This window comes from Notechis scutatus, chromosome 2 (assembly GCF_049901735.1).
Source record: "Notechis scutatus isolate UNSWTSFEM ecotype Mainland chromosome 2, rNotScu1.2, whole genome shotgun sequence".
NCBI lineage: Eukaryota > Metazoa > Chordata > Lepidosauria > Squamata > Elapidae > Notechis > Notechis scutatus.
In genome coordinates this window covers 198,115,018-198,187,106 of record NC_142010.1, presented here as the reverse complement: position 1 = coordinate 198,187,106, position 72,089 = coordinate 198,115,018, and the positions used below count along the sequence as shown (strand labels likewise).

The window sequence follows — 72,089 nt, the reverse complement described above, 5'->3', positions numbered from 1 at the left end:
AGGCCGCTTCCCTATTTATTACTTATGATATATAATGCTAGAATATGTAGGCCTTGGCATAACTTATGGATAAACAAGAAGTTTTCTAGAGTCCTCTCATGGAACACAAATGAGAAATTTTTTGCTGACTTACAAAAATGCATTGCATGAAGCAGTTATGTTGAAGGCAACTCTTCATGGCACTCCACAAAGACAGGCATTGCTAGAATCAATAGGCAGTGCTGAAATCAGCAAATGTCTTTGATACATTCAATTGATGGACTACTTACTGCTGAATAAATGCCAATTTCCCATTAAGAAAGATAGCCAGTTTCTTTAAGTCATATTGATTGTATATTTTGTGTTTTATTAAACAATTCAAAAAGTTTATGCATTTCATTAACAGACTCCTTGTGTACCATGGCTTATTCTTTTAAATGAAATAAGTATTAGTTAAACAACCCAATTTGAATAAAGAAGCCAATGGTTCATTTTGCTGTCTTTATAGATGTTTGTTTTCTGTGGCTAACAATCAATTCCCATTTGTCCACAAACCAGACAAAGTCTGTTACAATCAGTTCACTATCACCTGGAAACATTTATGCCACTTACTCTTAGTACAGGTTTTGGTGCAGGAATGCAAACAAAGCATAATTGAACAGCATGTAATTGAATGTAACTCTCATTATTTAGAATTTGTATACATAATCAGTGCAGAATAATGTGAGTAATGTGAGCTTGCAGCTGTTTCTTCCTTTTAACTGCTAGTGGGGGTATGACTTGATTGGGTGGGGGCTTGGCTGTTCTCATTGGTTGGGGGTTTGGCTGTGTTCTGATTGGTTGGGGGGTTGGCTGTGTTCTGATTGGCTTGAGGTGTGTTCTGTTCAGGTGGGGGCTTGGTTGTGCCATACCGCAGCTACATCACTACCCACTTCAAACCCGTCCGACCCATACATGAAGCGAACGGACGCCCACCATGAAGATGTGTCACGACCACGAACATGAAGCCAAACAACAGGATCACAGCTCACCAGCTCAAATCCCCAGCAACTAAGACTAACCTGAGCACAACCAAGCCCCCACCCAATCAAGTCACACCCCCACTGCAGTTAAAAGGAAGAAGCATCCACCTGCAAGCTCACATTACTCCGTGAAGCACAAAGCCAAAGACACAAGCCTGAAGATGGCGAATGAGATTTCATTGAAACATCGCCAGGATACTTCCAATTTTACGCGGGAAAAAACCCAACTAACCAAAGATCCACATACAAATACCCCTGAAAACCTCAGTGTGTGTGTGTGTGTGTGTGTGTGTGTGTGTGTATGTATGTATGTATGTATATATATATATATATATATATATATATAGATATAGATATAGATATAGATATAGATATAGATATAGACATAGATATAGATATAGATATAGATATAGATATAGATATATAGATAGATAGATATATAGATAGATATAGATATATAGATAGATATAGATATAGATATAGATATAGATATAGATATAGATATAGATATAGATATAGATATAGATATAGATATAGATATAGATATAGATATAGATATAGATGGTATTCAGCTTTGTTCGGGTATTTTCCCACGTCATTGTGGTTGTGCTTTTAAAGTTGTAGCAATGTTTCGGCAGAATCCCATCTGCCATCATCAGTGTTAGGGATATACACCCTAGCAGAACCTGCAGGGCAGGCAGGCAGGCAGGCAAATATGTGAGATAAACGTTGTTGTAGTTTACACTCAGTAAAACAGATACAATGTGCTAGTTAAATAGTTTATTCCAGTAAGATTTATAGCATAGTCAAACAGTCCATATATCATACACTAGTTCAGTCTGTCCAGGGATTAATCAGTTGCAAAGTCCAGTGTCGAAAAAGAGGTAATTAAACTTACTAATATCAGTCCAGTAATAAATCTCTTCGCAGTAGAGATATGAAGAAATCAAACATCTTTTCTTCTTTTAGCAACAGCAGAGAAACACGCAGTTAACAATCCAGCATCGTCAGCAAGCAATCCAGTAAACCAGCAATCAATCAGGTTCTCTTGCTCCCTCTTATGGTGATTTTAAGCCGCACCCAAAATTACATGCTTTGCAGTTTAAAGTGACACACACATAAACTCACTATCATAGTTTATATATATTATTTTACCCAAACTACGTTAGGTAACCTATGTTATTCCTAACAATCAGGCTTCTGTATTGTGTTAGTCTGTGAGTCAGACTTTTAGAGTTGTTTCAGTTTTAAATTTGGGGCTAGCCTACTGCTATGCCAGAATGGTTTTTTCTTCATCCTGATTGGTTGGGAGTCTTGGTCTGTGTTTATTGGTCTTGGAGTTTGCTGTGTTCTGCTTGATTGGTGTTTCTAATATCTTCTGTCTGTTTTGTAGCATTTTTTTTGTCTTGATTGGCTGGCAACATTGTGTTTCCTGTATTGGAGGCTTTTAGCGTGGCTTGGCTTCGGGTAAACAGACGGCTATCATTTGTTAGGAAGCTAGGTTTCATCTGGGTGCCTGGTTGGGGTGTGTTTGAGCTGGAGGTATCAGGGGGAGTCTGTTTGTGCCCAGATGTTTGCTTGGCTTGTGGTGTGGAGATTTTTTCGTTTGTGAGTGCAGGCTTCCAGATAACTGACAGTCCGGTGGAGTCATCTCTTCTATTCATGCTTTCAGGTCTTTTTTCAATCTCTATGGCTTCTCTGATAATTCTGTAGCTGGGGTTTTCTATAGCGGCTAGGGTTTTGGTGCCATTGAAGTTGATGCTATGACCTGTAGCTTTCATGTGTTGGGTGGGCGTATATATATATGTGTGTGTGTGTTGATTTGTCTGTTTTAAATGTATGTCAAATAAATGTTTTTTCTAGAATAAAAAAATTAATATTTTTTTTTTAAAAAAAACCTCAGCATTTTAAGCAGGGGTGGGATTCTACTGGTTCAGACCAGTTCAGGTGGACCCGATATTAAATTTGCATCTGGTTCACCGAACTCGTATTTGAACCAACCGGCTGGCCTCACCCACCATGCCCTACCCCCTCCCAGGAGTCTCCACAACGGCCCATTTTCGATGGAGATAAGTGCAGGGTCTGCATGGATTCTCTGGGAGGGAGAAAAACGGGCCTGTTTCCGGCTTCCAGAGGGCCTCCGGAGCCCGGGGGAGGCCTTTTTTGCACTCCCAGAGGCCCGAGGGAAGCCTCTGGACCCTTGTGAAGGCGAAAAATGGCCCTCCCGGAAGTTCCAGTAGGCCACGCCCACCCAGCAACTGGGCAGCAAACCGGTTGCTGGGATTTTTGAATCCCACCCCTGATTTTAAGTCTTTTTTTCTCAAGCTGAAGAACAACTATCAAATATTATGAGGCATTTGATATGATCTCATTTTTAACATGTAGACTATCTCTAAGCCCCTTGATAGCCAAAATAGCCCTGCCAATGAACAGTACTGCTATTTGCCAGATATATCAATCCAAGAGACTACAGTACATTCTGGCTGATGACAGTACGGTTGAGGTCCATGAACCTATGGCAGGCATGCCAGAGGTGGCATGCAGAGCCCTCTCTGTGGGCATGCGACCCATCGCCCCAGAGATTGTGCTTCTGGATGAAAAAATGCCATTTTAAAACGGTGTCATATGCACAGATAGTAGAACGATCCCTTGATAAAGAAAAGGGCAGATTCCAGCTCCGCCACTGGTCTGTCCCCGCCGAAGTTTCCGAAAGCAAACACAGATAAACTCCAAAACTGAAACATTCACGGCTTTATTCCACAAATACCTCTTTGTAGTTACCAAATGGCTTGCAGCCAAGTAATCCAATTAGAAAAACCTTCAAATAAATCAAAGTCTGTTATCATCACACTTAACCCTTCGAATGCTTTTTGCCTTCTGCAAAGGCAAAAACCGTTTGCAACCAAGCTTATATTCCCTGGAGGGAGGGGCCATTACATTGCCTCCTTACTCCTGAATCGTCTATGCAGCTTCAGCTGTTCCCTCCTACGAAGCATCCTGCGATCATGTGCACTGAGCACAGGTTCTTCTGAAACCTCCTCGTCACTGCTGCCAGCCCCCACCATTTCTGAAGGCAGCAGTCCACTCCCTGATGGTCCCGGCCCCTCCTCCGAATCCTCGCTCTCCTCCACTATCTGCACCTGCTGCCGGCTAACCACAATAGCTGCGTATGCATATGCGCACCTCCCACTAGCCAGCTGGTCTTGGGCTCTCTGCTGCGCATGCACGGGTAGAGTGCATGCATGGGAGTGGGGCGCATGTGTGGGGGACACGCACGTATTGCATTTCGGGGATGCGCGCGTATGCGTCCACTTTGGGCGCTTGGGGCCAAAAAGATTAGCCATCACTGGTTTTGGTCAATCCTTCTCACAATGTCATAGTGCTGGCTATATTTGTAGGAGCGGAAGCAATGGGTCAATTGCCTTAGCTCCACACTTGCAATGGGCCTCCAACTCCCAAGCTTGGCAGGTGGCCCAGAAGGATACTGTGATTGACAGCCCTGAGAGATCAAGAGACAAGAACAATTACCCTTGTTCTCCTTCCATTCCAGTCCCACCAAAAGTTATCCATGAGAGTGACCATGTCCTACTCCCAGGCCTGAATCCAGACTACCAATATTTCTAGATAATTTGTGTCCTCCATAACCCTCTTTTAAGACCCTTCCCCAAGACAAAGAGGTTGGAGATAGGAGAGGGGTTGTTCATTCCCACTGACTCCTACCAAGCTTCTTGATGAATGGGTGGATCGGCACCTCTGTCAGGGGTGCTGAAACTCCCTTTCCCCTAAAAGCATTTACTTTGGTCTGGATCAGAGGTGGTATTCGGCAGATTCTGACCAGTTCCGGAGAACCGGTAGCGGAAATTCTGAGTAGTTCGGAGAACCAGCAAATCCCACCTCTGACTGGAGGTTTTACATATCCTTCCCCTGCCACGCCCACCAAGCCACGCCCACAGAACCGGTAGTAAAAAAAATTTGAATCCCACCACTGGTCTGGATCAACTTCTAGTCCCCTTCTGGATCATTGGGACAAGGTCCAATGCACAAGTGACAAACTAAAGGTCAGAGAGAATTTTGTCTACTTCCTTGAGATCCACCATTGTATCAGTTTTCCCATCAGGAGCAAACCGTTACACCCGGGTCATCTTCAGGTTTTTACTCTTAAAATCATTTTTCCTCTATTTTACATTTTATTTCTTAAGACAAGGATCCTGTGGGCCAACCATGGGCCTTTTTAAAAACATCCCATGATAGAAAGTCTTACAGTTACATTTAGGAAATGTGCATCACTGAGGTTACAAAATGGATAGAAAGCCTGTACGGAAGCGCAGAGATCTGGGAGCGTAAAATTTGTTTCGTAGCTAAGATATACCTCTTATATAGAGTCACTGAAGCTCTGCAGCCTTAAGGTGGGACTATAAGTGTTCTTTCACTGATCCATTTAAAGGAACTTTTGTGGGAACAATGCATCATTGCATTGATGTCTCATGAATTTTAAGTAGTTTTGCACTGACTGAGTTTTTAATCAAAGGATTATTTTATTAGAGATTTTCTTCCTGTGAAATCAATAGGGCTAATAGTAGCAAGTCTACAGATACTTTAATGGGTAATTGACATAGATGAATGCACATATTTCTCAGTGCATCAGGTTTGTTGGAAAACAGGCAAAAATTTTGTGCCTATTTTGAATGTAATAATAATGTGTAATTTATTATTCAATCACCTGTTTGTCTCTCGAAATAAGAAGTCTGCTGAATTTGAAATCACCTTGTGTTTTAAAAGGAAAATCTTAGATAATTTCAAATCCTGACACTATTCAAAATTAAATAATGCAACTAAATTCTCCTGTAAATTCTATCAAAAGCAATGGACTTGAATCAAAACTAGCATTTTCTACTTTTTAATTTTCCACTTTTTGTGGGTGGGCCCTGCATCTGCATTTAGGCAAGACAAATTCAAGATAATAATTACCACCAAAATAATTCTTTTGGTGGTAATCATCAGCCAAAATAACCAAAATCGTTTTGGTATCATATGTCCGAAGTCAGAAATGATTTTCTTCCTGTGAAATCAATAGGGCTAATAGTAGCAAGTCTACAGATACTTTAATGGGTAATTGACATAGATGAATGCAAATACTTCTTTCAAAGAAATACTTTTAGATGAAAATCAACTTTTATCCTCTCTTTTGCTGTTTCTAAAAAAATGTATTTGTAGAGCTAGCCAATCTGGCCTGCAAAAATATGTGCAACCAATAGATAACAGCAAAGAGGTACAAAACCTCTAACTCTGCTGTCATCTAGTGATCATTCCTCTCCAGTAACCAGAATGGATGATGCTTATCCAAAAGTTCATTGGACCTTTGAAAAAGGATTCACCCCACGACTAGATCCTATTTTCAGACAGAACAAGCAAGATTGAAAAAGGCAGGAACTTAGCCTTTCAACAAGTAACAGAAATTATATTGGCCAGATTATAACATGGCCAGATAGTATCTCATTGTCTTCACATTAAATTTGGGGTGCTTATGAGCAGAGGTGGTATTCAGCCAGTTCTGACAGGTTCTAGAGAACCGGTAGCGGAAATTTTGAGTAGTTCGTAGAACTGGCAAATACCATCTCTGACTGGAGATTTTACAGTATCCTTCCCCAGCCACACCCATCCCGCCTACCACCACCACCCATTTTCACTGGCAGAGGGCTGAGGATGCCATCGCAGCCAAAAACAGAGCCTGAGTGCGCCACGCGTGGCCTTCCTCAGCTCTGTTTTTGCTGGCAGAGGCACTGTAGGCTGGTCCTTCACTGTTTCCAGGGTGGCCCTGTGGGCCAGATCTAAACACCCCATGGGACAGATCTGGCCCACGGACCTTGAGTTTGACATCCCTCTTATAAATCCTTGTAATGCCAGAGATTTCCCACTTGGGCCTTTTTCAGTATCATGTGATAAAAATCATATGTATCATATATATCAGCCTGAGAATTCTGGGAGTTAAAGTCCATGTGTGTATAGGGGACACAGTGATTAAAAACTGTATGTTTGTCTTTATTTCTTAAGATTGTCTGTATGGTTCAGCATACACCACTCTAATGGAAGTTTATTCAGAAGTAAGTCACTATCTACTGAACTGATGTATGTGATTGTTCCTTTTACTGGTTTTATATGTATTTTTGTTTTTTATGCCTTTATTAGCTGCTCAGAGTTTTTTAAGATGAGCAACCATGTATATTTGCATAAATAAATAAATAGAATTATCAATGTGTAATTATGCATAGGATTGCTATGCTAATTGCCCGCTACACTTTAAGTTTCAAAATCAGTAAATAACCAAATTGCTAAATCCAACCTTGACTCTCCGGCTGTGACAACAGAGTCTGATATGGACCTCCTTTGCAATAAAACCCAGACCCAATTATTACTATGAAGACAAGCTTCTATTGACTCCAGCTTTTAATGTAACAGTGGAATTATTGTGGGAAACTTATTAGAAATAGTCAGGTTTTTAATTGCAGTGTATATGACCCTCAGAGCAGTTCCAATTTCTCGTAACATCCCAGGTGACATTGTTATAGAAAGACATAACCGAAAAGAAACAGAGACTAATTGGAACAATTAATAGAAACAACACATAATTAATTTGGAAGATGACAACCTGGATTCTGTGGCTGTGACAACAGAGTCTGATATGGAGCTCCTTTGCAATAAAACATTTAATGGTATTTCATTGTTATAATCCATCAAGTTGCCCATTCTATTTCAGTATCTGTCCTCAAGGTGGAATTGTATACCCATTCAAATCACAACAGCAGGAAAATCGTTTATAATGAGGAATCTATATGAGTGTGAGTCAAATAAACAGCCTCTGTTCAAGATTCATCCTAACTGATTATGATCTCTTGCATGGTTATTGCTAATCAGGGGCATATGGAAACATGAGACTAACATCTGTTACTGAGTGTTACTGAGGGTTGTCACCATAGATGGTGACAACCCCTGGATAAAGATGGCATTATTCACCTGATCTCATTCTAATCCCTTTGCTGGGGCTCAAAAAGGCAGAGCTACCACAGCTGTGGATGCTGGGCAAATATATGAAAGGGAGACAAAATGGTGGCAGTGGTGGCAGAGGTCTGCTTCATCCTTGATCCATGAGACTGGTTGGGAAGGGCACAAGCAGCATACTAAGTACATCATGCCGGATATGGCATTAACCTGAAAAGAAGCCGGAAAAGAATGGGCAGATGAGGAGCAGAATTACTAGTCCAATATATCAGACCAGTTGGACACCCATTACAGGTAGTCCTTGACTTACAAACATCCATTTGAGTGACCATTTGGAGTTACAGGGGCGTTCAAAAAATAATTTTTATCCAGTCCTCACACTAATGACCCACATCCATGTGATCAAAATCCATGCTCTTGGTAACTGACATTTATGTCAGTTGCAGTCTCCGGGGGTTACAAGATTGCTATTCACAATCTTCCCAGCCAGCTTCTAAGCAAGCGAAGTCAGCAGGGGAAGCTGGATTTGCTTAATGACTAACCTTATTCACTTAACAACCACAGTGATTTGCTTAACAACTGTGGCCAAAAAGGTCATAAAATTGGGTGGTACACTCCCTTAACCATTATCTTGTTTAGCAATCAATTCCGGTCCCAATTGTGTTCATCAGTCAAACACTGCCTGCACAAGCAGCCTTACAAAACGGGTTTCAAAACTAAATTAAAGAAATATTTCTTATTGTAAAATGTAGAAGGTTAGGCCTTTAAAAATATTTCCCTTCCCCCACCTCAATGTCTCTTCCCCTACACCAGCATTTGTCAGCCTCGGTAACTTGAAGGGATGTGGGCTTCAGCTCGCAGAATTCCCGAGTCAGCCCTACCCTGAAAGTATAAATTCATCACTTATTCTACTAATAAGGTGCTAATCATATTGTAATTCCTTTGGAAGGGAATGGATTGAGTTTATGGAATCACTTCCATGAACTGCCGTGACTAATCTCTGAAAGTTGAACCAGCCATCTATATAATAAACCTGAATATTTAATTATGTACAGCTGAATATATGAGGCTTGACTTCAAAAAGCGGTTGATTGAAGAGATTCCCATAGATAGATAATTGTATACAGTATTTATCCCTATGAATAGTTCTATTCATAGTCGTCGTCCCCTTAATATAAATATATTTTTATCCTTTAATCTCCCATTAAAACTGAGGATAGCTTCAGTTCTGGAAATATATCATTGAGACATTTTTATAACAAAAGGTCAGGAAATGCACACGTGTTTTTTTGTGCCTAGCTTTTTATAATTAATGTGCACAAATTTTGTTCTACATTTTTTGTAATGTTTTCTAGCATGAATGTGCTTTTTTTTAAAAAAAATGAACTAAATTTGGCTGAACTGCTGGAGTCCCATTCAGAACTGCTTTTGATTAGAGCCTGCCGCACATCGGCAATTAAAACCCATTGCAGAATCAGCTTCTCATCAACTTGTGAAAGAAAAATTCAATTAAAAAAATGAAGACAAATATTTTCAGTCCTTAATTTGGGAAACAATTGGTTATATTGGGGAATTGATTGGGGAATCAGGAATTCAATGGAGTTCATTGGGGGTGGGGAGAGAAACATTCTGATTTTCAAGTTTAAACAAGCACCTCAGAAATTTTACAATTACACTGGTTATCTGGGTCATCTTAAGCACCATTTTCAGTATTAGTGGAGTACTGTGCGCTCATGAATGGAGCATTGTTCATTCATTCAGGTCTGCTGCGTCAGTAATTTTTTTCTTCCTAAACTAGCATTGAAAAATACATGGTTGGCTGTTGCTGTGCAGCCTGTTTTGCTCCCCAGAGAACTAAAATAGTGATTCTGATTGTCCAAAGTCTGCTGACCCTTCAGAATGGGCAGTGCTAAGTCATTATACAATTAGCACAATTAACTTTATTCAGATTAAGGCACAAGTAAGCTGGTCTTGAAGTTGTCAGCATTATTCTTCACATGTGTGTATGCACACACAATTATTTCTGTGTGTGTGTGTGTGTGTGTGTGTGTGTGTATCAGAGGTGGTATTCAGCAGGTTCTGACCAGTTCTGGAGAACCGGTAGCGAAATTTTGAATAGTTCTGAGAACCGGCAAATACCACCTTTGACTGGATATTTTACAGTATCCTTCCCCTGCCATGCCCACGAAGCCACACCCACAGAACTGGTAGTAAAAAAAATTTGAATCCCACCACTGGTGTATATCTATATATCTACACACATATGTTCACACACTCATGCATAACTAATTTGTGAAGCCATTATCTGTAGTCTTCGGAAGAAATGAGACAGCCTCATTGTGTAGGAAATGAGGTGGGGTTTGCACTGTATTCTGCTTTTATCAGCTTGATTCCTTGCAGACCCTCCCTGCTAATATCATTTGCTTCAAGAGGGGTGTGGGAAAATTTTTTTTCCAATTTGGCTGACTTTGCTGGGCTGGTATAAGGTATCAGTATGGGCAGGGGTGGGATTCAGCCGGTACGGACTGGTTCGGGCAAACCGGTAGTTCTGGTGATCAGCTGGCCCAGCCCACCCACTCCTACCCTTGTCTATCCTTTATTTCCTTGTTTTGAAGCCGCGCATCAGCTGTTTTACTCACCGGGACTGCAGCAGAAGGTAAGTTTAAACTGGAAATGGCTGTTTTTAAAATGCTGTGTGTGCATGAAGCACACGCTCACCGAACCGGTTGTTACACCGGTTGAATTCCACCACTGAGTGTGGGGGATCAATGAAACATCCCCAAATAAAACTCCTGTAGCATTATAAAATGCCTTGACCTTACCAATGAGTCAGGTATAAACAGGGTGGGATTCAAATTTTTTAACAACCGGTTCTGTGGGCGTGGCTTAGGTGGTGGGCATGGCTTGGTGGTCGTGACTGGGTGGACGTGGCTTGGTGGTCATGTTATTGGCTGGGTGTGGCCAACTCAATATCACTCACATCGAGGCACGCATCTCCTCGGCTCTCATGACTGTGGGGAGGCTGCAACAGTCGTAAGTGTGAAAAATGGTCATAAGTCACTTTTTTTCAGTGCCATTGTAACTTTGAATGGTCACTCTACTCAAGCAAAGTCCCAGCAAAGGAGGAAAAAAAAACTCCAGAGAAGTTCCAGAGACAGGAAGTCTAGTCCTGCCAAGAATGTAATAAGGGTTAACGGAGAGGCAGTTTCTCTAAGCAACACCAGAATGTTTCCTTCCTGCCTTCCTTACAGGATTAGGCCAGTAATTTCTTCTAACAACCGGTTCTCCGAACTGCTTAGAATGTTAACAACCGTTTCCAGCGAATAGGTGCAAACTGGTAGAATCCCACCCCTGAGTATAAAACCTTCCTATATATCAGGTCCCCAAACTTGGCAACTTTAAGACTTGTGGATTTCAACTCCAAGAATTCTGGGAGTTGAAGTCCACAAGTCTTAAAGTTGCCAAGTTTGGGGACCCCTGCTTTATATGGTAGAGTGTCCTTGGATGTTACCAGATAATTAGCTTCTAAAACAGAAACTGGTTCAGTCAAACATGGGCCTCAGGAAGAATGATTTTAGCATTGGATTTCAGCTTGCGTGATTTTTTTTCCGTAGAAATGCAAATGTAAATGTGGACAAAAAGTATCAGCATCACTTCATTTGCGGCCCTGTGAATTGGATGTGAAATCTAGGACACTGCATCTAACCCTAGCAGGCATATTTTGTTTTGTTCTTCATATAAGTTAAAGTTATATGACCACGTGATCTATTTTGTTCCCGCTGAAGGAATGGAAATGTAATAGCTTTTCTATGTCATCCTCTATGTTAATAGATGGGCTATTTATAGAAGATCCTGTCATTGAGAAGTGTTTAAAGCCTTTTTTTTCTGACTCTGAAAAAAACATTTAATCTAAGAGAGGTACCAAGAGATGCCCTCTGGATGCCCCATGCAGTTTTTCCCTTTTGATTATGTGAAATAAAATAAAAAAATCAGACCTTTATAAAATGTTTACAAGAAAAAATCCTGATGATTAAAACAGTAGGAATTGGAAAAGGATTTACCCCTACGCACTCTATTAATGTGTGGTTTTTTAAAAAAAGTTTCTTTATGGAAAAAAAACCCCTAATGGATTGTGTTAAAATCAGAAAAATGTATATTTAGAGAAGGAACCTGCCATAGCTTGAATGGCTTGGCTCAATGAAGTACTGTATATGCATACATAGGAGAGCCACAAGGCCAGCTTACCATATTTTGAAAGAATGAACATAACAATACCATCCAATGAGCCCCAGCTCAATAGAATATTCCAGAGTTTGCAGAAGAAGAAAAAGTATTTCCTATTTCCACAGTTCTGCTCATGAATATTTTTTTCTTGCAAACATTTTGTACAATAAGGAAGTTTATTTTACTGATGCTCAAATGCAGAGTCTAAAATGATCTAGCATTATCTCGGATAGATGTCCACCCCACTGAAGGCTATGCTTCATGCATATCTGGATTAACAATGTGTTCACAGCTGGAGAAGGTTCCAAGGAGAATTTTGCTGCCTGCAAATTTTCGGTTATCAGGGAAAAGAGCAGCCAGCTTGCTGGTTCATAAAAAAAAGAAAGAAATAGAAATAGAAAAAGTCTCAGCCACAACAGATGGAAAGAAAAATTGAGTTTGAAAATAATCCAGCAGCTGAAAGTTCTCTAACCTTACTCTATTTTTTTAACCAATAAATCGTGACAGAACACTTTATGAAGATCTTGTTAGTTGAACTAGCTACAAAAGGCCTGACCTAGGGAACTCTGATATGTTCCAGGATTCACATTTAATTCACAGTAAGCTGTTTGTAAAGATATTGCAAAATGAGCATTATGGATCCCTAAAATGCTCTGTACACTTTAGGAATTCTCCAGCATTCTGGATCATTTAAGAGGGAAAATTAGTGATGGAAGGAAATGTCCATCTTCTACTATATAAAACAGGAGTGTCAAACTCGTATCATCACGGAGGCGTCAAGTGACATATCAGGACTTCCCCCCTTCACTAAACCAGGCGTGGGCGTGGCCAGCGTGTGACGCATCTGGCCTGTGGGCCGGGAGTTTGACAGCCCTGATATAAAAGGAATCAATACAGGTGCCCATATGATTAGGTAAAAAAATGCTGGCTGGGGAATTCTGGAAGTTGAAGTCCACAAGTCTTAAAGTTCCCAAGGTTGGAGACCCTATGCTAAAGAATTTGTTGGGCGATTCCTCTCACATCTGTTCCTGGTCTGTTGTCAGTCTTTTACTCAGCCCTCAAACTTACATTTTCACTTCCTTTTTCTTGTTTTTCCTGGTCTGCCATTCTACCAGGCAAAGACTATTTCTACAGCTGCTATCAGCATTTCTTATTTTAGCTTTCCCAATGAACAACCGCTACCACATCATTCTTCTGCATCATCTTTTCTTGCTAAATAAGCTACATTTTATTTCCTTTTCAGTTTTACTTTGTTTATCTTATGGTTTATTCCAGCAGAGGCCTATACGGGCCTTCTGCTGTCTCTGAATTTATTGCCCAGCTTCCTCCTTAATTAAAGATGCCAAATGATGATGCCCCCAACATTATTTCTTTCTCAGGACACTTTTTATGCACTCAGCAAAATTTTGCAACGGCAGAATCATGATCCAGATGATAAGAGTCAGCATTGAGGGCTCCAAAAGCCAGCGGCAGGTCATGCAGCCCACTTATTGACTGGTTATGTAATTTAAGAGAGATCATTTCAAACGAAACAGGAACTGGCCTTCCTAAAGTCCATGGTGCTACTGAACTTTTATTGCCATTCGTTTCTACTAATAATGTCCTTTAAAGTTGTTAGAACATTCAAATGTATTAAAGGAAGTAACAGAAACAATGAAATTAGGAAATCAATTAAAGGAAGCATTTAAAATCAATGAGAGATTGTGTTTTGCCTACAGTATTTGAGATCGTTTAGTTACCTACAACTCAGCAGAGGAAGTGAAATAATTGATACTATTCTAATCAATTTTTACTGAGAGTGGATATTATATTAGAACCAACATTTGACATATTGCTCAGATTAGATGGGTTATGATAGTTTTCAAATATGATCAGATGTTGGAAATATTTTTCACAGAGAACGTCAGTAATATCAACTACCTCTGCTTACAACAGGTAGTGGTCGACTTACAACAAGTAGGACCAGAATTTCTATTGCCAAGAAAGGCAATTAACTGAGTTCAGCCTCATAAGCATGTCCTCAGGTCCCTGTATCAACTCTGTCACTTTCTTCTGAACCAGTTTGGGAAGCATGAAATTTCCTTAAGCCTCCAGGCTGCATTTGGCCCACAATCTTTAGTACAAACAGAACAAAGGTTACATAGGGGTAGGAGGAAAACAGAATAGAAGAGTCAAAATCAAAACATAAAGAAAATAGTATCATGCGTTATGTATGCTTCATAACAATATAATTAAAATACTCAAACATAATTAATTGTTGACATTATTTAATAAGTCTGCAGTGATTAGACTCATAAGGGAGAAGATGATTTGGTGTGCTTGGAGGCTACACCTGTCAGCAGCTACTTTGAAAAGCCACCTTTGATGTCTCTCTTCTTCCATGGGAAGAATAAATGTAGCACTCAATAGGAAGGCAATACAAAATCTGAGTTTCCGTGAAAATGCCATCAAATTGTGGATGGCACAATTGCTGAATATTTCTAACAGAGGAATAAAGAGTGGGAATCCCGGAAGATATCAAGACAGGAACAATTGCTATTATTAAGTCGTTTCTCATTAGTATTTTGCTAATTAATTTTTTGAGAATAGAAAAAGGTAGCAGAAAATCATAGCAGAAAATCATTCTCCAGTCATTCTAATGATTTATAATTCCCCACTTGGGAAAAACATAGCTCCATTAGACGTTTCAGACCTTTGGTATTCTACTGTAGCTAAGATTTACGGTGTCTATTTCAAATTGTAACATTCTACAGGTAATTCTCAATTTACAACCATTCGTTTAGTGACTGTCCGAAGTTACAATGGCACTAAAAAGAAGTAACCTGTCAATTTGCGAAGCATTACTGACCTGCTCTCAAGTTGTCATAGGAAGCGGGATGGGGAATTGAACCTCGCAGATGCATCGGGGAACTTGCATTTCAGTCAAAATAAAGCACATTCCAGCCGGCAACATCAAGGTCTTCTCTATGGAGACGTACAGTGGGGGAGGGAGTGACTTCTACAACCCATGAAACTGCTTCGTTGGAGAATGTGACTGATGACACATCTTGGGGGAAGGGGAAAACAGGGTCAGAGCCAAAGCGTGAATTAAGTGAGGTTAATTCTACTTCTTAAAAAAGCTATCCACTGCCATAGCCAAACCTCTAAGCATAATCTTTGAAAAATCTTTCAGGACCAGCTCCTTGCCAAAACTATGGTCACAAGCCATGGTCATCCCCATCTTCAAAAAGGGAGATCCCAGCCTCGTTGAAAATTACAGACCAATCTCTTTATGCTGCGTCACCTGTAAAGTCATGGAATCAATTATTAACCAATCCATCATCCTCCATTTAGAAACAAACAACCTACTCTCAAATAAACAATTTGGTTTTAGGAAAAAACTATCCTGTAATCTGCAACTCTTACACTGCAAAAACATATGGACGACACAACTCGATCAGGGCAAAGCAATAGACGCAATCTACATAGACTTCTGTAAAGCCTTTGATTCAGTGGTACACGACAAACTACTCCTAAAACTAAAATCTTACGGTATCTCTGGACACCTGCATAACTGGATAGAAGCATTCCTGTCAAACAGACAACAAATGGTCAAAATTGGGAGCGTCCTATCAAATTCTGTACCTGTCAACAGTGGTGTCCCCCAAGGCAGTGTTCTAGGACCAATTCTTTTCATACTCTACATAAATGACCTCTGTGATCATATCAAGAGCAACTGCGTTCTCTTCGCTGATGATGTAAAGCTATTCAACACCACAGACAATATTGCTACCCTTCAAAAAGACCTTGACTATCAGAATGGTCAAACAAATGGCAACTTCAAATCTCAACAAATAAATGCTCTGTCCTACATATTGGCAAAAAAATCAGAAAATAAAATACAGGCTGAATAGTCAAGACCTTGTTGATGATCCAAACTCTGTCAAGGATCTTGGAGTACTCATCTCTAATGATCTAAGTGCTAGAGCCCACTGTAACTACATAGCCAAAAAGGCATTAGAGTTGTTAACCTAATCTTACGTAGCTTTTTCTCTGGTAATATTACACTAATAACTAGAGCATACAAAACATTTGCTAGACCAATACTCGAATACAGCTCATCAGTCTGGAACCCACATTACGTATCTGATATTAACACAGACGAGAAAGTCCAGAAATATTTCACAAGAAGAGTTCTCCACTCCTCTACTCGTTGCAGAATACCTTATGCCACTAGACTCGAAATTCTAGACCTAGAAAACCTAGAACTACGCTGCCTTCAGTCTGATCTAAGTATAGTATATAAAATCATACGTTGCAATGTCCTACCTGTCAATGAATACTTCAGCTTCAACCAGAACAACATTAGAGCAAACAATAGATACAAACTCAAGGTTAATTGCACCAAACTTGATTGCAGGAAATATGACTTCAGCAACAGAGTGGTCAATGTATGGAATACTCTACCTGACTCTGAGGTTTCTTCCCCAAACCCCAAAAACTTTAACCTTAGACTGTCTACTATTGACCTCACCCCTTTCCTAAGAGGTCTTTAGGGGGCGTGCATAAGCGCGCCAACGTGCCTAGCGTCCCTGTCCTATTGTTTCTTTTATATATATATTTTTCTTATAAGTATGCATGTATTCATAACTATGTTTTTACTTATACCTATTATCTTGTAAGCAATTGACAAATAAAAATAAATAAAATAAATAAAGGTCAGAGTTGGCTTCATTTGGTCCATGCTGACATGAAGTTCCTAATAACTGGATTTCTTTTGAAGCTTGGCCTGAGGCTCATGATTTAATTAGGACATTGTTTTTCACACTTACGACTGTTGCAGCATCTCCATGGTCACATGATCAAAATTCAGACCTTTGGCAACTGGCTCATATTTATGGCGGTTGCAGTGTCCCAGGGTCATGTAATCCCCTTTTGAAAACTTCTGGCAAGCAAAGTCAATGAGGAAGCCAGATTCACTTAACAACCGTGTTACTAACCTAACAACTGCAGTGGTACACTTAACAATTGTGGCAAAAGAGGTCATAAAATGGAGCAAAACTCACATAACAATTGCCTTGCTTAGCAATAGAAATTTTGGGCTCAATTGCAGTCATCAATCAAAGACTATCTGTATGGACTACTATTATTTCCCTTTGCCAATCCAGTCCATGTTATTCAAAGTCATGTAGCATATTTTATTACTCCATTAATTAAATACAGTAAAAACAACAATAAAAATGCACAATGCACAAAGTTATAAAATTTTTTTAAAAATATATAAAAACCACAGGGTGTATAGTATATTTATAGTAGATGCATCTTAATGTATAAAACATTTACAGTTTCAATAGAGAATAGCTATATTTCATTAAAATCACCCATAATTAATCTATGTCAAAAAGAAACTTGTTCATTCGTTGTTAATAAAACCAACTCTGTAAACCACCAAGTAATTGGAGCCATATATTTATCCATCCAATGTTAAATAACACGTTTTGTGCTATAAGTGTGTGATAGATAATATTTCTTTGTCAGATGTCAATCTCTATGCAATAGGGATATGGCAAGGAGAATATGAACAGTTGAGAATATTAAAACTCCACCTTATCTGACAGTTCAGTTAATACATGTAATAACTTTTCCCCAGAAAGATAAACTAAAGTCAATTGTACAAACTTGTGTTTACAGTATTAATCTCATTGATTTTTAGTTGCAGGGTGATTTACTCCTACACTGATCAATAAATCTGAAGTATTATTTTTGCTGCAGAAGATGTAGTTTAATATTTATTGAAGTTTTTGATAGTAATGTTAATACCTTTTCCTATTGCCAGATCTTTTGAAGATTCCAGGGATATTTATTTTATTTGTTTGTCAAAGATGTACAAGATAACAAGTATGAACATAAACAAGAACAAAGGGAGTAAATACAGATAAATGGGGACAGTAAGACAGGGACGGTAGGCACGCTGGTGTGCTTATCTACGCCCCCTTTAAGGACCTCTTAAGAATGGGGTGAGATCTGGACTTCCGATTTGAGCTTCTTCGGCAACAGACCGAAGCTTTGTCTCTGCGAGGTTTCGATCTGTGCTCGCCGCTGGAGCACCCCGATCCGGCTGGTTTCGGGGCTAAGCCACCCCGTAGAGGTGGTGAACAGGGGGGAGACTGCAAGCAGGGTTGAGGAGAGCCACATCTCTCATCCCCAGCTGGCCATTACTCCCTTTCCCGAAGGCGGTTGTAGCGGTGGTCAGAAATGGCCACCACAAAGAAGAACTCGACCGGAAAAGAGATAAGAAGAGAAAGTTTTGGTTGACCGGGTCAAACAGCAAAAACAACAAATAAGGTACCCTGGAATTGAAACTGTTAAGAAAAAAACAATAACATTGTTCCCTAAGATTTTTAAGCTGCAAAGGAGAGAGAAAAGGGAAAAGATTTGGGGTTTTTTTTTCTCCTTTTCCTATACTGACAGCTAAGAGACTTAAGCAAGAAATTGGGAAAAAAAATCCACTTTGACATTAATAGGCATTTAATTCTGAAAATAAAAAGTCAAAGGGATAATAAAGATTTCTGTATAATCAAAAGCTTTTGAAAACAGGAAAGGAGAGAAAAAGAATAAAAGGGCAGGATCTGGAAGGGAGAAGACTGCCTGGAATTAAAATGAACTTACAGCAAAATCTCAACAAGACTTCCAAAAGATACATTTTAACTGAAACACCGCAACAAAAACCCCAGGAAGAGAAAGTGATAAAAGAAATAAGAAGAAACAGCTTGGAAATATTTGGATTACTTGATGATCTCTTGATTTTTGGTTATTGCATTTAAATGACTAAAATCAATTGGGTGGTTGTTTAAAACTGTTTAAAATGGCTCCACTTTTAGAAGAACTGAAAATGGAACTTAAAAAGTACAAAGAAGATGCACAAGAAGGGAGAGGTTCTTTTGGCTTCGTATTTCAGTTCTTAGAAATGGAGATTTGGAACTATGAGAAACAACAAGAAATGCCTGCAGAACAAGAAGACTGCAACAAAGAAGAAGTCATCTTTAATGAACAAGTAATCTTAGGTGGGGGGAGGGGAGGAAAGGGGGGAAAGAGAATGGAAAGTTTAAGATTGGGAAAAACAACCCCCCACCAAAATAGAGTGAAAAATAAGTACAAAATCAGAAAGCAACAGAAGAGGGAAATGCAGAAGAGAGAATTAGAAGTAGAGAGACAAGGGGGTAAAAAGGGGAGGGAGAAGAGAGGGAAGAAAGAAAGGAAAAGAAGTTATAAAGGACAGAAACAAAATATAGAGAAACAGGGCCTATTTAGAGATAATGGGTGAAAATTTAATAGAAAAGGGGATTCTGCAAAGGTACATAAGATAGTATTGTTATATTCAAAGTAGAAATAATTTTAGAAAATATGCAACAATGTATGATTAAAATGTTTGATAAAATAGCTATTGTAATTCAGTGGAATGCTTGTCAATAAATAAATGTAACAAAATGAATATTTAATGATTTACAAAACATATGTGAAAGAGAAATAAGGGAAAAATTAATTATGGAGATTATACGTGTCTTTAAGGAAGTATGATATTTAATTGAAAAGAAAAGTTAAAGATGTTAAGACTTTAATGATGATTAATGATAGAACTGAATTGGAATGGAATGAGGATTTGTAATTATATATATTTATAATCCTTTAAAAAAAATATAGTGTGTATTATAAGAATGTACCAAGCAGAATTCGATTGGAAGTTATGTATTATGTATTATATTGAAGGTCATAACCTTAAGGTATATATTGAAGTTTAAATAAGAGTTGAATGGATGTAATTAAAAGATATAAAGGTGTCATACTCCAATTAGTAACTACAGGAGAAAACTTGTTTAATGAGAAAAGATATTGTAATTGGAACTCTTGGTGCAATACCTAAAGGACTACCTTGCTATTTGGAAATTCTGGACATCAGACTTGAATACCCAGATTCTGCAAAAAAAAACACCACCCTACTTGGAACAGCTTATATCCACCAAGGCGACCTGAACAGTTCCTAGGTCCTTGGTTAGGACTCCAGCTGTTGAGCTAGCAACCAGCCCCAAAGGCTGTGAATCTCACCAAAGATTAGCCATAATAATACAAAAGCAGGCCCTGGAATTGTATACCACAAACCCATTTATAAATCAACTTCGTTCTTATACTAGTTCACTATCGTTATTCCAGTAATTTTACTATCCCAGGATTAGTAAATTTGATTTATAAACAGCTTGGTGGCATATTCATCGGGACAACTGAAATTGCCTTATGTGGACCCCGCTGTTAAAATATCTCACTCAGGTTTTCTATAGGGTTTCCATAAGCATTTAATTCAAAGATAAGCAACTCGCGGCTCCCGGCTTCCAGAGCCACCTTTGCAATGATTTCACGCGGCCCTTCACCCATTCTGGGCAAAAATAACATAAAATAAACCGGGACGGCTGGGATTGGAGGAGGTGGCAGCCAACCAGCGATCGCCTGGTCTCGGCTGAGCGCGGAGAAAGGTATAAAAGCGGCGAGAACGTCGTTGGAGGCGCCCATCGCCTTTTGCGTTTTTGGGTCCGGTTCTCCTTCTGCGTGTATGTCCGCCGGGGGCTCAGGTCGGGTTGGCGTGTCGCGCGAGCCTCCCTTGCACAGCTTCCCCTGGAGTTCTGGTCGCTTTCTCCCCCCCCCCTTTTTTTTGCACGCTAGTCTGAACAAAATAATTAAAGAGTGATTATTTTTTTCAGGGAGAGATGCACGAGCCTGTCCCGCCCAATTTCACTTTTTCCTTCCTGAACGTTGCGAACTTGTGGCAAGCGCCGGTTTAGTGAGAGGAAGGGGCTCCGAGCCTCCTCCGGGAGGATGGGGGACACTAGGCGACCGTGAAGGCGCAAAAGGCGTCTCCGGGATTGTTTTGCCTCTGTTGAGGACGTAGGAGTGGAGGGGACTCCCTTGTTCCTCAGTTGCGGCAATTTATTTTTTTCTTTAAGCAAGGCCCAACTTTCTCGCCCTCCGCCTTGCTGGAGCGCAGGGTGGAAAGGCGGTAGAAAGGCTCCGCTTTGCCGTCGGTGTTGGTGGGGCAGACAAGGGAAGCCGCGATGCTTGCTGAGGAGCCCCGGGTGGAGAAAACAGTAACCGGGCTTCTTCCAGAGGGTTTCCCGCCTTTCTTTTCTGGGGCTGCTGCTTCGCGGCTTTTGACCGCAGCCCATTTGATTGCTAGATTTTCCATTTAGGAGAGAGAAATGGGCGATAGCTTTTGAGGAATGTGAAACGTGGCAATAAGGAGAATAAAAATTTAAAAAAAATTATAAATGTATAATTTATATAGATTTGTCAATTTTGCAAAGATTTATAAATAAATTTATAAATAAAATATAAACATGGTATTAGCGCTTCCCATATTAATTGGAGTTTAGGGTTGAACTGTGGGGTCCTTTGGTGCTCTGAGCGTAGTGGTTTCTTTCAATATTGTTGGGTCTGTGAACTTTTAACTTTGATTTCTTATTACAATAAATTATGTGTTCCACTTAATGGTGATTGGATTGGATCAATTTACAGTATTGGTGTAGGATTAAAAACAAAAATAAATACCATTGTTTTAAATCACTTTCATGCATCTTGGGGGAGGGGGTAGAATGATGGCCTCAAATGCATTTCTGAAGTATTTTTACAGGATTGGTTATCTGAAAATGTAGTAATGAAAAGGTTCTTTGGATATTTGGGGAATAAACTGCTCCCAAGGAGGTCAGCCAGCCATTATCAGGAAGTTCCCTGACACTGAATTTCTTCAGCAAACCTCTCTCCCAATGTCACTGCATAGACAGGTTCAACTTTGAGAAGGTAATGGGGAAGCATATGGGCCCCCCTTGCTCAGTAGGGCTCTAAAGGTGACAACCAGCACTGTTAATGGATAGACACAACCATTTGGGCTGGTGCATGCTATAGCACTAAAGTTTCCATTGGTCTTCAAGAGCATCCTCACGCAAAGTGTGTTGCAGTAACCTGGCAATGTGACAAAGGTCATGACTGAGGAAAGCCCTCTCCATCCTGAGAAAGTAGAAACTGGTGCACTTGTGCAAAAGATCAGCTGTCTACAGCTTCCGTGTTCAAAATAGGAACTATGAATCTAAAAGGACCCCATTGATGTGGGCAAATACCATCTGGAGGGGATTCCCCAGTCAGAGTTTTCCAATCCATAGCATCTGTGCTTTATACAGTAGTGCTAATACCTTTCAGGCACTGCATCAAGACCCCAATACATCTCCTACCCAGCCTGAGGTGAAGATAATTAATTGAACATCACCAACGTACTAAGGTTACCTCATCCTAAGCCATTGATGTAGATGCTAAACTGAGAGGAGCAAGACCTGAAGATTTAAAATACTTGTGGCAGAAACTAATGGTTCTAGGTGAGCAGCTAGTGGAGAAATTCACACAGAAGATAACTGCTGTATTAACAGTTACTAAAAGTTCAACCCTGAGGGTTGGGGCCCTGCGCACAATGAAAGATGCCAAGACTACTGCAACACTAATTGTGAAGACCCTCAATGTTTTTAGTTAGCACTTGGAAGTGTTTGAGTTGTTTCATCATAAAGCAGTTATCCTTTAAACATGCATTTATTTTTCCCAAGTTTGCCTCATTTGAATTGCATAGCTAGGAGAAACTCAAGAGCTCATATACAATTAAGTATAAAAACTCCCAGTACTTCGTATTTCTGCTGGTTCCTTGGTTTCTTTTCTGGGTTGATTTAAAGTCCTACACAGCTTAGGATTTAGTTATTTGGGGAACTGTTTTCCATAGTATCTTCTTGGCCAATCTTGCTGTTCATCTTGGTTGCTTTGATTAATGTCATATTTTGAGGCTCTGGAAGTGCACCTTCTCTGTTGTAACAGCACCTGCCCTCTGAATGAGGTCTCTCCCTCCCCTTCCCAGATTTGGATATTCCCCACTCTGCTCTTATTTGGAAGAGCCATGAACACCTGGCTCTTCATCCAGGCCTTTGGTAAGGCAGAGTGAGTCCTCACTTCATTCCATCTGCTCTGTCATTCTTGCTATCATTTAGCTTTGTTTATCCTCAAACAATCAAGTCCTATGTCACGCAGTGCTGGGAGTCAGGAGATGTCCAAATTCAATAAATGATTACATAAAATCACCCAGTGTCACTAATAATTTGGATTGCATTTGCAATTAGGCTGATGACATCCATCTGATTCCTTGGCCAGTTGGTAACCACAATATTAACTTTCCATTTATGCCTGAGCAATATTTAAAACAATATTTCTCTTAACTCTAAGATGGATTACAGTCTATTAATAAGAACTGTAGTTTGATTGTTTTGTTTAGTGGAACAAATTCTGGGAGGTTTATAGGCATGTTTACTGAAGACAAGAGTGGTCTACTTACCCAAATCGTTTGCTGATTTTCCACAAGCCTGATTTGCAACCTTATTAGAGATTACAGCTTGCATAGAATAATGTGAGCATGTTTATGGTAAAGCTGCACTTTCTTTGGACTTGCAACATACAGAATAAAATTGGATACTAGCCAAAGCTGATTGGTGGTGTCTTTTTTGTCATGGAGAAATGTCGTATGTAGCATAGGTGGCGCAATGGTTAGAATACAGTATTGCAGGCTCCTGCCTGCAGCTGCCTGCAATTTGGCAGTTCTAATCTCATCAGGCTCAAGGTTGACTTGGCCTTCCATCCTTCCGAGGTCGGTAAAATAAGGACCCAAATTATTGGGGGCAATACGCTGAGTCTGTAAACTGCTTAGAGAGGGCTGTAAAGCAATGTGAACTGGTATATAAGTGCTAGCATAGATATGATTAACTTTGCCTAGCCTTCTCTGCCTTTCTGTTAAGGAAGACATAAGAGTCTTGATTGAACAAAGTCATATCAGATAGCCAAGGTTAACATATGTGGTCATCCTTGTGATGTCTATGTTATTTGAAAAAATTACATCTTAGATTGGAACAAATGAATTAATGGATGAAATAAAGGAATATGCACATTTATTTGTGAAAGGATATATCATCTGAATAGCAGAGATAAATCCATGCCTCTCCTGGGTCTTTGGGACAACTAGAAAGGGATTACAGTATAGAGCAGGGCAGTCAAACTCCTGGTCCACTGGCCAGATGCATCATGCACTGACCACACCCATGCCCAGTTTAGCGAAGGGGAAAAAAAGTCTCAAGATGTCACGTGATGCCACCATGATGTGAGTTTGACACCTGTGATATAGAGGAATTTCACTCCTAGCAGAATGGGCCTTGTTTTCTCTTAAAATGGAGTTAATGGGTTACACCTTGCTGATATTGGGAAGGGGAAATTGCAGCTTCTGAGAAAAGGCAGCCCAATCTTAATGCAGTGAGCAGCTATAAACCTTTATTGATTTCAACATTTGAGAAAAGGATCAACTGCATGTTTATTCACTCGTACCACTTACATGTCTCTTGCTTGTAGCTGAATTAACCAGTTCAACCTGGGTTAAAGGGTGGGGAGGAGGACAGATTTATAGTTCAGGTGGGAGGTGTGGAATCTTCCAAAAGGAACAGTACAAGTTCGTTCTGTATTTTTACTTACCAGTATATATTAAGTTACACCTTCAGCTTTTTTTAATGTTAGGTTAAACCTGATTTGCCAGATGCAGGTAACTTATTCTTACCTTTGATTGCTGTCCTCTAATCTTGAAGAATTGTACGAGTGCACAACTAACATGTACCTAGCTAGATACCCCATTCTTCCATTCCCAGGTAGGGATAACATTGTGAGGGTAGGGGTTTCTTTTCCTATTACTTTAACTATCACACTTGCAATCTCTGGCTGCTCAGTCATTGTAGTTCGAATGGAAAAATGGAAAGCGTAGACCAAAAAATATCTGGGTTTATTGTCACCTCATTTTCCCCCCCTCCCCCAAACTGCTTTTTGTATTTTGGTCACAGCTAGGTTACATCAACTTCATGCATTTTGGATGCAGACACCAAATCTAGCTTGAATCTTCTAGTTTTGGTCAGTTTCTTGCATCCTTTCCAACTGGGCAGAAATTCAACTTAACCTACTAAGTGTGAAGGGGGAGAAATCCACTGTGCTGCGTTCATTATTGTGCCCAACTATTTTGGACAAGATCCAAGGACTGTAGTAAGCCAAGAACTAAAGCCCAAAGCGCAATTTGTCCACACTAGCACCGTAAGTTGATTAGTTCTGAAATGACCTTGTCTCGTGGGTCAGTGCTTAGGTAGAATGTCATTTATCTGTAGTTTCTATATACATTGTTGAGCAGTGCCATGTTTTACATAAAGGCAGTACGGAAAAGTTGTGATTTATAATAGAAGATATCCATTTGCCTATTTGTATTGTTACTTATGATGAAAGCAACAGGCAGTGCTTTTCTTCCTGTAAGGAACTAAAAACATCCTTTTGTTCCTTTGTACTTGAGAATGCATCCAACTACTAAGCAAGTCTGTGTGTCACAATCCGTTAACCTTGAAGTGCTATAGAATTCTTCGGTCTGCTGCAAGATACTAATCCAGCTTTGTACTGAAAATCATCACTGACAGTGGAATACAACAGGCTTCCCGGTGTTAGAGAGGAGAGGACCTGGAGGTTGCATCTAGTATTTTTATTGACCTCACCATGGCGCTGTGGCCGAAGAAGTCTTTCTGTATTACAAAAGGTAGCAAAACCTAGAATCTTGCAAAGGTTGTTTGGATTTATATAATGGACCAACTTTTGAAATTATGACTTTGGGCAATATATATCTGGTTTAAAAAAAAAGCAAGAATATAATTGCAAAATAAAAGACCATACAAAATTAGAAACAAAATCCGTAAGAAAACTGGGTCACCAAACCATGCTCCGTTTTCAAAGATGGGCTCCTATATCATCCTAATCTAATACTTGGGGGAAACTACTAGGTTTTAAAACTTTCAGGAAGGCTAACAGTTGGCACCAGCCAAGAATTAGGAATGAATGGGGAGGAATCTGTCTTAAAGGGAAGGAGCTGCCATAGAAAAGGCATTGTTTCAGATAATTTTGTATCGAAGTAGGAATCTGGAACATGTCCATCCCCTGGGATAGGCAGAGACAGGTACTATTGCAAATAACCTGTCCTTGTTCCATGTAGGGCTTTATAGGTCAGGGGTCCCCAACCACCGGTCCGCGGACCGGTACAGGTCCGTGGAACAAGTCCTACCAGGCCGCTGGTTTGCTGGGCGCCGCCATCTTGTTTTGATGAAAAAGTGCTTCCGGTGAGCTTTTCCGGGTAGAAAGCTCACCGGAAGCACTTTTTCATCAAAACAAGATGGCGGCGCCCAGCTGATGCCGGTACCGGGCCGCGCCATAAAAAAGGTTGGGGATACCGGGCCGCAGCATAAAAAAGGTTGGGGATCATTGTTATAGGTGACAATCAGTATGTTGAGTTGCAATGAAAAGCCTTTTAGAAGTACATAAAATAATGGCGTTAGATAGTCACAACCTGGTGCACCCGTGACTAAGGGCATTGCCACATTCTGGACCAATTGCAGCTGAAGCCAGTTCTTCGCTATCTTGGGCCCTGACAGCTGCCTGGGGAATTCTGGGAGTTGAAATCCAGACATTTTAAAATTGCCAGACTTGAGAACTGCTGCTCTAGACACTAGAAAAGGACTTTGATTATCATCACTTGGTTGGCAAGGAGCAAAGATGTACAGTATAACCAAGTACTAACTGATATTTCAATGCATGTGGATTCAACACATGAAGATCCAACTTCACGTGGATGTTAAAGAAAAAGGGTGAGCTCTGATCCCCAAAACCAGGGAAGCAGGCTAGACTTTTCTGCCAACACCAATTCCTGTTTGGAGGAATTGACTGGAGCCAATTCCAGAGGAGAAACACTGCCTCCTCCCATTCTAAGCATCGGAGTTGTCCAAAAGGATGCCATAAATGATGTATCAAAGATGACTGAGAAGTCGAGGAAGACCAGGGTGGATGCGCTGCCCCATCTCAAGCCCCCTCCCCCACCCCATAGGCCATCAACAAGTGAGACCAATGCCACCTGAGTGCTATATCCTGGTCTGAATTCAGACTAAAAGGAGCCGAATAATCCATTTCTTCCAGGATGCAATAAACACACAACTCAGTTATGTTCCCTCCATTGATTAACTCATTTCCCTCCCCCCCTTAAAACCATATATTCATTTTTTTAAAAGTGATAATTAAGTCATTTAGCTAGCTAACAAAGGGGATATCTGTAAACTGGCCATTCCACTCCTTGATAGGAAATACCAACACATTCTGAAGCATTCCCACCCCAGGAAAGCTCTTTCGGTGCCATCAAGGTGTCCCTCAGGTTATCTTCATTTTGCACACCAGCCTGTCTGCTGGAAATGCCAGCTTTTCCTCTTGTAACATCACTTCTAGTCACAAGTATAAAACCCCACCCCTTAAGCAGCATTTTTAACTGACTGCTGAAGAATCTGTTGGGTGATTCCTATCACTTTGGTTCCCGGTCAGACCTCAATAATTTACTTACATTTTCACTTCCTTTTTCTTCTATTGTCAGTCATTCTATCTTGCTAGAGTCTGACAAAATATTTCTTCAGATGGTGTACTTTAGGTTTTCCAATGGACAGATGCACCACTATACCACATTATCTTTTTATGTGATATACCCATTCTTGCTACATAAGTTTCACTTCCTGCTTTTTTGGTTATTCTACTGGTCCATTTCCTTAAAGCAGAGGTATGTATTGGCCTTCTGCTGTCATTAAATCTATTACTTAAATGTGCTCCAGTTTGATTCTTGTTGATTAAGGAAGCCAAATAATGAATTCCCATCTGATGCCTGGGATTTTTCTCTGCCCTATAATATCTATATTTTGGCATCAGATAAATGTTTATAAAATATGATAAAATAAAATTTTTGCTTCATAAATATATAACAGCAATGAACATATGTAATATTGCCTCCAGATACTGGGATTTGTCAGCTAGGATCACAATGGGCTATCACAGTATTGTGGACTTGGAAGGGCATTTAAATTTGGTCTCCTTTCCAAGCATTATATGCTAATTCTACTCTGAAAAATATTCACAATTCTTTTTGTCTTAACTTTATATTCTCACTCAGACTTCTTGGCAGAATTTTTTTTCTTTCTTTCCCTTTGATTCATTATTAACATTTCTATGTGTCAGGCTTCTTTGAGATGCAGCAAGCGGAATATAAATTGATTAAAGGAATGAATGCAATAACACTTTAAAAAATGATAAAGGACAAGCATGACTCGTACAAACTGTTCTCACACAAAGATGATAAAAGAACAAGTAAGAAACTTGGATGGGCACCCTTTGGCCACAGAGCTTTCTCACGGAGCCATTTTGAAGCAAGAATGTACAAAACCTCCCTAAAATTGTACTTTACAAACTAAAGAACTGTCCAAAAGCAAGAGAAATAGGTTGAAATTCCTGTCTGTCCTATCATATGCTCAGTTTATTTTTCATCCTTACCTTGTTCTTTGCAGACTTAGCCTTGCCTGCAAATATTAGAGCCTCCGTTTTTCCACTCTGAGGGAGCTGGTTGTCACCTGCTGTAATTTGGTTATGGTAGGACAAGACTACTGAAGTTATTCTTATAGCTGCATCTTCTGTTGCTGTTCTAGTGAATTCCTGGTAAAATGAAAAGAGCTGATGCAGAAAGTAGTTTCAAAGGTATTGTTGTTACTACTAATCATATACCACAGTTCTGTATAAGGTAGAATGGGCATTATAGACAGAGAATACAAATATATCTTATGCAGAAGTATAGACGTTAAAAATGGCATATTTCAACTTTGGCTAAATGGTTAATATACATGAACAACATTGTTGCTTTCATTATATGAGGATGGGTTGGGATTCAAAAGAGGCCTGTATATTTCATGGCTAAGGTAGGATAATTCTGGAGGGAATCCCGATATATCAGAAGAAGATAGTTGCAGTGTGGCTCTCCACTTTTGGGCAGCTTCTTGACCAGAAAGTTTATCCTTGTTGGTGGAAGAAAGTAGGGAAGGAAAGGAATGCCTTTGCAATCCACCTATTTCCTTCACAAAAGCTGGCAGGAAATAATGTTTCTTGGAAAACCCAATCGATACTTCAAAAGCCATCTTTGGCAGCCAGGACATATATGGATCTTATCTGGCATGCACACATCAAAAAGGCAAACATACTAGCAATCCCATAAAAGAAGAGGATGTGTCATGTCACTTTTGCAAGTAAAAAGAACCATTCACCAGGATTCTCAATGGACCAATAAGGTCATCTTCAATATTGTTAATTGATACTAACTAGAGAAAAATTTCTATCATCTTGGCCAGATCCTTCTGCCCGATAGGTAGACAGACAAATTAACAGAGTTGGAAGGGATCTTGTAGGTCATCTAGTCCAACCCCCCTCCCACCCAAGCAGGAGACCCTACACCATTTCTGACAGATGGCAGGTCTAAAGTTGATAGATTAGTTTCAATTGATGTTAGTAGAAAAGGGAAACTCCTCTCAAGACACCCTGAGGCTCAACCAATGGCTCTTAATACTTCCTCAGTTCATTCCAGCTCCTACTTTTCCATTTTACAAAGGAAGGGCAGCCAGAGTCCAATCCAGAGAGTGCCCCTTGCCTTATTTCATCCTTGCACTGATGAGGCCTAGGCTGGGTATAATGTGCTCCAGATGTGGGCCTGCAATTCATGGCACCTCAAACTCCACTGGTTCAAAGTGGAGCCAATTGAATGTTGGAAGTAAGGTATTCAGTTTATAGGGCACCAATATTGTAATAGCCACATTTCTTACCAATTGTTTTCAATCCCAAAGGGTTGACTTTAAACTTCAAAGCCTTAAATAGGTTGGAACTAAGTTACTTGAAGGAATATAATCATCTGGCCAGATTTTAAGACAGTCTCTTTTCATTTATTGCTGTGAGCAGGGCAGATTGGCAAATGTAATGGTGGTAGTCTATTCTGCAAAGCTTGTGTGGACTGTTTTTATGGAGCCAAGTTGACTCCATTGTTACAGACTTTAGGTAACCATCTCTTGTTGGGTCGGTCATTTCTTAAGCGTGCTCTTTTTTTTAACCTGCAGTGACGAGTTTACATTTTAGTTTTATCTGCAGTGGATCCTTCTTACCGGTCCTTCTATTTATTTATTTAAAGGAATCTGTTATGTTAGCTTTTTTTATATGAAGCTGAGCTAGAAACACCTAAATGAATCAAACTAATTTTTTTAGACTGTAGGGTGAACTTTTATAAGCTTCAACTATTGTTGGGAAGTTTTGTATCTTTACACATCCAAGTGGACTCATGTGATTTCCAGTTACGCTGTAACTTTTTATGTTAATTCCTGTTTTGAGAGTGGGGGTGGAACAGCCTTTTTTTTCTTTTTCTTTTTTTTGAGGGTGTGTGTGTTTTGTTCTGTTCCAGATGCTGGCAAAACTGTAGCTTTATCCTTAATGGCGGGCTAGCAATCAGTGACATCCCTGGTGCTAAGCAGTGAATCTGCTCTACAAATCCTTGCCAATAAAAAGGGATAAAGACTCCAGTACACATTGGGAGTACTGGAGGTGTCAAGCCTGGAACAGCTGCTATTATTAAGTCATTTCTCATCAGTAATCTGCTAATTAAACCTTCTGAAAATAGAAACATTTTTGCTTAGTGGGAAATAATTTTTCAGTCATTGTAATGGCAGAGGATTCCTCACTTGGGAACAAGACTGACATCATTACAAATTCCAATCATTTAGTGCTTAATTGTAGCAGAGTATTTCAAGTTATAAGCTTCTCTTGAGTAATATTATTTGCCTTTTGCCAATCTAAGCCACTTGACATATGTGCTGAATGTGACCTCCATAAACTGAACTATACACCTGGAAGACATTCACAGCAAAGTTAACTGAAATGTATTCTATGCTCATGGTGTTCTACCGCAACTACAGTTCTATATACAGTATGTTGCTGGATTCAGGCTCTTCAATCTGAAAGCTACTTTTTTTAAAAAAGGAGATAAACATTTCGTACATGCCTGTATAAGTATTTAATTTATTAATGACAGTTTGGTATGGTTATTAAGGCATCACGTCACACACCAAGAGACAATGGGTTCTAGTTCCACCTTAGGCTCAAAACCAGCTTGATGATCTTGGGCAAGTCAGTTTCTCTCGGCCATAGGAAGGAGGTAATGACAAACCACTTCTAAAAAAACCTTGCCAAGAAAACTGCAGGGGCCTGTCCAGGCAGTCTCCAAGAACATACACAATTGAACAGAAGGATAAAAATAATCTCCAAGTAGGTCAAAGTACCATTGTTCCTCCTGCAATGTTGATTTTATCACTGTTTTAAAATTTAATTGTAATTGTTGCAAATCACAAATAGCAATCACTTTTGAATTCATGTGACCTGATAAACCATTAGTAACTGAAAACTGAATGGTGGAAAAACCATGGACAACAGGTGAGAGTAATGTGGCAAAGATGCAGGCCGGGACTTTTTGCAGAGTGCATTGTGTAAACAATACATTGTTGGTGCAAATGATCAGGTGAGTTTTGTGCTTGGGGGTTGATATGAATCTAGTCTCACTAATCTTCCAACACAGGCTCTTAATAAAAACGTTGCAAAAAAGAAAAAGATATCATTACAGTGACTGCAAGCATCAGATTTTGAACATACAAATTATACATCTCCTCTTTGAAGAATTCTGGCATTCAGCCTCAACACATACTAATTCATTTTCTGTAATTCAATAACTGAAAGATAGTTGAAGTTTAGCTAGAGAAAATTACTACAATTGTATTTGGCAAAGTTTTGTTTATAAATTAAATGCATTTGTATGTTTTGCACCTGTGATATTTTAATTATCTCATAATTTCTAATGCTGCTAAGATGGAACTAGATCATTTGGTCCGATTTGCAAGCAGCTTTGTATGCTTTTGGGTAGGGACTTCTCCCAACATTTTGGCTACTGCAATGTGCCTCTACATGGGGCTGCCTCTGAAAAATAGAATCCTCAATTGGTTCAAAATGTGGTAACCCACCTGGTTTTATGCAAGACTAGATTTACACATTCTTACTGCTGCCAATTTGCTTCTAGGTCCAATTCAAGGTGCTGATTGTCTTCTTTAAAGCCCTCCCTGGCCTTATTTGAAGGACTATTTCCCCCAGTTGTATCTGCCAATCCACCAGAGCAGGGAGGCAAAGAATATTATGGGTCCCCTTTCCTAAGGAGATCCATGTAGTGCAGAGGTGGGCAACTATGGGCCTTTTATGACTTGTGGACTTCAACTCCCAAAATTCCTGAGCTAGCATGGCTTGCTCAGGAATTCTGGGAGTTGAAGTCCATAATTCATAAAAGGGCCATAGTTGCCCACCCCTGATGTAGTGGAAGCAAGAAGGAGGCCTTCTCTGTGGTGGCTCCCTCCCTGTGAAACATCCCTACAGAAATAAAAGTGGCCCTAACTTAAAGACATGATTTTGCCAGCAGGCCTGGGGACTCCAGGATGATATAAAACCCATCAAGTGATTGGATGTTGTTGCTAGGGGAGCATGAGAGGAGGGGTTTTATTGGTTCTTGTATTCCTGAAAGCCACCCAGGACCACAATGAGTTAGATGGGCAGCCACATAAATTTTCTTAATAAAAAAAAAATCATCTACATCTCAGCATTTAACTTCAGAGGTTGCCTGAACCTTTAATTTATATGCAATGGTTGCACTAACATGAAACATAAAAATACATTATGCAAGGGGCTCAATTTAGACCTTATGTACCTTATGTTTCATAATTCCTGATGCTTGGGTAAGAAAGAGCAAGAGACATGAGAGAAAAGGCTTTCCCACCGTTTGCATTAGACCGTGGTCATTAGACCGTGCAGTGCCTTTTTTAATACAAATTTTATTAGTTTGTTAAAATATTACCCATTATAAATGATAAACATTAGTTCATTGAAATATAAAATACAAAGAAAAATTAATGGAAATGTAGGGGAGGAAAGAGGAAAAAGTGGGTAAAAGAGGAAAGACTTCCAAATCTTAGTGCAATAGAAGAAATAAGGTAATAATATACAACCTCAACATTTTACATAGTAATGTATAGTAATTTCTATAACAAGGAACCTATCTAATTAGGAAAACCCAAAATCAGAGTTTCATTTTTTTTTCCACCTCAGGCACAGAGCCCAGAAGTGGTTTCCAAGTAAAAGCAAAGTTAGTTGTCTTCTTTAATTAAAGAGTCAGTTTAAGTAACACCATCTGTTTTTTCAACCAATTCTCCATTGCGCAGTGCCCGTGTTTCTGATGTCAATCCAAGAAAGTCCAATGATCCAAAGCATATGAGAGAAAATGGGAATCTCTGATGTAACAAGAGCACACGGGATGTGCTACACTGAGCAATTTCCATACTAGTGAATCAATATCCCGGGGAAATGAAGTCATTGTTTGAAGACTGGATGTCAAAGACTGGTGAGAAAGCTAGATCGCCTTTGTGCATATGGAGGAATGTGTGTCCAAGATTAGCATTCTCTATCAGATGACTGCATTGTATCTTAGCAGTTTCATACCAGGGTCATTTTAACATTTTGGATTCACGTTATGAATCTCAAAACTGAAAAAGACCAAACATTAACTTTCTCTTTCGTTTGTAGAAGTTAGATCCAGGATCGAAGTTCAACTCTTCTTCTCTGTCCTATTGTTTTCCTTTGTTTTCATTTATAGCAACTAGTTCTAGAACTTCTCTTGACAGACAGAATAATTTAAGAACTGTCCTTTAAATTTCCTCTCCTCTTAATTATTCATATAATCTGTAATTATTTTTGTGCTCTTGAAAAACAGGAAAGTTTGTCAGCAAATATGAAGGATGGCCTATGATCCTTTAAGACTTCCTTCAGGGAGATATATGGCTGGCCACATCTGTGACTACTTTAAAGATTTTAAAAACTCATCTGTTCTCTCTGCATCTTAATTGGGGGAAAAAATTGTATTTGCCGATGACAGGCATTCCAATGTTGTGTTTTATTGCAACAGGCTGCACTTGAAACTGTTTACAATTAATATCACTGAACTAGTTTTATGGTCTTACCTGCCCTGAAAAGATGCTGATCTTGAAAATAAATTTAAAATAAATACATAGCATAAAATAAAAACATAGCTAACTGGGAGATTTGTGATCAGATTGCTTCTGTTGAAGCAACACGTAAGGATGATGTTGAATTGTCTATAAGTCATAAAATCTTTGCAACTGAATATGTAAAGCAAAGATTTGTATATCACTCCAGCAATGAGAGACAAGTCTGAAGCAAATCAAACATAGCGGGAGATGTCCATATCCCTATTTTTCATGCAGGAAACAAACATATTAAATACTTATGGTTGCTTGACCATGTATTCTTTAATATGGGACACAGCTTTGATCAACTGATCAAACTGATAAATAAGTGAAGTTATAAAAAAGACTAAAACAGAAAAGGTGCCTGGACCAGATAGTTTACTGGCTTCTTATTATAAAGAGTTTTTGGGTGAACTCTTAAAAGCTTCACAAAATTTAATGAATTCGATTTTACAAAGGGGAAGGATGCTGGATAGATGGAAAGAGTCAAACTTTGACCTAAAAAAAATCCTCTATCATCAGATATCATTAGTGAATAAAGTTTATAAATTGTTTTAAGTGATTGTGGCTGAGAAGTTGAAAATAAAAGAATTTGGCATGCTAGCAGGTTTTAAGATTAATAATCAGAAGACAAAGATGTTAACATAAATATAAAAATAGATGATCAAATAGAGCTGATGGATTAAACTGGTTTTAAGATTGAGAAAAAGTAAAATATTTGAGTATCATTATGACAAATATTAATCATGTTGTTTCAAAATAATTATGTTAAGACATGGAATGAAATTTAAAAGACCTGCTAAGATGGGAGAAACCACAATTGTCGCTGTTGGGAAGAATCTATGGTAAAAATGGGTGTTTTCTATGGCAAAGGAAAATGCTACAAGTTAAAAATAAGATATACAAGATGCAAAGAAAGAAAAAAACTGGGTTTACCTGATCTGAAATTGGATTTTACAGCTTGTTTTCTGGTGTTGGATGAAAGGATGGATATTGCTAAGAAATAAAAGACTGTTAGAATTAGAACATAATCTGAGTTTAAGTTAACTACAGGTATATTTCAAATGTCTAATTTATTTGTATTCATTATTTTTACAAATAAAGCAGCAAACATATCCAACACACCTTCTTCCTCCTATTTTCCCCACAATAATCTGGTAAGGTGAGAGTGACAGTCCCAAAGTCACCCAGTTGGCTTTGGGACTGTCACTCTCACCTCACCTCACAGGGTGGTTGTTGTGGAGAGAAACACAACAAGCAGGACTAGAACTCCTGCTGTCTAGCCTGCTGCCTTAACCACTAAACCAAACTGGCTCTCATAAACTCTAACGTAATACTTCTAGGGATCCAGAATGAAAATGGCTACACAAATATAATTGCAATGCATTTTATTTTAGAATCTTCAAACAATTATTAAATACCTACTTCCTTTACGAGCATATTTGAAGGGCCATCATTAATGACATATAGAACATTATGTATTCATACATTGATATTCAATATTCATTCTGCTTTGGGCAAACCACAAAACCTGCATAAAGTTTTGGGGATAAAAATTTTATACACTGGCATCAATCTAAAAGTTTGAATAATATTAGTTACAGTCCCTCCCCCAATTTAATGGTTAATTAAATAGCTACTCCTGTGTACTATTTTTTCTTCACCAAAAAACTGTTAGCTGATTTGTGAGTTTGCTTAATTCATTTTAACTCCCCTAACAAATAATCGCAGTTTTCCTTCTTTCATGTGTGGAAAATTCTGTATAAAGGTTCTGTTTCTATATTTTTATGCCTCGCCATCTTTCTATAGTTGGATATAAGAATTCAGGAAGCAAAGTGAAAAATTATTATACATTTCTCGGATGATGCAATATTTTTCCCCTGTTTATTTCCAAAATGTTTCCTCTGCCCAACAGATCCATCTTGTTCTTTGTTCAATTTCATTTTCTATGATCTGTAAAAAGTTTTCATTAAGCATCTAAAAGAAAAAATGGATTATACATAATGCCAAATTATACTTTAAAAACCCATCAACTTCTGTAGACTAGGAACTAGGAGAATTTTGAACCCTTGATGATTTGGTATGATGCATGCTGACAGCTCTCTCTCAACACATACACATATATAAAGATTATCTCTGCTAGGGTGAAAAGCATACCAACAACTAATATCACATATTTTACCTCCAACTGAACAACTGTTTTTTTTTAAGGAGGAAGGAATGCCCTGGACTAGTTGATGGACACTTGCTTCACTTAAAATACTTTTGATTTCTATAGCCATTCATGTCAACAAATGTCTCTGGATGGCAAACAGGTAATCCTTGATTTACAACCATTTGTTTAGTGCAAGGGTCTTCAAGCTTGGCAAGTGTAAGACGTGGGGACTTTCAACTCCCAAAATTCCTAAGCTAACATGACTGGAGGAGGAATTCTGGGAGTTGAAGTCCACAAGTCTTAAAGCTGTCAAGTCTGAAGATGCCTGGTTTAGTGACTGCTTGAAGTTACAAGGGCACTGGGGGAAAAAAGATGCATGACTGTTTTTCACACAACCATTGCAACATCCCCCTGGCCATGTCAAAATGTGGGTGCTTGGCAACTGGCATGTATGTATGAGGGTTGCACTGTCCCGGGGTCATATAGTCACCACTTGTAACCTTCCCACAGCTAGCTTCCAACAAGCAAAGTTAATGGGGGAAGCCAGATTCCCTTAATGACAGCATGATTCATTTACAATCAACTACAGTGATTCACTTAACAACTGTGGCAAAAAGATTGTAAAAATGGGACAAAATTCACTTAACCGCCTTGCTGAGCAATGGTAACTTTGGACTCGGTTATGATTGTAAGACAAGGACTACCTGTACATTCTAAAATGTAAGAAAAGCAATTAAAAACAATACAAAATAAGTATCTATGGTTGCCCAATACACCTATTGCTGTAGATGTTAATACATCCAATGGTGCTTTTAACACATTTGTGGCACCAGACCTGAGCACATAACCAAGTCTTCACAGCCTTTATGAGAGTCCAGCAGGGTCAGGGGTCTCCGGAGGGAGAATATCCAGAGGCAGTTGGCTATGGCAAAGAAGGCACGTCTCCTGCTCCCCTCCAGCCAACATTTCTTGGATGAGAGGGCTTGCAACATGTCCAAGCTGTCAGACTGGACTGGACAAGTAGAAATGACTGGGAGAAGATAGTGCCTTAGATAAGGGGTCTCCAACTTTGGCAACTTTAAGACCTGTGGACTTCAATTCCCAGAATTCTTCAGCCAGCAAATTCTGGGAGTTGAAGTCCACAGGTCTTAAAGTTGCCAAGGTTGGCGATCCCTGCCTTAGATAACCTGGCCCAAGACACAAAGATCTTAGAAAGCTTAATTAAAGCTTATGAATCAAACACTGTCCTTCTTGGCAATGCCCCAACTGCATGCCGTGTTCATTAAGAAAATATTTTGTTTATACATCTAATTGTTAGCTACCCAAAACTGGCTCTGTGTTTAATGCTAACATCTAATTGTTAGCATTATTCTGCAAATGGAAAGCTTGTATACTTTCTCTATATTTGTCTCCAAAAGAATTTGCGTCACAGAGTGGCAATGAAAGTCTAAACAAGCTGCAAGAAAAACCCTTTCCTGCCTCTCTCCACGTCATGAAGTCTTATGTAGGAATGTTGTTGTTACACCAGCCTATGAAATGTAAAAGTCTGGGTTGGAAATCCTACTGCAGCAGAAGGTAGGGCTGGCTTTTGTAAGTTTAGGCAAAGCGAGGGGGGAGAAAAAGTCTCAGTAATAAGTGGGTTGCACTCTGAGTGGCATCGGAGAAGACAGTTGTTATCACAGGCCTTCCCTGAATGTAAGTTAGCTGCTGCCTTCAAATGCAGAAACATGCCAGGGCTGTGTCATGTCTCTCCCCTCCCCCCATCAATGCAGAAGGAAAGATCAATTGCCAGTCTATTGGCTTTTGTAAGATGGAGGATCTGTCAAGCGACAATTTGTTTTGTTCGTGCATTAAGTAATAAATTCAGAATTCTGGTTTGCTCTGGCACCAAAATGCTCCACCATCCATTGGGTGGGGATGTGAACAAGAATGGTGTCCACCACAAAAGTCTGCTTATTTCCATGCATTTCAAAAAACAGATTTTTCCAGAACAGCCAGTACAAGTCATGTTAAGGCAGAGGTCTCCAAACTTGGCAACTTTTAAGACCTGTGGACTTCAATTTCCAAAATTCTCCAGCCAGGTGGCTGGGGAATTCTGGGAGTTGAAATCTATAAGTCTTAAAGTTGCCAAGTTTGGGGACCCCTGCATTAAGGAGTCGGTCTGATGCAGTTTACTCAAAAGAAAGTTCAGGAATGGGTGGCCTAACCTATTGCTCTTGGCCACCTGTCGGCACATCGTGTTTTGAACTTGGAGTAGCAGCTCTGGAGGAAATGGTGAGATAACCCACTTCCCCTGCTTCTCCATGGGTGCTGGTAACAAGAGCAGAGAGTGAATGGCTGCTCTGGTGCCAATGCTCTGATTTCACCCCAGGACTTATGCTGCTAGTCATCGACATCAGAGGTCAGTTCCAATTCAGTCATCTCTTGGGGCTTCAATGAAGGTAGGAGACCTATTTTGTTTCATGGCCCAAAGTGGTCAACCCTTTTGGAGCTGACTCACTTTTGTGCAGCTCCTCCATGGGACGACAGCACTTTAGAGCTGCCATGAGGAAGAACCCAAAGAGCTGTCAGCAGTTTGGTAGTTCGATTCTCACCAACTCAAGGTTGACTCAGCCTTCCATCCTTCCGAGGTCGGTAAAACAAGGACCCACATTATGCTGACTCTGTCAATTGCTTAGAGGGCTGTAAAGCACTGTGAAGCAGTATATAAGTCTAAGACATTTCATGACCCAGACTAGGTAACATCATCTGAGTGCTAATGATGCTATCTAGTTTCGGTAATGAAATGTCTTCAAGAAAACAACCAAGCTCAGAGAACACCAGCAACCTCTCATTTCAACCCTGAGCTATAAATATTCTCCTTTATCAATATCAAAAGCCAGAGTTTTGTTGATACTGCCCCCCAAGCCCTCCTTCCTAATGCTTCTTTCATTACTCTGAGAATTTGGCCAAATGTTTCTGTTTTTCTCCAAATTACTTTCACATACAGTACAAAAATAAGCAAGCTAATGAAACAACATAAAGAGGAAAGGAAATATGTGCTAATCCTGACCTCAGGATACTTATAAATTCTCAAGCCATTTTAGAAATTATGTATTCTATAAGTATGCTATGCATGCAACTTCATTTTTATTAGTTGTGTTTATTGTACCACCAGATGCCATTGGGGGAAATTCAATTAAAAGGAATTTTTCACTATATGCATTGTTATGCCAATAACTGCTTTACTGATCACATCTAATTACAGGCTATAAACAAGTAAGTATAAAGTTAACTATAAACATGCAGTTAAGACACATCAAAGGAGGCGATTCTGAAATTTTTAAAAATTCTTGGCTCTTTCATGTATTACATGTTTATTGAAGTACACTGGCACAGTAGCTCTAGCATAGAATATTTGTACCAGTACAGTATGCCTCTAATTCAGAGTATAATGGGATTTAATTCCACCTAATATGTAAAGACCAGAATTGTTCAATATAATTTTGCAAAATCACTTCAAAGTTTAATTTTGTGCTTTTCTATATTCCTTAATAAAACCCAACAGTTCTTCTATGGCAAGGGTGTCAAATTCGTGTCGTCAACTGGGAATGGGCGTGGCCAGCACGTGACATATCCAGCCCACAACCATGAGTTTGACAGTCCTGTTCTATGATAATTTAGGGCAGAGGTCTCCAAACTTGGCAACTTTAAGGCTTGTGGACTTCAACTTTCAGAATAGCATAGCTGGCTGGAGAATTCTGGGGGCTGAAGTCCACAAATCTTAAAGTTGCCAAATTTGGGGACCCACGCCTTAGGGGTAAGAACCTAATAATGCAGTGATAAAGCATATTCTTTCTACACTTTTCAACTCATCTATAAGTTCAGAATCTGCCAACACAAAATGCAGTGGTTGTCTTTAAATGATATACTAAATGATATACTATAGTTTGATTAGTCATGGTTTACTACATGAGCCACAATTACATTCCCACAGTGCACTAGAACAATCCCTGGTTTTCAGACAAGGGCTGGGTTCATACAACTTGCTGGTTGACAAACCTTAGAGGACAATTAACCAGTGGAACTACTTGCCTCTGGAAGTTGTGAGTGCTCCATCACTGGAAGTTTTTAAGAAGAGACTGGATAGATGTTTGTCTGGAATGTTATAAGGTCTCCTGCTTAAGCAGGAGGATGGACTAGAAGACCTCCAAGTCCCTTTCAAGTCTGTAAATCACAATTTGGCATGTTGTATTATGTCAACTAGGCTAATGGAGTACAAGATAAACAGATGCCAATCTGTCTTCAAGAAACAGCTGAGAAATTCCACCAGGAAAGGAGAAGGAAAATCTGCAATTTTCCATCACAGCTGTTTTTCTTCTGAATTTCAAGTCCATGCTTAACCCATAAGGACCTGGATTGCTGAAGTCTATAGGTGACAATCAATGACTTACCAAACTCCAGAATCTGACTCCACAGTGGTGAAAGCCATAACCTGAATAGAACAATCCTATGGACTTTTTTCTTCTTCTTCAGATCTAACCTGAATTCAATGGATTTACTACCAACAGAAGCTGCCCTTTCATTGTAACGATGCAACTGCCGAGGCTGACTTTTAAGTAGACCAAGTAAACCTCCATTGCAAATACAAAAAGACTTACAGTATTCCCAGCAAGCAAGGTCGCCATCGCATTCTTAGCCGGGGAATTCCGCCCCAGTTTGCAGCGGTCAAGATTCTCCTCGGAGAAAATGCCCGAAGCATCGCGCTCTTGCGTAGCAGCAACCCTGTGCAGTACTCACTAGGAAGTAAAAAGACGACGGGGTTGGAAACCGCTTCCCTGGAAACCCGCTTGGGATCCCTCCAAGCATTGGCACGTACGCCGACTTTAATACCAGTGGCACATACCAGTAAGAGCATCTACCCCGAGTGCCATCATGCACAGCACCAAGAAACAGCGCGCAGGCGGCGACAGATCAAACACCTCACCTGCGCGTGGCCTCAGCACCCATCCACATCTGGTCCAGAGGGGCGTGGGCGTCGCCGCCGCTGGTTCGGCCGAGGGAATGGAGCGCAGGCAAACGAGGCAGCGCCTGGTTGCCGGGCGAAAACGCTCCCAGCTGCGGCGGCAGGTTGCGTGGATCAGGAAATTAGGGCAGCCGGTCGGGATTGGAGGCGCTCGCGAGCCAACCAGAGGCCGCCCAGGCAAGCGTCCGTGAGTCACCGGCGCGCAAGGAGAGCGGAGCGGGGAAGGCTGGTTATAAGAGCTGCGCCGAGCTGCCCTCCCCTTTGTGTACGTTCTTCGGCTCTTCCTTCGCCGGCACCACCACCGGTGTGTGTGTGTGCGTGCGTGCGTGTGTGGGTGCACGCGCGCCGCCTTGCCCGGCACCTCCTGGATTTCTGCTTCTTCCACACACACACCCCCCCACCCTCCCGCCGCGCGCGCTTTTGCCTCGGACTGGAATTGCCTCCTCGCATTGTCTGCTTCCCGCCGCCCTACCTGGAACCTTTCTCCCTCCCCCTCCTCCACCCACCTACCTACCTACCCACCTACTCTCCCGCGGGCGCTTTCTCAGAAGGGAGGAGGGCAGCGAGGAAGCAGTCTCCCCCCCACCTCCCGCTCCCCGCCTGCGCGTCCGCCTTCTGCCCCGAACTTGCACGGTGAGGAGGCGCCGCGGGCGCGCTGCACGATGGACACGTTCTGGCGGCCGGGACTGAGGCCGGGGCTGCTGGTGCTGCTGCTGGCGCTGGCTTGCCTGCGAGGAGCGCGTGGTGAGTAAGGGGCTCCCGGTTCTTTCTCCCCCAACCCCGGGGACGCCTGGCAACCGGGTAGGCGGCGGGGGCGGCGGGACGCGAGAGAAGCCGGCGCGGCGTCTTTGCTTTTGGGGGAGCGGCGAACTCCCTCGTTTCTCCAGAAATGCCTCCCGAAGAGCAGGAATTCTAACCCCACACACGAACGGCTACGTGCTCTTGAACCCGTAGTCAAAATCCCATCTTTTTTTTTTTTTTTTCAAGCCCGTCCGCCTTGCTTAGACGCCGGCTAGAAAGGCGGCGGCGGGAGAGGGAAGGGTGCCGCTTTCCACTTGGTTGGTCTCGGGTGGCGAAGCCTCGCCGCTGAGAGAGAGAGAGAGAGAGAGAGTTCATGGTGAGAGGAACAACCTGGCCTCCTCCTCCGGAGGGTGTCCCGGCCTTTCTTTGTTCTGACAGCTGTTATGGGCTCCGCCGTACCCTTGACCCTGAAGTTCAGCCCTTTTGCTCAAAGGGGAAGAAGCTCCTTAAGTACTCTCCTTCTCTCCCCCCACCTTTCCCCGTGGTTTGGTACACCTGAAGGGAACCCTCTTCAATGTTGGTCGCAGAACTTTCCATCTGCCTCTAGGTGGTGGGGGGGGGGAGGGCAGGCCCTTGAAAAGGAGTTATGTGTCCCACCATATTGTTAGTGGAGATCTCTCAAGACGACACTAGTGTAAAAATGTTTGTGCTCCCTCTGCGTGGCTCTATTCGGGAACTGTAACTGTGGTTTAGTGGCATTTATAACTAACTGACTTAAGTGGACAGCATTGGGCTCCCATGTGAGAGTGGGGTCAGTGGAGTTACACAGAGGAGGATGGCTGTAGTAGCAGATGCTGCCCCTAAAAAAAGAACAGGGAGCATGCAGATAGAGATAGATCCGGGGAATATAGCTTGGGCAATGTTACATGGCCTGCAGGGACCAGAAACACACAGCACATTGTTCTCTGCAGTATTTTAATTGGCAAATGGAGCCGGTTTTTGAAGGCCAGTGATGTTTTTAATTATTGCTTTAAAATGTGTTTGAGTGGTTTAATCATGAAATAGCTACTCCCTTAACTAATAATCCTGGTCTGCTTTTCTCTGCTTGCCTAACTTTTCTTTAAACTCTGCAGCTGGAGAAGATAAAAACTGGGAGAAACTCCCCCATACAATTAAGAACTTCCAATCCTTCATGGTTCTGCTGGTTCCTAGTACTGTAAGTCTACGCAAGGCCATTATCACAAATAGGATTGCACTGCAAGTGCTGTAGGATGGTGACTTGAAATAGTTAATTGCAAATGTTAATTTTATGGCTGGGAGAGGCCATTTAAAGCCAAGCTAAAATCCGAGGGTGTCTTAGATAGGAACATGTAGGCAAGATTGTTTTGTTTATTAGAACAAATCCTTTGGACTCAACTACATTATGACTAGGATTATTGCAGATGGATTTGCAGTACTTGGCCACATCACTGCTTTGCTTCCTTTCTGTAAGTTTAAACTTGAGTAACCTTTTAACTTTAGCGCTTTGCGAAGCAAAATGCCAGTCCACCAAAATAGTAATCCTCCTTCCCTGCCAAATACTCCATTGTAAACATGCTATGTGTGTCAAACTTACAACATTTGTAAAACTTACAATACTTGACTGTGGTTATTCTTACTTTCATCAGATATAGAAAGGAATGGAATCTTGCATTTGTATTGTATTGTATTTCCTTGTTTTTTTAATCCCTGCTTCACTGAAACTCATTAAGGCCTGAAAGATTTCAAATATACGTTGATAAGTTTACTTTGTGGTGGTTTTTAAATATCTGCAGTTCCTGCTGATGCAAGCTTTCCTCATCATGCCACTTAAGAACTTTCTTTTTCAAGCATTAGTAATTTGGCCAAGAAACTAAGTTTCAAGGCCAAGTAGTGCCAATACCAAGTTACACACGTATCTTCCATAGGCATTAGAGTAGGTGTCCGTGTATGCTGGCTGCATTGCTGTCAGTGGAAAGGACGGGCAGGGCATCCAATTTTTAATGTAGTTCTAGCACTAAAGTGAAAAATCCACAGGATTCCAGTAAGCATAGATAATGATCAGAAGATCATAGGAATTTACAGTTCATCTTTGTTTTTAGTATATTTGTTAATGTAAAAGAAAATATTGGATGTGAAAGAAATCCTGGTTAGGAGTGTTCAAAACTCTGTTCAAAATGGGTATTCCAATGTTACCACAATTGGTGTGGTATTTCAACCATACAAGTAATCCTCGACTTACAACCATTTGCTTAATGACCAAAGTCACAATAGCACCGAAAAAGTGACTTATGACCAGTTTTCACATTTGTGACCATTGCAGCATCTCCATAGTCACATGATAAAAATGTGGGCGCTTGGCAACAGGCATGTACTTATGGCAGTTATAATGTCCCAGAGTCATGTGATCACTATTTGTAACTTTCCCATCTGGCTTCCAGCAAGCAAGGTCAATGGGAGAGGCTTCATTTAACAACTGCATGATATACTTAATAATTTTGACTAAAAAAAGTTGTAAAGTGGGCCAAACTCACTTAGGCACCTTGCTTATCAATGGAATTGTTGGGTTCTATTGAGGTAAGTTGAGGATTATGTGTACTGCAAGACCTCTGTGTTTTAAAGTTGGAATACTTATGGTAGAGTCAAAATAGTTTTGGCACTCTTTGATAAATTCACCACAGCCATCTTGACCAGACCTACCACCAATCACAGTGAACTAATGAAATGAAATATAGCACGTGGATAAAAAACATTTAAACAGCTGTCCTGCTTGTGATTAAATTTGGAATGCAAGAGTTGATTGCTCTTTGCAGCATTGAATATCATGACCTAAAGTCTCAGTTTGGGCATTAGATTTGGCATGAACCTTTGCATTGGGTATCGGCCATCTTTAATTTATGTGATATCCAAAACCATATGAGCTGCAGAAGCATTTCATACAAGTTCTATGTTTGTCGTTTTATTTCCTTACAAAGTAAATGATATTATAAAAAAGTGCTGAAAGAGTAGTTAGTAAGCAAAAGAAACTAAAGGAAAAGAACAAATAAAATCTTACTAAACTACTCCATTCTATTTATCTTGCCATGTATGACTATCGTTGCTTCCACTATACCCATATACTAATTCGTTGCTTTGTTTTTCAAGTTTCTCTTTTTCTTTTTGAGAATCAACTTTATCCAATCATGACTTTCTTGGTTTTTCCTTTCTTTGCAAGCTATTTTTATTCCTGTATGTATTTGTTATACAATTTAAGCCTTATACTCTAAATCAGGGGTCGCCAACCTTTTGGACCTCAGGGACCACCAAACACATAATTTTAAATCCTGCAGACCAGAGACCCTGGGAAAATCCCCCAAAAAGTCTGCAGGAAAATTCCCCACCCCATTTTCCTACTGAACGATCATTCTTTATTTGGGATTGCAGGATACCGTCTCCAGCTCCATTCTCAGTGGTGGGGAGGGGGGGGAGAGAGAGACTTGGCTTCATGCAAGGAAAGCAGCGGAAGCTGCAGAAGTCTTTCTTTCTCTCCCCCAAACTCCACCAGAAATGAGTCTTTGCCGGTGCAGCCTCTTGGAGCAGGATGCCTTGCAGGGTTCCAAAGACTCATTTCTGGCAGAGTTTGGGAGAGAGAAAGAAAGACTTTTGCTGCTTTCCTTGTGTGCAGAAAAAAGCAGAAGAAGAAAGAAGCAGCCCAGTGGCCAGGCCAGGCGCGTGGGGCAAGTTCCCCCTCCGCCCTTTCCCCCCTCCCCTCCCTACCTCATGTTCGTAATGCAAGTGACGCAAGCCTTGTGTTCCCGTGGGCCATATGGATGGCACAGCCTTGTATTCCTGTGCAGCCTGGATTAATTGCTTTGGGGGGTGACATTTCTCTGCAGACCACCAAAATTTTCTCGTGGACCACCAGTGGACCCCGGCCCACTGGTTGGCGATCACTGTTCTAAAGGTATATGAACAATACTTCATATAACAAGGTGGACATACAATTGTTTTCGTATATTACCCACATATTTTCAGTTCTTTCAAGTTTAAATCATTTCTCACAATAAACCATATTTAACAAGTACCTTTTTACTAGACTTTTTCAAGATTTAGAACAATGTTTTTTCAAACTTGGCAAGTTTAAGTTATATGGGCTTCAACTCCCAGAATTCTCCAGGGAGAATTGCTCAGCATGCTGGTTGGAGAATTCTGGGAGTTTGAAAAAACGCTACTTTAGAATCACTCCCTCATTCTCTAAAGGTATACAAATTCATCCATTTCCTTGCATTTATCCCATTATACTGGTAATTGTTCACTTCCTTTTTCCTGTGAAACACAAAACTGTTTGACAGATTTTCAGAGGAAAAAATGAAAGCCACCTCATAGTTTTATCTCACATTGCAAGCTGTATTTATTCATAGCACCGTACTCTGAAACAAGTGAAGTGAGGATTGCGCACTTAGCAAAACTTTCTGTCTGCTTGTTGGGATTATTCCAATTAGTTAAACATTCTGAGCTTTACACATCAGGGGAAGGAGTAGGTCCTTATATGTGCTACTCGGCATATATAAACACTTACTGACTTTCTTCTAGCAGTTTTTGTAATTTAAATTTGGTTTTGACAAGCACATTCCACAAGAGTGGCATTTAAGGAAAGCTATTTAAATTGTGAAGATTAATGCATTCATTGGTTTTCTATTCAGGGAGAAGCAGAGATCTTAGCTCACAGCTTTAATAATAATCAATTTTGAAACAAGCTTATGTATTATGACAAAAGATATCTATGCTTGTGTGAATGCCTTAACTTGAATTTTAATGGCATCTACCTAATGCTTTACTCGAGAGAGGTTGCCAATGTTTAAAAAGTCTAAACTTCTAATGTTTTAAAACTCTAAAAACTCCTTAATCTTGGGCCTCGTGAGGTAGAATTTGTCCAGTATAACTTTTCCCAGATCTCCATCCCTCAGTTCCAGGAAATAACCGCAAGTAGTCCTTAACTTGGATCTTGTAATAGTTCAAGGTTACAATGGCACTGAAAATTATTTTGACTAGTCCTCATATTTATTTCCCTATGTCCATGTGATCAAAATATGGACACCTGACAATGGGCAACTACCAGTAATGGTTGCAGTATCCTGGGATCACATGATTGCCATTTGCAAGATTCCCAGTTGGCTTTGGACAAGGAATGTCAATGGGAACAGGTGGATTTGCTTAAGGACTATGTGATTCATTTAAGGACCACAGTGATTCACTTATTGACCATGGCAAAAAAAGGTCACAAAATTGGACACAACTGCATCTTTCTATAATGGAAGTTTTTGTCCCCAATTATGGTCACAAACTGAGGACAACTTGTACAATGTATGTTGACCTTTTCCTAAGTACTTGGTGTGCAAGAAAAATAGAAGAATCTTAAGTTGGACCTTGCCAGAAATCAGCTTAAAAGACTACTTGGTGTTTTAGTGAGCGCTAAAAATAAATACAGTCTTGTTAGCCTTCTGTTGGCAAAGGTAAATATCTACATGATGCAACGGATTAGGAAGGGCTTGCATCATGCTGTACTTTCTTGGCCTTTAAAATATTAAACTTCAGGGAATTCCAGGCAGCTAACCCTGACTGAAAACCATGTCTTACTGTGTTTCATTCAGATCATCTTAATAGGGGATGAGGTACGGTATCATGATTCTTAATGATGCCCTGGGTGTAGAAAGCCCAAGCACAAATCCATCCTAAGTTTCACTGTATTAAAAAACAATATTTTGTATTATTGTTAGTTGCCCAATGAGCCAGAGGTTTAGACTGGAATTGGCACTTATATCCACCTATTGAATTCCTCCCAAGGACATGAGATAGGGCAGGTGCTGATGTTTGATGGTGTTACAGATATTGTTGCAGGATATAAGTTGCTCCAAATAAAGCTACCTTTTGCAATTGATGGTGATTTTTGTCAATATCTATAGTGTTCAAGTCACGCTCCAGCTATTTTGAGATTGCACCCAAGACGCCTGTTACTATTATCTTGGCTTTCTTTTGCCATAGTTGTTCTATTTCTATTTGCAGGTTTTTGCATTTTGTGATTTTCTCTAGATCTTTCTCTTCTGCAGTCTGTGAGAACTGCCATGTCCACTATGCAGACTATTTTGTCTTTTTTTTTTATTGACAGTTGTTAAGTTTAGGGTGTTACGTGGCAGGCGCTTGTCTGCTTGAATTTTAATATTGTTTGTTTCACAGTCAGCCAGATGTTTAAACTGGGTTTGGCATTTTTATCCACCTATCAAGGCCTTCCCAAGGTAGTATTATTTCACTTTTTATGGATTACACACTGGGTAGCTCTTTTTCTGCCAGTGCTATATAGGTAAGATATGAGCAAGCAGTAGCTCTTCCACCCCAGGGAAATGAAACTCGTAATTTTGCTATATTAGAAGGACTGTTGCTCAGTGGTGGATACATGCTTCAATTTTATCTGTGAGATGTCTCCATTTAATCTCTGGTATCTTCATATGGAATGGGAAGTTTTGTCATAAGAGATTCTGTAAAGCTGCTGCCAGTTTGAGATTGCTAATCGGTGTTCTAAAATTGCTAAGGCAAATTTCTAGTGTATGATGAAACCACAAACTTGCATTGTGGCAGATATCAAGTATCCATGTGATATGGAACTATATCCTTGATAAATTTATTGTTCTTATTAACAGACTAACAGAGTTGGAAGGGACCTTGGAGGTCTTCTAGTCCAACCCCCTGCTCCTTAGTTCTAGATTGGATTTCTCCTTGATTAGTTTCCACCCATTGCTTCTTGTTCCATTTTCAGGTGCTTTGGAGAATAGGATAACCCCCTCTTCTTTGTGGCAGCCCCTCAGATATTGGAACACTGCTATCATGTCTCCCCATGTCTTTCTTTTCATTAAACTAGACATGCCCAGTTGCTGCAACCGTTCTTCCTATATTTTAGCCTCTAGTCCTCTAACCATTTTTGTTGTTCTTCTCTGCACTCTTTCTAAAGTCTCGACATCTTTTTTACATCATGGCGACCAAAACTGGATGCACTATTCCAAGTGTGGTCTCGCCAAGATATTATAAAGTGGTACTAAAACTTCACGTGATCTTGATCTTATCCCTCTGTTAATGCAGCCTAGGATTGCATTGGCTTTTTTGGCAGCTGCAGCACACTGCTGGCTCATATTTAAGTGACTGTCCACCAAGACTCCAAGATCCCTCTCACAGTTACTACTATTGAGCCAGGTACCACCTATACTATACCTGTTTGTTTTATCTTGCCTGAATGTAGAACCTTACTTTTTTACCATTGAATTTCATTTTGTTAGCTAGGGCCCAGTGTTCAACTCTGTCAAGGTCCCTCTATATCTTAAGCCTATCTTCTGGAGTGTTGACTATTCCTGATAGCTTGGCGTTATCTGCAAATTTGATGAGCTCCCCTTCTATCCCCTCATATAAATTATTGATGAAGATGTTGAAGAGTTCTGGGCCTAAGACAGTCTTGGAGTACTCTGCTCTATACTTTCCTTCATGTAGACGCAGTTCCATTAAGGATTACATGTTGAGTGTGGTTGGTCAGCCAGTTACGAATCCATCTGGTGGTGATACTGTCTAACCCACATTTTCCTATCTTATCAAATAGTAGGTTGTGGTCTATTTTATTAAATGCCTATCTGAAGGCCAAGTAAATTAATATCCACAGCATTTTTCTGGTCCAGTAATTTTGTCACTTTGTCAAACAATGCAATAGATTTGTCTGGCATGATCTGTTTTTTGACAAACCCATGTTGGCTTCTGGTTATGACTTTCTTTGCCTCCAGATGTTCGCACATTTGTTGCTTGATTTTCCAGAATCTTCCCAAGTACTGATGTCAGGTTGATAGGTCTGTAATTTCCTGGATCCATTTTTTTTTCTTTTTTGAAAATGGGAACTACATCAGCCCTTTTCCAGTTATTTTATTATTATTTATAAGACTATCATAGTCTTATAAATAATAGATGTTGGTTCTTTTTCCTTTAGCAGCAATATATATGTGTATGTATATATTTATTAAATTTATACCCCATCTGTTTCCCTGATAAGGCACATGTTATCAAAATACCCTACACTTCCTATTATAGCCCTCTTCCATATCCTTCAATAGCATAGACCATGTTTTTGTAGGAAGCGGTAAAGTACAAAGGTCAATCTTCACATCTCATTTTTTGTTAGTTTTATGTTGATAATATGAAGTTGGATTTTATTCAGATTCTTCAAGAGCTTGTCTCCAAGGTTTTTTTTTGGGGGGGGGGGAGGGGTTAGTTCTTACACTAAAGCAAAGTACACTACACTAAAGTCGAGGGACGCGGTGGCTCAGTGGCTAAGACGCTGAGCTTGTCGATCAGAAAGGTCGGCAGCTCGATGGTTCGAATCCCTAGCACTGTGTAACAGAGTGAGCTCCCATTACCTGTCCCAGGTTCTGCCAACCTAGCAGTTCGAAAGCATGTGAAAATGCAAGTAGAAAAATAGGGACCACTTTGGTGGGAAGGTAACAGTGTTCCATGCACCTTTGGCATTTAGTCATGCCGGCCACATGACCATGGATACGTCTTTGGACAGCGCTGGCTCTTCGGCTTTGTAATGAAGATGAGCACCGCCCCCTAGAGCCGGGAACAAAAATAGCATATATGTGTGAGGGGAACCTTTACCTTTACACTAAAGCAAAGTTTCTAAAAAACAGTCTGTCAAATACTGGTAAGTACTATCAACCCCAAAATATAATGCCAGAATAAGCAAGTTGTTGATACCTCTCATAAGTGCTATGTTCTAGAGATATATGGAGGATGCATTTTTTTTCCTTTGAATTTTCATGAGTTTCTAAGTCAGATAGTCTGTGGATATCTCCTGTAATTAAAATCTGAAAAGGGAGGAAAAGCATCTCTTTCAAGATCAAAAAAGGGAACAGTTCAGTGTACTGAAACAATATATTTGATGTTCAATTTATATTTGCACAACAGTGTTGCAGCTGTATTTTTTTTCCTCCGGTGCAGTTTGCTTTCAGCATCAAAAGATAAGTTCTTAAACACTTTTCTGTTTAATCTTTCAAAATGACCTCTTAGTTTTTAATACTTCCGGCTAGAGTATATTTGAAGTACAATTTTGCAAAGCAGTTTCTCCATTTCTGTATCAATCACTGACAAATCATGTTACTGGATTCCTCACTTGGCTCAACTTTCTTCCCCATTGCTGAGGAAAGAAAAACCAGTTTTTTTAAAGCCTTCATTAATTTGTTATCTTTATTCCAGGATAAATGGTGTACTTTATAGAATATAAATCTTCTTAAACTTCAAGAGTAGGCAGAAGATATATTTATATTTGCTATTGTGCTTTGGATGATGTTTTGGTATACTTTGGTATAACATATACTTTGGTATATGTTCTGAAATAGCTTTTTCTCAATTGATATGGAAATGAATGATTTAACTTGAATATCTGAATAAGTTTGATTTTCTAAATAAGATCAATTTTCCAAATTAAAAAAAAAGATTATTTGAATCAGATTTTGCTTGATTTACAGGAGTCTAATGGTTCATTTATAATTAACTCTAATTTTCTTCTCTCACTCGAATGTCATTTCCAGTATTTTCAAATATTCTCTGCATTTTTTACAAATACATAATTGTAATGTTTATTTGGTCAGCGATCAGCCAAAATACAACTATAAAGTTTCCCCAAAGTAATTAAAACCTTTCCCCTTAAATGACATGTCACTATCTCAGCTCTGGGAATTTTATCAAGTTTTGAGACTGGGTGCTAAGCATTCCTTGTACTTTATATACAAGTTTAGAGTTTGGAAAGGAAATTGTATTTGATTTGGAAAAAGCTTAGTCTTCTGTGTTCCCCAAATATTCCATAGATTTCTTTCTCAGTGTTGCATGTAAGATTCCTTCATAGATTAATACCTCACCTATCTCATTTTTATGTGTTCAGGAAATTGTGGAAATTTCTGTAGAATTGTTCTAGAATTGCTCTAGAATTGCTGTATAGGTGAATAATAGAAGTATGCACATATGCCTCTATCCTTATGTGATTCTGTTTTATAAAAATGCTTTAAAAAATAAGTCTGTCCAAATTTCCTTATATTACAGTATCTCACATTATTTGCCCAACAGACAGTACTGATTCTACTAACTTTTAGAAATAGCTATGTCAATCTTAGCCTGAATCAAGTCTAATAAATAATAGTAATACTGTATCAAAGCTGTTCCTTTTTCAAAATGGCAGTATTAACTGAGATGCATGAAGAATTGCATTTTAGGAGCAATCACTTCATAATCACTTGAAAAACTTTCTATGTCTACTTTAGTTCCTAGGTGACTGGAATTGTCATTCTTAAACTTAGACGTGTTCTGCTGCTTTCAAGTCTGTTGGATCTTCTAATTGTAACCTATTTTTCAATTCAAGGTACAAGGGTAACATGTGATGAATCACAATTTCAATGTCACAATGGCCGCTGCATAACCCTGGTGTGGCGATGTGATGGGGATGAAGACTGCTCTGATGGCAGTGATGAGCTAGCATGTGGTAAGTAGTAGGGTTTGGTTTTTTTATATGTCTTTGAGTCATCTTAACTCTGATGACTTCCTGGACGAGTCCCTACAGTTTTCTTGGCAAGGTTTTCCAGAAGTGTGTTTGCCATTTCCTCCTTCCTAGGGCTGAGAGAGAGAGTGACTGACCCAAGGTCACTCAGCTGGCTTTGTGCCTGAGGTGGGACTATGACTCACATTCTACTGGTCTCTGGCCTGATGCCTTAATCACTATGCTAAACTGGCTCAACCCTACTAGTAAGATATTCTTATAAATAGTTCAGCATGGCTCTGACATCCAGCCAGAAAGAATATCAATTACAATAGCAGTTCAAGCTTTAAGAAGGGTTATCAAAGCATCTAACCATGTAAAGCAACGAAGAGAATGGTAGCCATAATCTGAATAGCTTAGGATAGGAGTGCTAGTTATATCAAGAGTTTCATATTGACCTTGGTATTGAAGCCCACATGCAAAACTGAGCTTCTTGCAAGGCCATTTCTTTGACCTGAGTTGGACAGAAAGAGCAGACATCTTTAAAAATCTACTCCCGATTGCTACAAAAACTTATTTGCTTCTCAGATCTCAGATCCAATTAAAAAAGGTTCTGTGTTGGTGAGTTGAGGCTAACTTGCAGCTGGAAATGCAGGATACTGAAAGTGTATGATTTCCTTCTCATTGTAGATGTAGAAGAATTGAACATCTCCTTTTTAAAAAGGGTCATAGATACTCCTATTCTGCACAGTTGCTTTTCTATGATGCTGTTAGACTCTTGTTATAATATTACCCAATATCTAGCATACACAATTGTAGCTGTGTTATCTAGGCATTGTAGGAGGATAATTATATTGGTCTATAGGAGCTAAACACTAGAGTTTGACAATGCCTTTTCCAACTAATAAGTAATATTTAAAGGTATAACCTTTAATGAGCTGTTCTGTGTGATTAAAAGAGTTTAACAGCAATATTGAGTGAAAATTTACTGTACTCATAGGCATCAAAGGGTTCAGGCTTATCGCTAAAAGTCTCAACAAATAATGGATAAATTGTTAACTGAATAGGCACTTATATTCTGTCATATGTTTATTTTTATCCTGCCTTTATTATTATTTTTTACAAATAACTTCAAGACAGTAAATATAAACAACATAACCTTTCTCCTGTTTTTCCCACAATAGTCCTGTGAGGTGGGTTGGGCTGAAATAAGAGTGGCTGGTCCAAAGTCACCTAGCTGGCTTTTATGACTATGGCAGGACTAGAACTCACAATTTCCCAGTGTCTAGCCTGGTGCCTTAACCACTAGACCAAACCAGTTCTCATATGTAATCTGTATCTTCATAACTAATCTGTGCTCCGTATCTCACCTCAATTTAAGTCTTACATCAGCCTAGCTATTCTGTTAATCTGATGACGTAAATTTTACCTCATGAAAGTAAAAAAAGGTGTTATCAGACTCCTGTGTAGTAACTAGGATAAAATCAGCTATGTGACTTTCTGAGAAATGAAACTATCCTATCAATTAATTTAAAAGAAAAACCTGACTCTTGCTTGTTTTCAGACTCCTGGATCTGCTATGCTCTCAAATAGGCGTGAGGCCTTGAATAGTTCTGGAAGGGAAAATTTGAAATAACTTCTAAGCAGAGCACTTGAAACTGTGTAGCAGAGTCCTTACTGTATTTTAGGCAAATTTAACAAAATATTACTCTTACACAGTGAAGAAGACATGTTCTGCAACAGATTTTGTTTGCCACAATGGGCAGTGTATACCAAACAGGTGGCAGTGTGATGGAGACCCTGACTGTGAAGATGGCTCCGATGAAGGCTCTGAGATTTGCTGTGAGTAGGCTGACATCTGTGCTGCAGGTCAACTGCACCAACTTCCCTTTTAAAGAGAACTAAACTGCCTATGCATCAATACATAATTCATCTGTATGAAGGAGGCCGTCAGTAAAGATCTATTGTTGTTAGATTTATGTCCCTCCTTTCTTTCAGAATTCAAATGCTCCTCTAAAATTTTTCACCCCTATAACATTCCTCAGATTGAGCTGGCCCACAGATAGCAGATAGGTAGGGCAGAAATAATTTCAGGTTCAAACTTCTGTGGCATCGTTCAGTCAAAATACCTTTCAATTGAAAGTACAGCTTCACCATTCTAATGTTCTTTGGATTACTTGGTTATGCAAATTTTCTTTGTTTATTTCACTATCAAACTTAGAGACTACCCATCTCATTCACAGAATTGGAAGGGACCTGGCTGAAAATAGTATTTGAGAACTTTGAACTTAATGGGAGAGTCCCGTTAAGAATCGTAATACGATACTTTGTTTTATGATAGAGAGAAAAACAACCATTAAATATGATTATATATAAACCTTAATAACCTAATAAACTGACAGATCCTGAAGAGAATCTCTACTTGGTATAATTAGTTCTGATAGCGTATTATTTTAAATGTCTATATAGAGCATCACACATTTCAAATAGATCCATACAATATTGTATTAACCGTAGAGATTATCCCAAAGTATCCTGAAGTAGTTAGTATAATGCTATATGGCTTATTTGCCTCTGGGTGGGCAATTCCTGCACTTCTGTAGCAGATAATAAGCACAGCATTGTGTAGCTTTGCTTTCATGCTTAAAACTATAAAGAAGTTGCAAACACCACCATGTAAATCAGGGGTCTCCAACCTTGGCAACTTTAAGCCTGGAGGACTTCAACTCCCAGAATTCCCCAGCCAGTTGAAGTCCTCCAGGCTTAAAGTTGCCACGGTTGGAGACCCCTGATCTAAATGAAGGAGTGGAAACCTTTTGGGGATCGAAGGTAACATTTAATCCTTTTTGAGGTAGAATAATAGAACCAAATGTGTGGGGATGGAATATACAAATGTTGAGGTAAATTTGGGGACTCTCCTAAATATTTTAGGTATATTTTACAGGTATGTTTGGCCCCAGAATTGTGAGACGCTGTTGCAACTTCCAAACAGTTGTGGCAGATGGGCCTCTAGGGAGTTTGAGAAAAGGGTTTGTGGCTCTGCATATATAGGTCACCCTTGGTTTGAATAAATGCCCTGACTCCTCAGACTTAACTGTCTTCAAAAAGTATCTAAGCAAACTCTTATGCACTTCTGAATAGATAGAAGAAAATGTACGATAGGTGAAATCAGCTGTGGTCCTCTATCAACTCAATGCATTCCTGTATCCTGGAAATGTGATGGAGAAACTGACTGTGGTGATGGTACAGATGAAGAAGGCTGTGGTAAGCCATAGTTATGGGGGATGAAAGGGCTGGTTTAGAAAGTGTTTGGTTATACTAATAGATCCTGAACAGAGATATTATTCCCCCCCCCCCCCTTTTTAGCTCCTGTAAGTCCTAAAAGTAAACATCGCTTGAGTCATTATTAACTCTTGAACTAGTCCCTGCAGTTTACTTGGCAAGATTTCAGAAGCTGTTTGTCACTGCCTGCTTCCTAGGGCTGAAAGAGAATGACTGGCTCACAGTCACCCAACTAGTTCTGTGCTTAAGGCAGTGGGACTAGAACTCAGTCTCTCAGTTCTTAGCCTCCTGCCTTAACCATTACACTCAACCAAGCTAAAAGTGTAACTAGAGCTTGCCAAATTCCCATTAATGTTTTGAGGAACTGTGACACCCTAAGGAGATATGACATTAATATTAATGCCTGAGGACGTTAGCTTAAATATTACGTAAAAAATGGGCCTTCTATATGAGGCTTAAACCACTTGAACGAAAACTAAAACACAATAGTATATCCATTATAAATAGTTGTTCTTTCAAAATGCTATTTTATAGTAGGCTAGGCTGTCCTAAAAACAGACATTTTCACTGTACAGGACAGATAGAACAAAAATTATGCAGTTTCATCAGTCATGAAGTTTCTGTCTTGCATACAGTTCTTCCAGTATCTAGTAGCTTGATCCTTGATAGGCCCTGATTGCTGAAATGTTAGAATGCTACATTAAACGGCAAGCTTGGGCACAGACCTAGAAATTAATCTCACCAGAACAGCAATATTCTGTTTTACGTTTCTTCCCGGCTTCCCAAGAAGCAGCGCTGTTTGCTAAATCAATTTATTTCGACTGTTCCTTAGCCAACATAACATGCAACCCTGAAGAATTCACATGTGCTAATGGGCAGTGCATCTCAAAATACTTTGCCTGCAACGGGCAGGAGGACTGCAGTGATGGGACCGATGAGGAAGGCTGTGCCACTTCTACCTGTGGAGCAGGGGACTTCCAGTGCACAAGCGAAAGTGACATCTGCATCCCAATTAACTGGGTGTGCGATGGGGAAGCCGACTGCACTGACCGGTCAGACGAATCTCCGGAACAGTGTGGCCATCAGCCTATCCAAACTGCGAAGTGCGGGGAGAGTGAAATGCTTTGCGATTCGGGGGATGAATGTTTTCACACGAAATGGCGCTGCGATGGTGATACGGACTGTAAGGATGGAAGTGATGAAATCAATTGCCGTAAGTAAGAAGCTGCCACTTGGCATCAGAGGTTTTATTAGAAATCAAAATGATTTTTTTTTAATTAGACTTGTTTCCCACTTTTCTTTCAGAAGCTTAAGGCAAAGTACATAGCCTCTTTTTTTTACCCACAACAATCTCAGTTGGGTTGGGACAGTAATTTGTTTAAAGATTACGACTAAGGACTTTCCAGCCAGATCCACACTTTAGGCAGTGCTCACTATTTTCATCCTAAAACAGAATTTAAGCAAAAAAGTAAATAGTGACAGAATCATAAGGCTCTGAAGAAAAATGTTATTGCTTCCATACATTGACTTTGAGACGTACACACATTTAAAATGTCTCTCTTGTTGTGGTACAGAATGGATTTCTACAGAGAATCTAAATAACCAAACTAAATAACCTATTGGGATAAAAAATTCCAATGGATCCACAAAGTGTTATGCTTTGAATGAATTAATTTATCATAGTTTTCAGAAGTCTTTGTAAGTATCACTGACTGTATTTTAATTTTCCAGAGTTTTGTGATAATAAACCTAATAGTTAATACCAGGAATTGAGTAAGTTTGTATGTAAAATTTCTCTAAGAAAATTAATTTTAAGAAAAGTTCCTTTCTTAGTAAATGAAGTAGAGATACACTATTCAAATTTTCTTAATGGTTTGAATTGGAGTCATAGATATTTTATGAAGGAATGACCAAACCTGGCTTCTTTGGAAGTCAGTTGGTATTGATAATCATTCTTTTTGCAAAATATATTTAGGTTTCCACATATTGTTCAGTCTCTTAATTCCACAAAATTAATTCTGTTCCCATTGTGTGTAGTGAATATCCTTGTCCTCAAAATTCAAGTCCTTGGAAAAAGGAGATAAAAAGCCAGAAATTGGTGCTTATACCATTTGCAAGATTCTGCAGAATGATAGAGCACTTTTAAATGTGTACTTGAGATAATAGATATCAATTTCTTAACTGTCAGATGTAAATGCCACTCTAATCCTAAAGAATCCCATATTAGCACATAGAAGACCTTTAATTTTGTAATGAATTGTTTCAGTTAAAACTATTGGCATGAATAGCTGATTATCAATACTTATTTGATAGAAGTGTGGTCCTTAAATGGTATCTCCTCTATTCAGCTTCTCGGACCTGCAGACCCGACCAATTCAGATGTGAGGATGGCAACTGTATTCATGGAACCAGACAGTGTAATGGTGTAAGAGATTGCGTGGATGGGACTGATGAAGTGAACTGCCATGTTGGTAAGCAATGAGAACTTTTAAGAGTTTGCAGGTGTCAGTATGTAACCTGAATATGTAGGAGCCATGTTCCTTATGCTATGTTCTAGAGAATCTTGTGGTAATTTCCATGAGGGATTTCTTCAGTTGATTATATTTGCTCCCTGGACTTTTGCTCCTTTGAGACTTTTATATTACTGCAGCTCAGCGTTACAACTTTCCTGATTTATCATAAATTAGTATTGATTCCCTGAAATGGATAATTGAGTTTTGCCGCAAGGAGACACTAAGTTGGGCATAGAGCTATTTATTTAATTGTGGCTTTTCTTTCCATCCTCCAGTTAATCAGTGCACTGGACCTGGAAAATTCTTGTGTGCTAGTGGTGAGTGCATAGATTTCAACAAAGTGTGCAACCAGAAACAGGATTGCAGGGACTGGAGTGATGAGCCTCTCAACGAATGCAGTAAGTTGTAGTTAAGAAAGCCAACTCTAAGTAAAAATGTTTTCATCTGGTTCTAATGAAACAATTTCTCAACTCAAGGAATAATGCAGCACCTATTGTAATAGGCCACATTCCAATCCGGAAGCTCAATAGTTTGCACACAGTTGTACAGTTTTCCCTCTTCGAAAAATTTGCATCATTGATGCTTCCAAATAAATAACAACTTCAATGGTATTACTACTACTTCTCCTTTCCAGATGTAAACGAATGTTTGGTGAACAATGGAGGCTGCTCTCATATCTGCAGAGATCTGGTTTTAAGTTACGAATGTGATTGTCCAGCAGGCTTTGAGTTGATAGACAGAAAAACATGTGGAGGTAAAGATCTTAAAAAAGAAAACATTTCTGAAGTTACCCTTTGTTCATATTATGTTGCAGCTATGAGTATCTTTTTTCCCCCCTAGACATTGATGAATGCCAGAATCCAGGTATCTGCAGTCAGATTTGCGTCAATACCAAACTGGGCTATAAATGTGAATGTAGTCGGGGCTACCGAATGGATCCACAAACAGGAGTATGCAAAGCAATTGGTAAGTAGTTTGAAACAAGTACCCAACTCAAATTCTGTCATAGGGTCTTGGACGGCACGGCCTTCTTAACACTTCTTAGATTGATAAGATTCTGATCAAATAGGATTGTATGCCCAATCCAGATCTGTGGAAACAACATATCCAGAATTGCCAGCTAGCATGGTTAGACCTGAGAATCCCATCCAGGCTAACATGTTAAACTTGCATTGCTGACACTCTTTGGAGCATTATCAGCTGGCATTTGGACTCTTGAATACGTGGTTCCAGTTAAGGTGGCTGAACACATGGATGGCTAAGCTGACCCCTGCATAAGGCTTGCAACTTGCTTTCCAGAGCTTTGGGGAAGAGCTGTTTCTTCAGCAACTTGCTGTAGGTTTTTATGCCTAGTAAATTTTTATACAAATTTACTCTTGCAGGAGGAGAACCAAGTCTGCTTTTTACAAATCGTTGGAACATCAGGCAGTTTGCTCTCGAAAGGCAGGACTACACCCAGCTCATAGGAGACTTAAGAAATGTGGTTGCTCTGGATGCCGACATGGCTGAGCATAAAATCTTTTGGGCTGACGTTGGACCAAATGCAATCTTCAGGTAAACCGACTATGTAAGCTCTTTCTGTGAGAGGGTAAAAACTTGTCATATCTTAAAAACCAATCTGTTGGTGTCAGTTCTTTATGATAAAAATGCTTCTGATTCATGGTTAACCTACAGCCTTCTTGCTTCCCTTGGGGTAAGTAACTTGCTACTGAAATTTAGTAACATGTTTTCAATCTTTGCAGCACAATTGTTCTTTTTAAAAGGGAATAATGTACACTAAAGTAAGCATATCAAACTTTCAATAGCTTAAAGCACCTATTTTGAATAGAGGGAGTAAGTCAAACCTCCCTTCCCAATTTAAAAAGGATTAAAGAAATTGACCCTTCCACCTTCACTGCTTTGCCTCGGATTACCTTTCTTAATTCAGTCTCTAAACAAAAACGAATTCCTGCCACTCTTTACGGCTTTTCTTAGAGACACTGTACAGCATCTGACCTGCACTCTAGGTCTGAAGTGGGATATGTGACTCATTTATAGCTATAATTTTTATAGGTCCAAGCAGAGAGGGTAACATTTTGGTTTCTTCTTGGCAGTGGAGTGAAGGCAGCTGCTACTGGTGGGACAGGATCTAAATAGTTCTGGCTCTTAGCTGCTAGCAGTCTGGGTTAATCTAAATCAGGCATGTTCAGCCTTGCAAGGAGAACCTTTCTCGTAAAATCTTGCTTTGTACCCAGCTTCCAAATGTCGTTTGCATTAACCAGCCATCATTAAAATAAAAATTAACAATATGTCTTGTTTCCACTGCTGTTATGTTTGATGAGCTCTTTACGCTGATCTAGGAGAATTCTAGTTGTACTAATTGGCTAAGTAAACTTTGAAAGCACCATAGAAGCTCTGGGCCAACTATATTCCTGACAGATTTTATCCGAAAAAGCCTTGTTTGAACAGAACTATCTGAATTTTGTAGGAAGCCATTTTGGTGGCAAAAAAATTAAAAAGGTAGTAAAAAATTGAACAGTAGCTGAAGCTAAACTTCCAAGCAAGATCTAGGATTAACTTAGAACCAGACATGACCTGTTCTTTGTGCCTTTGCCATATGCTTAAATATAGGATGTTGCATTCCCTGGTGACTGCATTTAATGCAATGTTTCTCCCTAGTGCCTCAATTACTTCTAGTAACAAACCAGTGCGACATCGCCGGATTGTAGACAATGTACCAAGTCCTGGAGGAATCTCTGTAGATTGGATTTACAAGAACATCTATTGGACTGATTCCTCCCTGAAGTCCATTTTGGTGGCCAGCCTTGATGGCATTAAAAGGAAAGTCTTACTTAACACTGACTTAAGGGAGCCAGCGTGTATAGCTGTGGATCCACTTTCTGGGTAAGCCCATATTTACATACTTGATATGAAAGTATTTGAGCACTAATTCTGAGAATCTTTAAGCCTCTGCACACAGATATGCATCCTCTTGAAATTAAATTCCGTCCGGGATTTCTATGAGTCTAGAATCACATAATTTGAGGAGTGATACTGGAGGGTCTTCTGGGGAAGGGCCCATGCAGCTCAGAAGAAATCCTAAAGTGATTGTAATGTTACCTCAGAATCTCTTTCACAGCTGTGCTAACACCAGCAGCAATGTTGACAAAGACATAGCAGGAGGTGGCATAGCAAGAATTGCTAGTTTGTAATATTAGATACTTGCCAGTGATATCTACACATCTTACTTGAGTGTCTCTATTAATAGCTGTTGAGAAAACTCTGTGTTTCTTCTGAACATAGAACAACGCACCGACACAATAGAAAGCCTTAAGAAAAGTGAATTTTGGCATTCAGATTCTATCGGTGATATATGAGCTGTAAGGACAAATACTATTTTGGGGAGGGGGATTCTAATATTCTGGCAAGGAAGAATTTAAGGTCGAAAGTTAAGGCTCAGTTGAAGAAGAAACATGTTGGAAAGGAGACAGTAGAAATAAAATAACTGTCTCACAAGAGTAGACTGATGACAGCTCTTACCTGGTTTCTCTTACAGCTTCATGTATTGGTCTGATTGGGGTGAACCAGCCAAAATTGAGAAAGCAGGGATGAATGGACTTGACAGGCAGCAACTTGTGACAACAGATATTGAAAGGCCCAATGGGATTGCACTAGGTATATTAATGTTATTCATACCACATTGGGATTCCTTTCTTAAGGAATCCTTGGAATTACTGGTTAAATTAGACTAGTATATTAAGGGTTGATGGACTTTCTGTAATGAAATACCATGTTAAAATGTTCTCTTTCTTTCCCACTCAAAATATCATTAATATCTAGCTTGGTGGTATTGACCTACCTGTATCAGAGGTGGTATTCAGCAGGTTCTGACCAGTTCTGGTAGCGGAAATTTTGAGTAGTTCAGAGAACTGGCAAATACCTCCTCTGACTGGAGATTTTACAGTATCCTTCCCTGCCACACCCCCAAGCCACGCCCACAGAACCAGTAGTAAAAAAAATTGAATCCCACCACTGGCCTGTATGTTGGCTTCTGAATGGCCATGGCCATCAGCTTCTGGCCGTGATAAGAATTCTTTCAATCACTGTTTGTCATGGCTTTTATTTACCCATTGTGTAGTCAAGGATGCTTCTTTATAGCTTCCCTAGACCTCTAGGTTTATAGAGAATTGAAGTAAATAGGGAAGTTCTTGTTAAATCATGGCTCTTCTGGCCTAATTACTGACATGTGTTTTTGTTTAGATCGTGTTAAAAATCGTGTTTACTGGGTTGACTCCAAACTGCATAAGCTTTCCAGCGTGGATATAAATGGGCAAGACCGCAGGATTATATTCACATCCAATGAATTTCTTGCTCATCCTCTTAGTTTGACAATATTTGAGGTAAGAATCAGCATTTGCAGACATGTATTTTGAGAAGTTACAGGATCATATGAAAGGGGTAATTTACGAGTCAGCTGCCTCTAGTTCTTTTGAGGGATGGAGAAATTGCATAGTTAAAATTTAATAGACCAGAGGTCTCCAAACTTGGCAACTTTAAGACTTGTGGACTTCAACTCCCAGAATTCCTCAACCAGTTTTGCTAAGGAATTCTGGGAGTTGAAGTCCACATGCAAAATCCTGGCATCATAATCTTACTTTTTTTTTTCACATAAGGAAAATAAGTTGGAGAAGCTAGACTTGGTATAGCTATTTTTCTTGAAAAAAACATGCACCCCAAAAAATAGCCGCCTGTCCTGTCTCTTTTTATGATATTACTGCTATATTTCCTACAACCTTTAGGGTTGGTCTGGGTGGGGCAGGAAATGACATATGGGAGATAAAGTATGCCCCAGGTTACAAAAAGGTAGCAAATGTATAAGTTGCTGGAGGAAGAAAGACGAGTTCATTTGGAAGGGTTTTTTTTTTTTTAACCTATAACTTGTAGTGATGAAATGCATGCTCTTTAGTGTACATTCCACTACAAAAATATGAGGAAGTTAAAAAAATAATCCTTCAGTTGAAATAATCACTCTTTTCTTCTTAGGACACGGTTTACTGGACAGACTGGGAAAACGAAGCCGTGTACAGCGCCAACAAATTTACAGGATCTGAGCTGCAAACAGTAGTAAACAATCTCTATGATGCTCGAGACATCATTGTGTATCATGAACTTGTTCAGCAGTCAGGTAATAGCGGGTGTGGGAGTAAATTTCCAAGCAAAAACTCTTTTTGAGTTCTCAAGTACAGATGGGAGGAAAACACAGTACAGGTAGCCCTCCACTTAACGACCATAGCTGAGCCTGGAATCATGGTTGTAAATCATGTCTGTCATTAGGTGGCTCACCAGTGAGTTCTCTGATTTTATGACTTTTTTATGGTGATCATAAAGCAAATGCCACAGTTTTTAAATGAATCCATTGTCTTCAATGGATATTTTTTGCTAGAAACCAGAAATAAATATATTTATATATTTATATATATATTTATATATATACTTATATATATACTTATATATATGTGTGTGTGTGTTAAGTTTTCGCGGGTACTTACATGTATGGTATTCAGCTTTGTTGGGGTATTTTCCCACGTCATTGTAGTTGTGCTTTTAAAGTTGTAACAACGTTTCGGCAGAATCTCATCTGCCATCATCAGGCTTCTGTATTGTGTTAGTCTGTCATTATAGTTATGCTAAAGCGAAAACTCAAGAAATATATATATATATATATATATATATATATATACATACATACATACATACATACATACATACATACATACACATATACATATACACATACATATACACATACATACATACATACACACACACACACACACACACAAATATATATATATATATAAATATATATAAATCAAGGTCACATGACTGCAGGATACTGCAAACAGCCGTAAAAGTGATCACATGACTGAGGGTGGCCATTAGAAGATCATAAGCAGCCCTGGGAGATCTGTTGTAACTTTGGTTGCTAAGCAACCAGTCATAAGTCAAGGATGGCCTGTATTGTTTAGGCCTCCCTGAGGAGCAAAATGTTTGGATGATTTCAACATTTCAAAGTTCCTTGCAAATGTCCCTTAATATTAGAAATAGAAATACTGCCTTTAGGTGGGCAACTTTGGCAACTTGAAGTCCATAGGTCACAAATTTGCCTTAGTTGCCCCCTCCTGCTTTACAACATAAAGATTGGGTAACTCATCTTGAGCACTGAGTGTCCTGGAAGGGGGTAGGGGGTAGGGCATTCCTGTAGTGGCTTCATAGCCTGAAAGCCAAGTAAGACGTAATTGTTTCAAATAGTAAGTAGGTCGCAGCCTTTGCTGCTTTGTTAGAAATTGTAGTCTTCCATCCTATGTTTAAAACTCTTCCACCCACAGGGAAAAACTGGTGCGAAGATGAGAACAAGACAAATGGAGGCTGTGAATACCTTTGCCTGCCTGCACCCCAGATAAATAGTCGTTCCCCAAAGTATGCCTGCATGTGTCCCGATGGCGATGCCCTGCAAGACAATGGCTTGAAATGCAAAGGTATAGTCTGTGTCTCTCTTTGTTGTTGTGCTGAAAGCGCTTTCGTCCTGCCATCATGCATACAACTCTTGCTAAAGTATTAAGTTTGGCCATTAGACAGCATCCCGCCTGCCTGGCTTCTGCATTTCATGGATACTGCATGCTGTGTAGAACATTAAATCTGAACATCAGCCTGATTTAATTATCAGCCATGATGTACTTGGGTACAAGCCATAAAAAGCTGCTTCTCTGCCAGGGGCTCATAAGTTCCTTGCCTCAAACTCTAATTGGCAATCATATAATTGTAATCTATAAAGAGGCAAGATGTTTTGAATAATCAAATTCTATGGAAATACTAATCCAGGGTCTTGGATTGCACAATTGCAGATGGCATTCTGATTTGAATATAAAAGCACAATAATATGCAAGTCAGCTATGGCACGCTAAAGAACACTGTGTTTTGTGTGCTGGTGGTGATAGATTTGCAGCTTGATTCAAACAAATTTATGGCAACCCTTGAATGAGTAGGTCTTTCCATTCTGTTGAATTCAAACTGCAATCAATCCTTGCTTTGTTTTCTGCAATGATTCTGCTTACCGAACTGGCTAAGAAGTGATTCCTAGCATTATTATACCTGACAATAATGAAATCCTTGCCCGTTGGCTACTTCTTCATAGCACAATAAATCTTTAACACCTTTCAGAGCCAGATTAACTAAGCCTGCATGCTCATGCTCATCTGCTGTGGGTATTCCACTTCACCCCAAAAATGGGGAAAACAATGAAAAAGAGCCAATGCAGAGGTTCAAAGTTACCGATCTGTAATTTCAGGTACAGGAACTGCTGTGGCTTTCACTGAGACAAAAGAGAGCAGCAGAACAGACAAACCACCTGGACCACTTTCTGGAGGTATTGGTCCTGATCCAAGGCAGCTCAAAAGAATTGGTAGTAAAGCAGGATAAATTAAGCCAAACCTCGGAAGCAAGAATGAGCAACTGTCTTGCTGGGATTATTTCAAGGAATGTGGAGCTAGACTGACTTGGCTTGATTTGGCAAACCATTTAAGTTCTTAAAAGAATACCTAGCAAAACTTTTGGTAAAGTTGTACCTTAAGCCTTGTTCGCAGCGTTCTTCACTGCGTAGGTAAAACATTCAAAGCAGCTAGTTAAAAGATACTGTTTTAGCAATCTAAAAGAAACAAAAAGCAGGAGGAAAAAAAATTAAGTTCCAGACTCCTGCAGAAAAAGCCCCCGAGTTAGAATCAACAGTCTTTTAAATAAAGCACACCAACTTGAATAAGAAGTTTGAATACCTTGGAAGCAAAGTCACATCTAGTTAGACTTCCTGCAGCCATGGGATGTGGAGCAATGCTTGGCTAGATCTTTGTAAGGAGTTGAACAGCCTAAGTACTTGATCCTTCAGATTTAAAAGCAAGACCCAACTTAAACTCTGAAACAAATGAGCGATTAAGCTGCTGAATTACCTGTAGTCAGTTCAGGGAGAGCTGCTAGGATTCTTCAAGTCATGAGCACTCCCAAGTTCTGATTATCCAAAAACAAGGCTGGGTCCAAAAGTAATCCCAGGGTGCAACCCTAAGATGATCCTTCAGTCATGTCAAAGGCTCATTACTTACTGCTGAGACTAGAATCTCTGATTTCATCTTGTCTGGGTTTTCAGTTCTTTTAACAGTTTTTGTGGATGCTCATTGGGTGGAGCTTAGCTGTCCTGCAATGCCCGTCCATCTCTGTTGGTCTGTTGGTCCAATCTGTTCTTGTTATAGCAAGGAAGATGGTCATGTCAGAAGAGTGATGAAATATTTTGGAACAGATAATGGAATGATTGTGAATTGAATAGAAACTGCTGATACACAGCTGATATAAATCAAGGCCATTTCCTGAATTATGTCCTTTCTTTACTTGGGCAATGCTGTGTTCTAGATAGCAAACTTGATCAGATTATCCATAATGATAAATATATTGTGCTGTAAACCATACATTGTAAACATATTATAATGGTTTTCTTTCCTTAGGTCAAAATCAAAGCAGCCCAGTATCAGAAGAGTTGGCTTCTTCCAGAAGTACGTCAGCAGCATGGGCTATTCTTCCTATCTGTAAGTAAGAGGTGGTGTCCTGAAATCAGGAGAAAACAACATTTTCAGCATGGTGTTTTGTTCTTTTACACCTCCACCATGTTTCCCTTTGGGGTATAAAATTCTTTTTGAAAAAAGCAACATATAGACGTAATAGGAAGGGGCAAAGTGGTCAGAGAGCCCAAATAGCATTGGAAGAAAATACATCTAGATCCTGACTTGGTAGAAATGCCCAATGGATAGTCTCCCCCTCGCCTCCCTTTCTCAGCCTAACTTGCCTCATGTGATTATTGTGAAGAAACAAAATGGAAGGAGAGACCATCATGAGATTCTTGAGCAAAAGGCATAGAATACAAGCAACGAAGTCTTAGTCTTTAAGTCTGACTTAAAATGGAATAGGCATTCCAGCTGAATGTTTAAAATCTCACAATTTCTCTTAGTACTATTAGTAACAGCAGCAGCAGGAGCCTACTTCATGTGGCGCAACTGGCAACAGAGGAATATGAAAAGCATGAACTTTGACAACCCAGTGTATCTGAAAACCACAGAGGAAGATCTCTCTATAGATATAGGAAGACACAGCAGTACAGTTGGGCACACGTATCCAGCAGTAAGTGAACTCTTAACGTTTTCCAAAAGTCAGAGTTAAAACAGGCAATTCTACTTGGTACCCAAAATATAAAGAATGTTTTTTGGAAAAACCATGAAAAGCTTTTCATAGTTCATATGACATCTGAGTGGGGATCCCAACAACTGTTGTAGTCTGTCTTTATTCCAGGATATAGATCTTTAAAGATTAATCCACCTGGTTAAATCTCAAATAAGTCCTGAAGCTTGGGGTAGATTGTCAACAGCTATCTATACTGTCACTAAGAATCAACACTGACTTAATGGCCTATAATCAGTAAATTTCTAAATCCCAACCAGTTTCTGCAAAAAAATTGCTTTTTAAGTGAAGGCTTTAGGGCACCTAATCAACATATGTTTAAAGCTTAACAGTGGCACTTGATGTAAAACTATCAGACTGGAGCTTCAGCAGTTATTTCCTCAGCTCCACTCCTTGGTTAAAAGGATATATGGGGTGTGTCAATGAGAACTGATGACACAGACAAGCTTGTGTTCATATAGTTTGCAGGGATGGGGTAGAGGAGAGATTACTGATGACATGGGCCACATTTCACATTTGGAAGAAAGTGAGCAGAACATGCTGGATAGGAAATGCTTTTTCTGTGAAGATGTTGCAGCACTGGGTGGTGTGGTCAATTTGTTAAGCCACAATTGCATTTACAATGCAGTTTTTGCATGCTTTTGACTTCAAATGAAGGGATGATACATTACTGAAATGTAATGGGAGTCTTGGAGGTTTCAGGTTACCTTCAGCAATAAACAGCTGATCCCTAAACCTTACCTGCCTGAAATACAGGTGCATTCATCTGGGATATAACATTTCTTTTCTCTACAGATATCAGTTGTAAGCACAGAGGATGATTTATCATGAATCTAGTCTACACTTGCATTCTACACTTTTGCATGGTAGCCAGGCAGTGGCTGAAGAGATCCTTGATGAATGAAGGCACAGGTGGAACAAGTTCACAAAAAAAAACACTTTCATACAAAGTTGTAAAGATCTGTGTTCACTATCAACTTTTGATGGTTCTCACTGACCTGTAACCCTTGAATAAACTAAGTATTCCCACCACTGGCTATGTATAAAGCACTTTCCAAGAAGCCATATTATAGTAAGTGCTTCAGAAGTACTAGCTGTAAATAATTGTACAGGCCCAATTGTAAATCATCCGGGGAGGGGATAGTTTATTATGCACTTTGGAATAACATTTCAATGTAAATTATTGTATAATTTTTTTCAATGTTTGGAAAATGGCAATAGGAGAAAACGGGTTACTCAAGATTAATTGCCAAAAATTTGTAAACTAACTTTTGTATGAATTGTGAATTTGTCCTCCCTGAACCACCTACAGGGGTGTGCAGAGGACAACTGCTCTGTATCAGAAATCACTGTAAATTTCAACACTGAAATGAAAGAGACAAAACTCTGTATGATGACTTGACTCGTTCTTCTTAAGATCTCTTGGTACATGGGTGGAACTCCAGTTGAACTGATCTAAGCAACAAGGGAAAATTAAACTCCATTCCCATAAAGGACTCTGATATGATACTTAAAAGCCAAGTAGTAGATATGTCTAACTTCTTAAAGAAATGGCCTCCATATCACTAATCCAGTCAACAAACCTTATTTATATAGTGGTACCCTGTATGATGGTATTCAATTGCTTTGAAACACATCCAATTTGGTACTCAACACATTTTGACACAAAAATTATGTCATCTTACTCACTTGTTTGGTGCTCAATGCACAAGGAAGAACTTGTCATTGTTGGCTACCTTATGACTCATTACATTATTCCATATAGGAAAAATTTGGTACTCGTTTTTGTGTCTACCAGAACCAATTAACAATAGCAAAGGTGCCATGGTAAAGAGAAATTTGAAATCTTAACTTCAATAATCTCATTGTTATTAAGGTATCCATAAGGGATTGCCCAGAATTGCGTTTGACTTCAAATATAAAGGTGTTCTGCTATTTAGAGGATGCCTAGACTTTTAGTGTATGCGTTATCTGCCTGCTAACCTTTTTGGCAGGTTAACACAAAAATTCACTTACAGGATTTTGTCTTGTGAAAAACTTCCAACATAATACTTACAATGCTTTTAGAAGGTAGGCAAACAAGCAAATCTACTGAACATTGAGTGCTTGAGCTCAGTTAATATTTTTGCATAGAAGTTACAAAGAGCATAACTGAGCAAACAATTCCTGTAATAAAATACTGTAGTATAAACACATTTATCTTGCTCCAAACGGGTGAAAAGATAAGGTACTTACTTGATAGTAAAAGAGAGAGAGAAATCTCATTATTTTCCTTGGTGGTGTATAAATATTTTTTAGCCAAATTAATGTGGAGTTAATCCTAGGACATTGTGCATGGATATAAGGAGATGCATATATGATGAGCGAAGAGAGAAAAGGCGTTGACCCACTCAAACCAATAATTTTCTCAAACCTGATGCTTTCTAGATGTTCAGCCATTCTGACTAACGGTCCCCTAGCACTGCGGTTACCTAATTGGGTAATGAAATGTCTGCAAGAAAACAACCAGGCTCAGAGAACACTAAGGATCTTAACAGTCCCATGCTGACCATTGATGGAAACTGCATCTCATGGGCACCAGAATGAGGGAATTGCTCAAGGGGTGGTGCAGAAAGACATTTACCAGAAGACCCATCCAAGTAGCCAATAGGGAGATAATGGAAGAGTTAGTTTTTCTGGATTCAGTTGCTGGCACCCACATAATCTTAAGCCAGGTCTGCATATCCTTTTTCATCTTTTCCTTCATGTTTGGTACGTTGTAAAGCAGCAATCCCAAATCTAACTAACCCAGGAGAAATTTTTTTATTTCCTTTCACATTTAATTAAAATTTAAAATGGGCAGTCTCATTGTTCTCCAATCATACATTTAATGTTTTCAGCTACATTAAAATTTATAATTTGGTAAAAATCATCAAAGGATTTCTACCTTTAGTCAGGCTATCCTTCCCCAGCATGTAACCTAGGGTTGTTTAACGTTGGCAACTTTTAAAATTTGTGGACTTGCAACTCCAAAAACGTGGCTTGGAATTCAAGTTGGAAGTGGGCTCCCTGGGCTTCTAGTTTCTTACCAACTTTTGTTTAATTGAGCATTTTTTTTTTATAAAACTTACACTGGGAAATATTGTGCCTGTGGAATTATTTGATGATAGTGAATCTTTTTTTCAATTATATTGAATCTTTTCCTTAAAATAAGGAAAAGTGCCTTTTGAGCCAATATTTAAACTTCCATTAATTGTTAGAGTAGGTAATGTGCATCCCTCGTTCACAAAAATATTGAGTAGTTATTTCCAAAATAGTATGCATACATAGAAAATGCCATTCTATTGTGAAGTCTGCCTTGATTGAATTACAGTGTTTTAATTCCAATGAAAAATCTGGTATTTGTTTTATGTCTATAATTGAAAGGCGAGAGTGTGTATATTCAGTCAACTTGGTTTACTCTACAAAATAACAGAAAAGTGTTTAGAGAGGGCAAGGCATTGTAGGATTGCAAATCAGGTACTCTCTGCTTGTCTTTCTCTCCTCTAGCTTGAATTCTCTTCCTCAGCATGGTGTGCCATTAACACAAATATATGTGGGAAGGCAAGCCATGTTCCCCAGCAAGTAACCTAGGGCTGTCCAACCTTGGCAACGTTAAGATTTGTGGATTCCAAGTTCCAGAATTCCCCAGTTCAGATATTAAGTGGCTACAGCTGAATGGGGAAAAAAGGAGCATTGAGAACATAAGCAGTCATTCTCAAGGACTCTTTCATGCCGTGCATAGATTTCCTTTTGGCTTTTAAAAATCAGGCACCCCTGCTAATTCCTTTCTGAATGAAGCATTCATTCAGCTAAACCTACAGAAAAGCTATTGTCATATTTGCCTAAGTATAAGAAGCATATTTTGAGTCAACAAAGCCTTGCATGAGAAAGGGTTTTTAAAACTTGCTGTTTTGACACAAAAAATGAATAATCTGTGTTACAGATGTATATTTTCATGATGGTTGGTAAGTACAAGACTCTTAACCTTCAAAACTCTCTCTTGTCATGTATTCGTATCCCAGCATTAGGTAACAATTTCTTAGTCTGTCAGGAAATAAGAATTCCACGGTGTTAACTTTCAACCACTTCATACTGGTGTTTGATCTGCTGAAAGCATAAGCAGTAATGGCAAGATAAAAGCAAAGACTCCTTCAAACCCAGTTTAACTCCTTTGACTACACAGACTTTGGTAGTAGAAGTATTTTCCTTTTTCCCAATTCTTTTTCAACTCCCAATCTAGCCTATGGACTCTCATCCAAGTATTCACC

The 72,089-nt window shown here is 39.5% G+C and overlaps 1 protein-coding gene and 1 long non-coding RNA gene across 8 annotated transcripts; one reads left to right on the top strand and one right to left on the bottom strand.

Moving 5' to 3' along the window:
* Nucleotides 1–26,605: 26,605 nt before the first annotated feature.
* Nucleotides 26,606–41,524, bottom strand: LOC148132466 (uncharacterized). Of its 6 annotated transcripts, XR_015748029.1 has the most exons (4): nt 41,422–41,524; nt 41,096–41,233; nt 35,237–35,296; nt 26,904–28,850 (listed from the first exon to the last, which is right to left on the bottom strand). It is a non-coding gene; the product is annotated as an uncharacterized LOC148132466 (long non-coding RNA). The 6 variants fall into 6 exon arrangements; XR_015748034.1 differs by lacking the exon at nt 35,237–35,296 and having other exon boundaries at nt 26,606–28,850; nt 41,357–41,452; XR_015748030.1 differs by lacking the exon at nt 35,237–35,296 and having other exon boundaries at nt 26,613–28,850; nt 41,341–41,462.
* Nucleotides 41,525–41,808: 284 nt separating this feature from the next.
* On the top strand, nt 41,809–69,189 carry VLDLR (very low density lipoprotein receptor). Of its 2 annotated transcripts, XM_087957771.1 has the most exons (19): nt 41,809–42,204; nt 52,640–52,759; nt 54,473–54,595; nt 55,895–56,017; nt 56,868–57,248; nt 58,384–58,506; nt 58,824–58,946; nt 59,183–59,302; nt 59,389–59,514; nt 59,931–60,102; nt 61,207–61,431; nt 62,084–62,202; nt 62,788–62,927; nt 63,571–63,712; nt 64,917–65,066; nt 65,876–65,953; nt 67,074–67,154; nt 67,574–67,743; nt 68,596–69,189. In XM_087957771.1, the coding sequence occupies exons 1-19, from the start codon at nt 42,123–42,125 to the stop codon at nt 68,629–68,631; spliced, it is 2,634 nt and encodes an 877-aa protein (XP_087813897.1). In that variant the 5' UTR covers nt 41,809–42,122; the 3' UTR covers nt 68,632–69,189. The 2 variants fall into 2 exon arrangements, with proteins under 2 accessions (XP_087813897.1, XP_026531467.1); XM_026675682.2 differs by lacking the exon at nt 65,876–65,953.
* The last annotated feature ends 2,900 nt before the right edge of the window (nt 69,190–72,089 follow it).

Excerpts from the sequence above, each read along its gene's own strand:
- VLDLR (XM_087957771.1), top strand. The coding sequence starts at position 42,123 with ATGGACACGTTCTGGCGGCCGGGACTGAGGCCGGGGCTGCTGGTGCTG. Across the intron at positions 57,249-58,383 it reads AAGTGATGAAATCAATTGCC|CTTCTCGGACCTGCAGACCC; the intron begins GTAAGTAAGAAG and ends TCCTCTATTCAG. Across the intron at positions 67,744-68,595 it reads TTGGGCACACGTATCCAGCA|ATATCAGTTGTAAGCACAGA; the intron begins GTAAGTGAACTC and ends TTTTCTCTACAG.